Source organism: Lygodium microphyllum, chromosome 29, assembly GCF_053477565.2.
Source record: "Lygodium microphyllum isolate KBCC chromosome 29, Lygodium_microphyllum_v1.1.10, whole genome shotgun sequence".
NCBI lineage: Eukaryota > Viridiplantae > Streptophyta > Polypodiopsida > Schizaeales > Lygodiaceae > Lygodium > Lygodium microphyllum.
The window spans coordinates 31325900-31397988 of record NC_141163.1 but is presented as its reverse complement, the minus strand read 5'-3'; the positions used below and the strand labels follow the sequence as shown (position 1 = coordinate 31397988).

Here is a 72089-nt window from a genome sequence, read left to right as displayed (position 1 = left end):
GTGTACCAACCGCGTCTGCAACTGACAAGTCGGTGACATAAATACACAACGATCACCCTGGCGTATCACGAGTGGAGCTCGATATCTCAACACGCCTTGGTCGCTACCTTGGTCATGAGCCTTGGAGTGATGCCCACCCAATGATGCGACACATGGTGCTCCCTCATATATTCTTAAATTTTTATCTTCGCACTACAAAAACGGAGCCCCCTCTTTGATGTCATCGATGATATCATCAAAGACGTTAAAAGAAAGCACTCTCTTTATCATCGATGATGTCATCAAAAACGTTGAAAGGCAAGCATTTTTTCTTTACCCCCCCTCCCGATTACTATATAAACAGGGATAGAGCATCACATTTAAAAAAACAACAATGACCCGTACAAAAGTCTCTCTATTATTGACATGACGAAGCTCTGCTGCAATCGGTCGAGCCTCTCTCTCTCTCTCCACACGTACGAAGAAGCGTTGCTCAAATCCATCAAGCTTCTTCCATGGCTCCCAAGGGATATTGGACACTGAGCAAGGTCATGCTTGGAGAGCTCTCCAACGCGAGGAAGTAAGAATAGCTCCCAAGATACATTGAGATGCTGAGTGAGGTCATGCTCGAAGAGCTCCCCAATGCAAGGAAGTAACCATTGCTAGGGAGAACTCAACACGAAGCTAAAGCACAAGTTGAAGTTACCCCTAAATCCATGAGAAATCCATTCAACCCGAAGGATCAGTTATTCCACAACAAATCGAGGTTGCGGCCATAACCCGTAATCACAATGGATGGCCGAATGGAGATAATCAGGTTAGTACATAAGAAAAGAATTATGATTAGTTAACATAAACTTATAAAAACATATTAGTATAATCAATTGCTTTTAGGAAAGAACACAGGAATTGATGAAGGGGATAGACTTTATGCATCGCATACATTGACAAGCGTGTTAAAATTTTTTATAGTTATGACTGCTTTTGGATTTATGAATGATGAATTATGTATCTTATGATTCCGAGCTTGTATTAGCCGGATGACTTATGGATTGTGATGGTTCGAAATGTTGGGGTCCCCAACCCAATGCTCCCTAACACTCTACGGAGTGTGGAAAAACTCACCTACAGGTGGGGGCCCTATGCTTCTGAGGGAGGTAGGTATTTTGTGTGGAAAAACTCACATGTGAGTGGGGGTCCTATGCTCTTGAGGGAGGTAGATGTTTTGGTTTTTGATCACTCAAGCACCTGCGAGGGCAAAGGGCTAAGTGATAAGCACAGACGGAGTAGAACCAAGATTCCCATGTTCGACTAAGTCCTAGGTTTCCCATGGGGAGACTGGATGGTGATGTGCATGGATATGAATTTCTATTGACTACTAAGAGGACTCCTCCAGGTCTGTTGGAGGAGGCACCTCACACCTAAAATACAAAGTGGGATAAAAATTCTAAAATACAAAAGGGGTGCAAACCCTAAAACATAAAAGGAATGCAAACCCTAACCCTAAAACTGTGCACCATCCTAGAGAAGTGACCTAACCCTAACTCTAATTTGTGTCTATGTAAGGGTAGGATGTCTCAATTGTATTTACTTTTTTGGTGTATCCAAACTGTGAAAGCTTTATTACTGCAAATATTGAAGCTTTCTATTCTCTTCTTCTATTCTATCATCTTACTTCCATTGTTGAGGGTGACTATTTGAGAGTTAGTGAGTCAAAGGTGTATTGAGCAAGACTGAGGGAAGGTGAAGCTCTTTGTCATCTTGTTTCTCTTCTTCTTCTTCTTCTTCTCTACTAGTAGTTACTCAACTTATTGGCATGCTCAGTGTGGTGGATGTGGAGGAGTGATGGCATCACATTCTGTTTCTTGGATCATGGAACCTCTTCGAGCCTTCAAGCTTTCGAACTATGAAGTGGAAAGGTAAGTTGATGAGTTCACTACATCTCAAAGCTAGTCTTGTGTTATTGCTTTCTTAGTTAGGAGAGAAGTATGCATAGTTAGTTAGAGTAGAGTGTTGAGAGACAAGATGAGAGATTGTCTCACCGAAGTGAATTGTAGCTTCTAACACAATAGAAGTCCATTCACTATCCCGATTGTTGTGCATTTAGCCCAACAATATAGCATTGTACATCCCACTCATTTACATAATGTATCCACTTACATACACCTTGCACATACACACTGACTGCACATGCTTCATTAATAGATATAGGCACCTCTTATACCAATGCATATCAATAAGATAATACTTTACTTCTAAGAATCTATTTTCACATACAAATACTTGAAACAACAAGCACATGCGAAACTAACTTCCATGCCTATAAAGATATTCAAAACTAACTTCTAAACATATGTCAATATATGAAACAACAAATAAGTATACATGAATGTGTGGATATTGTTGTATTCTTCAATATACAATTGTACACATTAACTAAAAATTGGAGAGAACACAAATAAAGATGACATGCATGTCACACAAGATTGTGTATAATCTTTTCCCATTCACGTATTTATAAATTCTATTAAGCCTTTATACTCAAAAATATCATTGAAAAGCATCACCTTTTTGGGCCCTTACTTTTCTGCATGAACACCATGCTTTTATCTTAATGTTTTCTAACTTCTATTCTCATAAGCCTTATTCAAGGTATACAAAAATAATAATTGAGCCTTCTAGGCCTTGCATGATAACTACATCCAAATAAATCAATTCTACATGTACACCTATAGTATCCTTGCACTAAGAAGCACACAAAAATATAATAATTTTTAGTTATGAAGCGTTCAACCATAATTAATTTCTATGAATTAAAATATGCTTCCTCAAACTATTTATTCCACATACCTCCACCTAATAATTTGCTCACGATAACACAAAGCACATTAGTAGCCTTCCATCTATATCCTAAGCATAATGCAGCTAGTATCACATACACGCACAAATGCAATAAGTCATAGATCATATAGCAAATAGAGAACATCCACAAAAATAAATAAAGTAAAAATCATGTTATTTTCATAATGAAATCTAGGTAAGTTCTATAACTCCATAACACTACATAGGGATTAAAAAGCAATTTTCCTTGATGGATAAAGTAAATGAAACCACATATGTGATCCAGCACATGTTAGTGCTGCCTCATGTAGCAAATTTGCACATTTTTTATGAAAATAAGGTAACCATGTATTTTTACGAAGCACCACCTCATGTAGCAAATCGGTGCCTATGGGACATTAATGTGTCTATGAATGATGGTAGGCATTTAGTAGATGGTTATAAGTCAAAGTTAGTGCTAACTTTTAAATCCACTAGGACTCTTCAATATAATGATTTTTATATTTTACGAGATACCTATGGTATTGATTTCTGATTCTAGTTATGGTTTAGTCATGGACAAGCATGACTTTAGGTATTAGAATTTATGTATCTTCTTCTAACAATGGAGGATTATCCATAATTAGCATAACTAGTGGAGTTTCCTTAAAAGCTTTCGATAAATTAATATAAACAATATGAAATGGATCATGATAACTTGGAGCTAGTTTGATTTTCAAATGCCATTCAATGGATTTTAACCTCATCTTTTCAATACGTAACTAAAACAAAATCTTTTTCTTTAAATATAATAGCCTTGTATTTCTTGTTTACTTGAGTTGCATATCTTAACTAATCTTTTCAATCACTTCTTCTAGAATTTTATTGTGGTCACTAACTAAAGTATCATCAATTGGAATATTAGTAACTGTAATGGTCGTAGTAGGAATAGGTATTTTCTTTCTACAAATAACTTCAAAAGGTACTCTAACAATTACAAAGTGCGGGGTGCTGTTGTAGGAAAACTAAAGAATATGTAAGTATTAATCCCAATTATTTGGTCTGTCAATTGTACACGATCTAAGATGGTCAAGGATAGTACTATTGGTTGCTTCAATATGACAATTTCTTTCAAAGTGAAAAGTTAAGGTAAATTCCATCTTAGAGCCCACATTCTTAAACCTTATTGTGCTCTTGAATATTCTAGATTTTCTTTTAGTAGGAGCCATTTGTATTTACATTGTAGAGCTTGGTTCTTTGATTTAGTGGGAGACTCTTTATATGCTCTCTTGGTTTATGCATACATTGTTTATTTGTAGAGATTCCTAAGAGTGCGCTGAGTTGCTTTTGAGCTTGGATACCCTATATCTATCATTATCAATGGGTTCTTAGTGGTGAATACATACTTGATATGCATTATTGTATACATCTATGTATCTGACACCTTGGATGTCTTGACAATCATGGGTACTTGGTAGTTTATGCTTGTCTTGCATTGCCAATTGCATTACATATCTCAGTTGCTACCCAAATATTCCTAACAGTGGGAGCTTACTCATTTGGTCATTTTCCTATAGATATGTGGTCATTTACTGCAATTTTATGGATAGCAATGCTGAAAACTATTTATGAGTAGTTTCTTTGAGGGCAAAAATATTGTTTGAGTGCTCTAGTGCCTACAGCTATAAACTCTTTTATTTTCCACTTCTTGCCCTCACTTTTAGCTCAATTTTGGGGATTTTTTACTATTATTATAGTAACCCGTACTCTTGTAATTCGAAGTCCTTTGTAGACAAATGGTAAGAACTTCACATGCATCCAATGATAGTGCTATTTTCAACATCAAGAAGTTAGATGGCAAAAATTTCCAATATTTGAACATGCAAATATAGCATGTATCGGTGCAAAATAAGCATGTTAGGCCATTGAAAGCCAAGGGCATAAAGCTAAAAATTTGGGATAGAGATTATTGGGATGAGTTTGATGAGTTATGCAAGTCCACTATCATACTATCTTTGTCTAAGCAGGTGTACTTCAATGTTATTTTGATTGATGATGGTGTATATGATTTATGGTAAAAGATATGTGATCTTTATGACAAGAAAAGTCATGCATCTTAGTTTTATTGGTTGAAAACATCCAGCTTATCTCATAGAGCACTTAGTTTGAGGATAACATAAATTCTGTGTTCTTGCTTTGTCACACTGCTAGAGTCATGGGATACATTTCATAGTACTATGAGTGCTAATCCTCTTGAAGATTGCTTTAGATGTAGTGATTAGAGAGTGCTTTACTTATAGAAGAAGTGAACAAGAAGAATATTGGTGCAACCAGTACTATATTGGTTTCATAGCTATTGTATTGTTATAGGTTCTATTAAACTTGGAAATGAAACTACATTAGATATCATTGGCATAGGTGATGTTAGACTATAGTTTGGTATTAGTGCTCCTTTTGTGCTTCATGATATACATCATGTCCTAGCTTTTACTAAAGCCATATTTCAACTGGACAATTGGATGATGACAAGTACCATGTATCTTTTGGTGACTCTACATGGAAGATCACTCATCGTATTCTTGTTTTTGTTAGAGGTTGAAAGGAGAAGTGCCAGTGAAAGTACAAGAAAACAAAAGCAAGAGAGGTGCAAGCTATGGAGGGTGGAGCAAGAGAGCAAGGGAGAGAGACTCAAGATGTGGAAACTCCAACACTCACAAACACTCACAATGTGTGACCAGCCTTCTCATATTTATTAGTCACACTGAAATATTAAAAAATTAAGTGACAATGATGGATGCTCACCACATTGGGTGCCCACCACCTACAATGTACATGTGTATGGGTATTGTAAGTGTATTGAAGTATAGTGAATATACGAGTGGCATATACACATGTGCCTTTACCCTTAACAACCTCCCAATTAAAGGAAGATGTGCCTCTAGTGTGAGTAGAGAATTGAAAAAAGTGACAAAGTATAGATGTACATAGAGTACAACATAATGAGGAAAGATGCCATCTCATCCTACATCCATCATCTTTCTAAGGAAGGAAAAATGTTTCACTCAGAGACTTTTTGTGAGCAAATCTGTAAGATTTTGATCGGTTGAGATATTTATAAGCTCAATGGACTTGTCCTTAACATCCTCTTTGATAAAGTGGTAATGCACTTCAATGTTCTTGGTCTTCACATGGAAGATCGAATTCTTGATCAACTAAATAGCACTCATAGAATCTGAATATAGTGTAGGGACCACATTAGTAATACCAAGGTCTACCACCCGATGACCTAACTAGAGAGTCTCCTTACAAGCCTCAATGGCTACATTATACTCTTCCTCTACAGTAGATAGGGCCATGTATTTTGCACTTGGACATCCAAGAAACAACACCTCCAGCAAAGGTGAGGACATGGCCAAAATTGGACTTCCTACTATCTATATGTCCTATAAGATCAGAGTCAATGTACCCCATGAATCTTGTATCCTGGCCACCATAACATATGCATATATCTACATTTCTCTTAGGGTGTCTCATGATACCCTTCACGACATCCCAATGCTACATGCTAGGTGTAGTCATACAACATGCCACAACTCCCACTACAAATGCTATGTCAGGACGAGTGACTATCATGGCATACATGAAACTATCCACTATGGATGCATAAGGGATCTTGGTCATCTCGGCCTTTTTCTCATTAAATTATGAAAAATTGTCCTAATCAACCTTCATATAAGAAGGTAAAGAATGTGTGAGAGACATCACATGTCCTTCATCTCAAAGCTCTTCTTGAGCTAAATTTTCAAGGCATCTAGCTCCTCATCAGATCTCCCAGCAATCAACATATCATCCATATCAAGTACTAAAACCATAAGGCTATCATTACGAGCCTTCTTCATACATAGATATAGATCCATATCACTACAGATATATCCCTATGAATCCATGAAAGCATCAAACGTGTGGTATCATTCCCTCAGTGCCTGTTGAAGGCCATAAAGGCTCTTTCTCAACTTGCACACTAGGTGTTTCTTGCCTTTTTTCTCAAAGCCCTTAGGCTACTACATATAAATCTCATCATGTAAGTCTCCATGTAAGAAAGCCATCTTTACATCCATTTGATAAAGGTCCCAATCTAGCTAAGCAACCAAAGCTAGTACTAAGCATAGCGTACTCATTTTGACAATAGGAGAAAATGTCTCATCAAAGTCACTACCATACCCTTAGCAATCAATCTAGCCTTATATGCCAACTTGGGGCGTCTAGGGATACTTTTCAACTTGTACATCCACTTGCATAGTCAAGCACACTATCCACTATGCAAAGGAATCAAATCCCATGTATGATTTTTCTGCAATGAGTTATACTCTAACTGCATGGCCCTCTCCTAAGAGTGAATATCGCCTATGTGCATAGCCTCATTATACGTAAGAGGCTCACTAGCATTTGTCACCATAACATAGTCCATGGAAGGCTCAAACCACTCAGGAGGATGTCTAATAGAACATCTCAAAGCATGTTGTGGGGCCTGTACATCCTATCTAAAATCATGGTCATGGGCCAGTTGAGGCTGCAAGATGTCTAGCTGGCTATATGAGAGTAGTAGGCTCCTCTTGAAATATCACTCTATGTACCTTAGCTGCCTACTCATGTTACTTATGTATTTTCTCCTCATGGAAGAAAACATCATGGTTGTTACGAATGACCTTCCAAGCCGATACATCCCATATGTGATAGCCCATCTCACCTACACCCCATAACTAAGGAAGATCCATTTCATTGATATAGAATCTAGCTTTTTGCACTTGTCCTTAGAAGCATGGCAAAAAGCCTCACAACCAAAGATACGCAAATGAGTATATGATGGAGGTTTATCAAACCATACCTCCTCTCTGTAACTTGATAATCAATAGCAATGGATGGGGATCTATTAATCAAATTTATGGTAGTAGTAATTGCTCAGCCTAGAAATGTTGTAGTAAGCGTACCTAGCTAAGCATATTACAAACTCTCTCGTGAATCATCATATTCATGTGCTCAGTCATACCACTCTAAGGTGGGATATATGGGGTAGTCAATTGACACTTATAAAATCCTTATCATCACAAAATTGATTGCATGCTTTATATATATACTCACCCCCATTGTTAAATCATAGGTATTTTAACCTATTATAATCAATTCCGAGCATCATTGCCATAATGCAGAGTGCAATTATACTTAGAACCAACATAGGTGGACACCAACATCCTAATCTACACTTAGTCGAAGGTAAGAAGACAAATGTAGCTAAAATATGGGGAGAAAGACTATATACTCAGAAAAAACTCCCAAGTGTGTTGATATTCGTATCCAACATAATACTCTCATTAGCGATGGGAATGATAGTATCCAAATACACTGAGACCAACACTCAGAAGTAGCATAACTTCATAGACTCACAAACAATAGAAATACAAGAGGGGGGAGCAATATTACTACCAATGATCATGACTCAAGATATATACTGGGGACATCTATGCTACTATCATAGCAACTAGGCTACCAGTTAAAGAACAAGTTGAGTGTGACCTGTCAAACCAACCCACTACTAAATACCCAAAAAATGAACCCCTTGCTTGGGCAAGCGTCCCCCTTTTATAGCTTGCTACCAAATACAATATTCTCTCTGCCACATGCCATGCCAATGGCCATAACTAATCCTGTAACTATCTACTCATCAATGCACCACTAGTCATCTTGCTTTTAACACTGCTAATTGTTGCCACCCTTAACACTAGCTAATGTCACCTTCATCCTCAATGGGTGGCACATCCTCTTACTAGATTTGGATCTGGTGTTGATGTAGGGAAATGGGAGTTGGACATTGAGGAGGGACAGGAAGAAGGAAGGGGTAGGGTTGGTTGGGGTTTGGTGGGGAGGCCAAAGGCAAGGTGCTGCCAAGATCGGGTTGTTGGAGTCAAAGCAAAGGGAGTGGATTATACAGTAGGTTGCATTGTTGCAACTAGAAATCAATATGGGTCTAGAGTGAAGGCTACAACACATATAAAACATTAGCTCAACTATGAGCTTTTCCAAGTAAATCACTTCCATTTGGATTTGTTGCTAGAGCTAATCTTGCTTAAATGTGTCACAGGTGAGGCAGGTCTGCTTAATCTGAAAGTAGGCAACTAGTGGGGTGAAATGTCCGAAATCTGGTAATGAAGGAGTAGTAAATACAATAGGGGAATCTGGGTTGATGGGGAATGGACACTAAAAGCCATCGACATGATAATGGCATAATCAAAACCCATTGATAGGCTTTGGTAATAAATTTTCCTATAAGTCAATCACGTAGAAAGAGAGTATCGAAATCATGGAACACCCAGAAGAAACTGCTCCATTAGAATTTCAGCTTGCTCAAAAGCTTGCCCATCCAGGTCTTGAAGACTAGGATGACTTGACCCTTTTGAAAGAGATGTTTCTTGGAAAGTCGGTTACCTTGATGCTTTTTCCAGGCTTGGACTTCATATAAGATGTAAGCATTGTGGATCCAACAGTCTTCTTCCAATTCTATTAGGGCTTCCATGTGGAAGGGAAGAGATTCCGCCAAGATGAGCCAACCTAATACTGCAATCCATAGACTAGGGACTATATACTCCAGAGGTCTGATGGCTTCTAAGTCGAATGCCAATTTGTAAGACATCATTCCAGTAGCTACCTCAAAGGAAGTGTGATAGGCCTATAGTGCTGCTGGAAGTTTGGTATCCATATCTTTTTAATTTTAATCTTCCAATTCGGTTAAAATTTTACAAATCACTTTGTTTGTGGATTCTGATAAGCCATTGGCTTGCGAATAATATGGTGATGACGTTGTGTACAATGAGGAAAAATAAAGTAAGCTCCTTGATGACCTTATTAATAAAATGCATACCTCGATCGATGACCAATTCTATGGGGATACCATACCAAATGAAGATATCCTTAAATAAGCATTTGACAACAGATTTGGTAGTGTTTCCCGGGAGAGCCTATGCTTCCACCCATTTTGTACAATAGTCAATTGCCATCAAGATGTACTTATTTTTTATGTATGCTACCACTGGTGAGATCGAATCAACAAAGTCTAGACTCCATTTGTGAACACTACAAGGATATCAGGCCATAGTGACATCAATTAGCGCAACGACAAATAGTGGCGTCACTATTTGCGTCGCTATTAATAGCGACGGTACCCGGAGCAAAAAAATGCGGGCCAAAACCCGAGTGAGTTACATTTCACGCATTCATGAAAGAGAGCGAGAGGGAGAGCAAGAGGAAGAGCAACCGTCTTGCTGAGAGGGAGAGAAAGAGAGAAAGAAGGCTTCTCACCGCCGCCACCGCTATTGCCGCCACCGTCGCTGTTCGTGAAGAAGAGGAGGAGCTGTACGGAGGACAAAGAGGAGCCGCCGTCGCTGTCGTAGAGTTCATGCAAGAGCTACAGAACACCGGGTTCAAGATACAGCAAGGAAAGAGACTAACAAGAAGATCTCAAATTTATGATGCCAAAGATCACTATATTGCTTGTCAAATGAATTACAACAAAGATACTGTCAACAAACAAATTTTGTTCAAGTCCTTTTTATCTCAGCATATAGCTTTTTGGACAAAGATTTTGTAGCTTCATTAGTTCATAAAGTGTCAAAGTATCCTGAGCAAGCCCATGTTCATTATATGCTGTCATGAACAGTTTTGATACAACACCCTGCTGGTTTCTCAACAAGTGAGCCACACCTTGGTAACCAAAGATTTGCCAATTGGAGAAACCTCGTGAAAACTTTTCTAAATAATCACAGTATGAAAGCTTTACCCTTCTTCTTTATTTCTGCATCCCTGTCTCCACTCTTCTTTAGGTGTTAATAGAGATTAGGATGATCTATAAGCAAGCTGGGTAGAATGTTTCTCCTTCTACAAGCTCTAGTACATCCTCATCATCAACTGCAGCAGCATATTCAAAATTTCAGTCGAGCATCTTCAGCATTTAACATGACCTTTTTCACTACCATTTACTCTGGTATATGTATTCAACCCCAACCCTCAATACAATAGAAAAATGTCCAATCAACCTTACTGCTGCAACAGTAGTGGCAAAGATGCCAACACTGTCAAACGGGCAAACTAGCACAACATCATCACCTCAACTTATTTGCAAAACACAATGGACGAGGATGTTTATGTAAACAATGTGCTACAAACTTGTACAGAAGAACCAGATGAAGACTACTCCATTCAAATTCATCCAGATAGAATGCGGCTATTAGTCAAGGATGCTCAATCTGCTGTCTCTTTCAGCTGTTGTTCTGGCACTGCTGCAGAAAGTTATTGTAGAAGGATGAAGAGTGAAACAAAGCTGCAGCACTAGCACCCAAGGTATCAGCTAAGTCACCCAAAACACCTACTACTGCCTTTATGACTGCATCATCCCTGTGTACATCTGCAGCAATGCTATCAATGAACTGCAAAATATGGCCCGCATATGGTGACATCAGCTCCGGCTTTGTGTTCTTGAATCCTTGGGAAATTACTGAATAAGCTTCCAACACTCCATTTCGCAACTGATTGTAGTAATCAATGAGCTCATCATCTTGATTTGCACCCTGAGCCAAAAGCTCTGCATCCTCAATTTAGCCTTTTAAAGCTAAATCATGCTTCATCAGCCGTTCCACCAGGGGTATGTATGAGTGTGTGTGGTTGATCACGCTCCGCAGCAGCCATTCCCTATTTGTATTTGTCTAAATCCTTCAGTTGTGTGATGGAGAGGAAATTCAGAACTCCTCTTCAGCCCAGGAAGGCTGCCATCTAATGAAGAATAAGGCCCGTGAGAGAGAGCTCCAAGCGATGGCAAGAGAGAATCCCAAGTGATGCGTCGCCCATGAAGATCCTCCCCCGCTAATTCCATCGATTCCCTCCTTAATTGCTTGGTAAAGAGCAAAAAAAACTCCTTTTTGCCAAGAATAGGCTAGGCCAACACCAGTAGTGATACTCCAGCCAAGCAAAAAGCTTGCCAAATAGACCACGTTCCAACGTAAGAAATGTTGAATCCATGGTAAAGCCCCGGAAGACCGTCAGACTTCAGAGTCTTCTAAGGATCATTGCATCAGCTATGTCAATAACCTAGGCTGGTACAAATCCCTTGGCTCCACCTCAACACTGGCTATCAGCTTCACCTTCCATTCATAAAGCACGTCAATCAAAGTGATAAATCTCCTTACCAACTCATTATGAGAAGATGTCATCTGAGGAATGTTGGCAATAAAAACTGTATGGAAAGACATAGCAATAGCAAGATAATCGGAAGCTCCCTTTGGCATCCCACAAAGTTTCTCAAAACTAAAGCAAGCAATGCCACCAACTGCCTTAGGAACTTTTATTGAGTGAGAGCCTTCTCTCAAAACAGTAGGCTCTATAGGCCTTTCTCCTAGATCCATCCGGACGGGCACCTATAAGTCAATAATCTGGAGATCCTCTGTGGGAGCACGGTTTGATGACATTACCATCACAACCCCGAATTTATAGAAACTTTCTAAGAGTCTTCTTGTAGACATCCAAGAGTCCATTGAATTGACGTTCCCCTCCTTTCTTTGCAGTCTTGACTTCATTGGCAAGGCGAGTTCTAGCATAATCAAGGGAATACACAAGAAGGAGGGAAGAAGCAGTCTTTGAGACAGCCGCAAAGACTCCTCCCATCAAAAAGTCTACGGCAAAGGCATATGGACCCTTCTTCTCCATGGCATATAGTGCTAATGTATATTCTTCAAAAATGCTTTGTCCCACATATTACGTTGGCCTTGTTCACGTGCAACCTTTATCTTCATAGCTTAAATGTAAGCTTCCTTTGATTCCACGGTATCCTGCACTTTTCTTGGAGTTCATCATTGAAATTGAGAGCTTGATAATATTCTTTGACATCAATTTTTCATATTTTTCTGACACACACACAACATGCACACAAACACAAACACACAAGTGGAGTATGTACATTGGATGCGGGTACTGATAAGGATGGAAAAATAATGTAGCAATCAAACACAATGAAACACACGCAAAAAGATAACACAGATGCACAACAAAAATGGAGGTGTTTACGGCTCGGATGCGCAACAGCACGACATCGCGAAGAGGAGCCGTCAAACCCTTCTTCAAGTCTTTACGGCGAGTGCACACTCTCTCTCTTTTACTTGTTTTTTGTATAATTTTTGTATATTGAGAGAGAGAGAGGAAATGAGAGAGAAAAAGAGGGAGAGGGAGAGGGAGGAAATGGGAGAGGGAGGGGGAGGAAATGAGAGAGGGAGAGGGAGAGAGAGAGAGAGAGAGAGAGAGAGAGAGAGAGAGAGAGAGAGAGAGAGAGAAATAGAGGGGGAGGGGGAGGGGGAGGAAATGGGAAAGGAAGAGGGAGGGAGAGGGAGAGGGAGACATTAAACATAATAGGGAAATGAGAGAGGGAGAGGGAGAGGGAGGGAGACATTAAACATAATAGGAAAATGAGAGAGAGGAAGAGGGAAAGGGAGGAAATGAGAGAGGGAGAGGGAGGGAGAGAGAGAGAAAGAGAGGGAGAGCGGGAGGGGGAGGAAATGGGAAAAGAAGAGGGAGGGAGACATTAAACGTAATAGGAAAATGAGAGAGAGGGAGAGAGAAAGAGAGGGGGAGGGAGAGGGAGAGGGAGAGGGAGAGGGAGAGGGAGAGGGAGAGGGAGAGGGAGAGGAAATGAGAGAGGGAGAGGGAGAGGGAGAGGGAGACATTAAACATAATAGGGAAATGAGAGAGGGAGAGGGAGAGGGAGAGGGGAGGAAATGGGAAAAAAAGAGGGAGGGAGACATTAAACATAATAGGAAAATGAGAGAGAGGGAGAGGGAGAGGGAGAGGGAGAGGAAGAGGGAGGGAGAGGGAGAGGAAGGGAGAGAGAAAGAGAGGGGGAGGGAGAGGGAGAGGAGAGAGAGAAAAATAAGAGAATGAAAGGAGAGAGAAAAAGAGAGAAAAGATGTCAAACATAATAGGGAAAAAGAGAAAGAGAGGGTGAGGGTGAGGGAGGGAGAGGAAATGAGAGAGGGAGAGGAAGAGAGAAAAGGAAATGAGAGAGAGAGAGAGGAGAGAGAAAAAGAGAGAAAAATCATTAAACCTAATAGGGAAAGAGAGAAAGAGAGGGTGAGGGTGAGGGAAAGAGAGAAAGAGAGGGTGAGGGTGAGGGAGCGAGAGGAAATGAGAGAGGGAAAGGAAGAGAGAAAAAGAAATGAGAGAGAGAGGAGAGATAAAAAGAGAGAAAAATCATTAAACCTAATAGGGAAAGAGAGAAAGAGAGGATGAGGGTGAGGGAGGGAGAAAAAGAGAGAAAAATCATTAAACCTAATAGGGAAAGAAAGAAAGAGAGGGTGAGGGTGAGGGAGGGAGAGGAAATGAGAGAGAGAGAGAAAGAGAGAAAATGAAATGAGAGAGGGAGAGGAGAGAGAAAAAAAAATGAGACAGGGAGAGGAGAGAGAAAAAGATAGAAAAATCATTAAACCTAATAGGGAAAGAGAGAAAGAGAGGGTGAGGGTGAGGGAGGGAGAGGAAATGAGAGAGGGAGAGAGAGAGAAAAGGAAATAAGACCTTACAATAAGCTCATCCTAGGCTCATAGGGGTTAGGCTGATCCTCAACAAACCTAAGGGATATATAGCTAGAGAACCTTAGCACACTTGCGCCTCCTAGCATAATGTTTATCCTACAAAGAGACCTCTCATACATGGGGCTTGTCCTAGCCTCCACCACGCAAGTATACAACAAAGGCAATCAGCCTATCTATTAGAAAAAAATTCATTTTTCATAACATAAATCCAACAATAACTTTGGATATTCCATAAAAATCAATCTCTTTTTAAAAAGACAAATACAAAAAACTAAAACAGCATCTTTTATATGCTTCGCAAAACTAAAACAACATCACCACAAGATCTCTTAGGAAACTCATCTTCAACTCTCAATTTTAATTTAAAAATATAATATAAAATCACTTGCAAGAAAGGACACTCTTTTATCATTAACCCTCTTTATTCCTTAGAATAGTCTTAGGAACAAATTTTTACTCTAACAAGCATATATTTGAGCATAATAACTATTTTAAGGTTTATTCCATGAGTAGTAGTAGTATATATGCAACCATCAAGCTAGAGATCATGCTTTGGTATTTGTGGAGATCCCAATCTCATGCCCTCATAGAGATTGTAGTGTGCAATAGTGTGGAGAGAAGGTGGGTGAGTTGTAAATGGTAAAGGAGAATTCAATTGATGATGGAGAGAAGATGAGGTGAATCGCCAATTCTATTCTTAGTGAGTGCAACCTACCCATAGTATGGCATCCATGACCGATTGAAATCAATAAGACTTTGAAATCCTACCTCGAGTATTATAACTGTTGTTTTGTGGTGGATTTTCTTGCCATAATTCAATGTCAATTTGTGCTTGTGTTTTCCACGATGTGTTGAATATGGGTGTCAAATGCTCTAGTCGGATCTCTCTCTTTCTCCTCTCTCTTCTCTCAACCCTTCTCTCTCCCTCAATCTTCCCTCTTTCTTTCTTCCTATACTCTCCCTAAATCCTTCTATCTCTCCCTATCTCTTTTCTCTCTCTATCTCTCTTTCTATTTCTACCTCTCTCACTTCTCTCCTCTTCTTCTCTAACTTTACTCTCTCCCTAACTATTGTCTCTCTCTTCATCTCTATATAAGTAGTCGTAGTCGTAGTCATGGTCGTGGTCGTGGTCATGGTTGTAGTCATGGTTGTAGTCGTAGTCGTAATCGTGGTCGTGGTCGTGGTCGTAGTCATGGTCATCGTGGTCGTCGTGGTCACAGTCATGGTCGTGGTTATGGTCATCATAGTTGTAGTCGTGGTCGTGGTCGTAGTCGTAGTCGTCGTGTCGTCGTAGTCGTAACATAGAAAAAGAGAGAGAGATAGAAGGAGAGGAGAACAATTTCAGAAAGAAAAAAAAAGAGAGAGATGGAAGGAGAGGAGAACAATTTCAGAAGGAAAAAAAAAAAGAGAGATGGAAGGAGAGGAGAACAATTTAAGAAAGAAAAAAAGAATGATAACAAAAACAAATTGTTTGTCGTAACGTAGACAAAATGGAAAACGATGAAGATCCTATTGTTCAAGATCGCGAGGCATATCTTAATCAGCATGCCCCATGTCCTTGCTCTCAATGCAAGCTGGCAATTTTTTTGTAGAGTCCGTTCGATGCTCCTTTGTGACAGGACGAGCTTTCAGATGGCGAGGATATGTAGCTCGCCCTTGGATCCCTGGAGCTCACACACCTTTCTTTTTTGGTCGCCTGATCTGTGTAGACATTTTCTATGTAGTAGTGATATATTGTCGTGATTGTACCAGTTGCTTTTATTATGCAATCATGTATTTATTTCATGTATCAGTGTTATGAAAAAAAAAATTCCCTATTACCGTCGCTATTAGCATTGCAAATTTACTTGCACGCGTTGTTATTAACGTCGTTATTGGCGTCGGTATTTGCGTTGTAAATGCGACTCTGATACCGATGCCAATAACGACTCTAATACCGACTATTCTATGGGATCACCAATAACGATGCTTTTTGGGACGATGGGGGGAAATTTTATTATTTACATTTTTGTCACTTTTAACGTCGGTATAAGGCCTATATCTTGTAGTGGAAAGGGCTCCAAGGGTAAGATTAATTGATGAGGCAAGAGGTCTTTGGAACTAGGTTGATCCAACCTTTGCAAGAATCGCATTACTAAACCCACTTACATGCATGGCCATGCATAGTTGGCCACTACAATCTAGCCTGCTAGATTTTTATGATGGTTACATCAGCAGTAAAATGGCCATTGGAAATTCCTTGGTCAGCTTCCTCCAGAATCGCAAACTACTCCATTGATAAAACCACTCTATGTAGCACTTTATATAATTATCCATGATGGCCTTAAAATGCTAGCTCCAAAGAATGAGTCTATCAGAACCTAAAATGGGCCTAACATTAGCTCTAGGGCTCTAATCGAGCCTTCTATGTGCTCACCAAACCATCCTAATGGCCTCATAGCCAGACGAGTGTCTAGAGGTTGTATACTACTCTAAATAAATTACACATTTGTCTTGATTTTTGGTCCAATGATTTTTCGTATCCCAACTCTAATAGAGGGAGTATCCAAACATACAGGTGATCAACACCTCAATTCACATATACAAAGAGCTTCCCCCAACAGAGTGATGTGGCTCCTACAGTTGGCCCCAAGGTTGGTCCCAGGATGTGATGTCTCCAATATCAAATACAAACATAATAAAGTCCTCTCATAATATAATCATAAAAATTCAGAAGATTGTATATATTTCTCACTTAATCTGTTTGCCAAGAGATCGCACTATCCTACATTAAAAGAGAATCTTACACTCTCAACGTTGGTCGTCACCTAGATATACAATTACAATGCATTCAGGAATTTATCTTTTGATACCATGTTTAGATTGCATGTGCAAAGTGTATGACACTCACTGCTAAAAAAACATAACTAAAAACCAGTCAACATGAAGTGCACAAACAATCTTTTCATGATTTCTTTCTACTAGTGGCATGTTGCATTACTAGGGAACATCATTGGGCCAACCCGTGCTACTAAATCCCTCAAACTTATATAAACCATGGCTATATGCTAAGATATACAAAGAAATCAGTAAAATAATCAAATTTCTTCCCATTTCATCCCCACATCCCCTACCATTTACATTTTACTTGCTTGCACAAATATAGAGAGATTTTGTGATAATTTTCCATAGAAACAAGCTCTAAACATGAACTTTAATATACAAAATGGAGGTAAATTGAGGTCAATCCTCATGCTTTACTTTCATTATACAATCACAAACATTCTCCGAAATTTTTGTAACTTATAAAGTGTAAAAACTCATTTTTCCTTAATTTTCTTCTTTATTTGACTATTTTTTATCAAATTTTCCATTTATTTCACCATAAATTATTGATTTTTTAAAGTTTTATGATTTGTATGACTTGTGTGAATATAATCCATTAGCATACTCATTTTCATGCCATATGAACATAATTCAATCTCCAAAACTTTTTAAAAAAACCATTTTTCATTAAACCCTATGTTTCGAGTTTTGTGATTTTATTATTTTAAATATGCGTAACAAAAAATGAATGAATTTTTTAAATTATAGATGTCAACAAACATATCTCAATCATTTCGAATCATCTTTCCATCGTATGCACAAAAGATTCATTATAAAAAATAAATAAAAGTCGCTTACTCTAAAATCCGCATACGTACACCTCATATTTTGAGAAAGTGGAGCCCACTATTTTCTAACCGCTGACACATCCAAATCACCCAATCTATGTGCCATTATGTATCCAAACCATCTTCCATCCTCGATTCATCAAATCATCCCTTCCTCTCTCTCTCTCTCATACGTTGCCATATGAACAAGGAACAAAGAGGAGAGAGAAACAGGAGAGAGAGAATACTGAAATTGGATCTTTCCATTCATTGCATCATTTCTCGTGTGATTTGAATTATTGGAGAGCAAAGAAAATTAGTATCTCATGGCTCGAAGGAGAAAGAAGATGGCAACAATATGCACAAAAATGAATTTCTTAATGGGGAAGAAGGGGCACCAAAAAAACACGCCCCCCTCCCTCTCATGCGATTTTTGTGGGCTTTGGCCTTCTTAATCATAATTAAACTTTAACTTCTAAATTTTCTAGTTCACATTTTGCGAGTTCACACTTGACCCCAAGTGGTTTCAACTTGGACGAAGGGGCAAATGGCCTCAGAATTGCAATCTGATTGGATGGGCAGCCTTCTGGCATCAAAATCTATCTCTATGGCCTCTATCGCATGCTTTTTGGCTTCTAGATCTAGTAATAGTTGTGTTGCTTCATAATGCCAAATCTTGCAGCCATCAAATGGGGGTCAAACGGACTCTAATTGATGAACAGTTACTTGTGTTGGATTCTTAGCATCGAAATGCATCTAGAAAAACACCAGCTTCTTGATGCGTGATCATTCCACTTTTGCCAAAACCGTCTCTTTTGTAGGTCTCATGTCACCTTTGCACTTGAAATTTGACTTTAAAATCAACTCTCATCGGTCACCACGAGATAGGGTAACTCAACCTATCGAATCCACGAATAGGTCTGCACAAATAGAAACCGTAAAGAGCATCAAGCTGCTACAAATAAAATACACAACAAAGCACAACCACAACTCTCACCCTACTCCCTGACAAAATCAAGGCATGAAGTCCATGAGGGATAGGCCAAGCATAATCTGACAAAGATCTGTAGTTAGTTACTAACCAACTGCTCCAACACAGAACAGCTAAAAAGAGCTATCAAAGGAGTCATCCTAAGTGGTGGTCTGACCTGCCTACCTGACCTAGGACAACTGGACCAGGAACTCCTACTAGAGGCAAGGACTCCTATAGCCTTGTCTATAAAAAGTCACACATTTTTTCTTCTACCACATGTTTCTTCAGTACTTTATACTCGAGTATGTATAAAGGAGGGAGCTGAGTATATTATGACTCAAGGAGAACAGACATTGGCCTCAGGTCCTGCCTCAATACCCAAGAATCTACCAAGCTCTCACAAGGAAACACTAAATCCTTTTTCTTTCACTCACTTATATTTTTGCTTCAACCATCCTTATTTATTATTCCAGCTAAATGCCACCCCTAGAAAGACAAGGCATCGGCCCCAGTTGACTTGTCCCTAGGAACCTACCAGACCTTTGTAAGGCAATGATTATCTACTCTTGGAATCTTTTTCTTTCTTTACTTTTTTATTTTAAGGGTTGAAACCTCTTTTTACATACCTCCATATTATATATTTTTCAAATATACTCATTGTTTTTTCCTATTTCATTTGGCTAGTTGGCTTTCCTGATTGCCTCACAACTAATAGGGACTCCTAGAAACAACTACCTAGCAAGCTAGTAGAACAGGGTCACTAGGGCTACTCACAAAAACAACTCTTAAAGTGCCCAACAATGTCTTTATAGGAGATGAACAGCTACTCAAACCTCCCTAGATACACCTAACCTAACCCTAGGACTTCATACCTTAAATGTCGATCCCCAACAAAAGAAAAATGCTCCTCATACATATACACATATAGCATAAAGAAAAAGGACTCGTAAAGAAAAGATATCACCTAGATTTGGCCACAAAAAGCTTTTGCATAGCAAGAGGCTCCCTCCAAGTGCTCCATTGAATCTATTTAATGTAGCACTAAAACAAAAACCATTAACCATACCTCAACCAAACAAACAAATGGCCCTCTTGGTCTAATGAGATAAACCATTTCACTACAAAATAAATGGCTCTCTTGGCCTAATGAAATCATTACTATAAGGCACATCATTTAGCATATGACTACTGAAAACAAACCCTTGGTTTCCACATAAAACACATTGAAGAATAAAACTAGACCAAGAGGATGGGCTGCCCAAGCCCTACATCAAATCATTAGCTAACCCACTGCATAAATAGCAAGGGATGTTTGACAAATATGTCGTTGAACGATCCGATGTATCCATGAAAGAATAGAAAGATAGTTAATCTGCAACATAGCTCATATGCCATACAAACCATTGGCAACTAAAATAGGACATGTCAGTTCAAGCAGTCCCCATAATGGCCCTGGGCAAAAATCAGGATGAAATTGTAAAAACACCTCAAGACCACATTTAAGAAAGACATCTTCAACAAAGGCATAATTAGCAAAAGAGCTTGCAAAGTGATTCCATTGTCAGGGAATCAACTGGCAAGTCATTGCCTCAAAGATCTCAAGGGTATCCAAGGTTGCGCGATGGTACGTTTTAGACTAGGATCTCTCACACTATAAGTCTCATTCAATTGGTTGATCACAAACTACGAGTCACCTTTCACTAATAATTGGTGAATACCACCACGTCTAACTAGATTTAACACCATAAGCAAGGCCTTGTATTCTTCTATGTTATTCGTAAAAGCAATGCCTAAATACACTCCCATTTTTAAAACCACTCGATGACAGGGGTCTTTAATGACAACCCCTACACTCGCATGCTTAGCAGGTCCTCGAGAAGCTCCATCAAAATATAATGTATAAACCAAGGCTTTATTGATGCTCCCTGCTATAACAATCAACCTACTCATACTTATGATAATCAAACTCTAACCGAGAGAGAGTGTGTAAAACAAGTACAATTCCTTCTTCTTCACTGAACTCAATAGGGACGCTAGTAAGAACCCGATGACAATGGTAGCAATAGACCTTAATATCCCACGTAAAAGATCTATCTTGCCACTCAGTAATATGATAACCCTTACTCCACCAAATCACTTTGCCTTGGTGGTAACACTGCTCTAAATATGGATGCTCAAGATAAGGAGCGATTTTTCCCATCCAATAGTCTTGATATCCTCTACAAGTTTAAGCTGGATCCTGAAGGACCTGCAAAGGCACCAAGTCCAATGTTAGCCCTTATACATAATAGGGCTTCAATTCATTGAAATTTACTTAGTTTTGAACTCTACCCCTTGCAAATCCACTAAAAGGGCTATAGAGCCATTCTTTCCTATACGAACAATCTTATAAGAACCATCTCATTTGGGGGTGTGTTATTTTTGCGAGCTTTTGATTTCGTGCTTTTGCAATTGAAATTGATTTTTAGAGCTTTTTGAAACAACCTTGGATGCTTTCTACAAACGACATGTCACACACTACTGCTCTTATTTAACATCAACATATATTGTGCATCATGTATGCATCATCATTTGGGAGCTCCCAAGGAGAATACTAAACCATTCACAATAAAGGGAGCAATGGTGCTGAATAATCACAACAAATAATAACATTCCAAAGTTTTGCATTACCCAAAAGGAGTACAATATCTAGAAAGGTTCCAAGATTGCTACGCCTTGATCTTCATGTAACAAAAAGGACATGTCACACCTAATGAAGTGCATGATGATGAGTTGGCCAGAACAATGAATGAGCCATGCTTACTTTGGGCTTCCTACATAACAGGGCATATCTTATGTGTTTGTCCTAACACAAAGGCAAGGTCAATGGGAGTTAGTGCAGGCTGATGTATGACCATGTGCTCCTTGGGTTGAAGGCCAAGTATGTGCATGTACACATAATACATATGTTTGCAAGCAAGAAATTCCTTTTGGGTAGATTCTCTTTTTTGAAAATCAAGACAAGTGCACCTAGGCTCTTCTTTGATGTGCACATCATAACAACTCTCTGTCAAGACTCGAAATACTGAATGTTGTCTCTCAAATTGCACTACCTCCTCCAAGAATGTCACAAGCATGCAACCAGCTGCCTCTATTCTTTTTTGTGCATCTTTGGAAATTCCATATCTCCACTTGCATCTTCTCCCACTTGAACCACATTCTGTAGAAATAGGAGGTTTGCTCTTCTCATTCCTTGGTGGTGCTGTAAAGCAGGCAAACTTGAAACCAGCCTTTCTTAGGCTGCTACACTCTTCCTTCGATATATTTGTTCCTATATCCAACTGGCCACAAAGATGGAACAATTGGTGATGCTATCACTTGTTTCTGCACAGCGTTTGTATGCTTGACATCATGATTACAGAACCATATCCATTATGCAATGGCCTTGTTCTTATAGGCTCTCTCAGACCAAAAGCATGGCGTGACTAGCCCCACTTTCCGACTTTGTAATTTGCTCCTGCAATTCTTTCTACCCTCCATACCAAAACACTTTCTCACACAGTTAGGTGGTGTCCTTCGTAAATCCCACTCCTCCTGTGCCACTTCTACCTCTTCTACGTGGGTTGATGTTCCCGCATCTGGTGCACTTACTCCACTTGCAAAGGGCTTGATTGGTATCTCCTCATCCTCCTAGATATATATCTCTTCCATCTTTCCATCGTCAAAATGTATACTCCGTGGCTTGCCCCTGATTTTCCTTTGCCTTGACTCCATCACGTACCCCGGTCTATGAGAACTTACAGTTGCTCCACCTCCCTTATTTTTTCTTTGCACAATCTCCCTATCACCTTGCATTATAGGCTCCTCGTACAAAGGACTTCCAACTACAACACCTTGCAATGCACGTGCAACAAAGGTGGGATTTGGGGATTCCCTTTTGCTGGCACTATCCAACAAAGACTCCATAGAAGGCCTAGATCCAATAAACTTCCATGTGGTATAGCCCAACCTCTTTGCACATTGAATATATGCGTTCAAAACATCACTAACACATGCATCATAAAGTGATATCTTTCGTTTTCCACCCTCGCCTGCTAACCAACTAGCATGGACACTTTCTGATAATTTTATGCTTGGAATTTGAGCATGTTCCCAAGGACTTTTATTAGCTTGCGGAGTCAAATCCAAAAATAGAATCAGTAGCTCTCCCCATTGCTACATTGTGCAACAAATCTTAATGAGCTTGAAAAAATGACACACTTACATGAGATTCAATTCCTCCCCAGTGGGCAATTCTTTGCTCCCACCATTTCAACCACCTATCCAAAGCCTTGATGTGTTGCTTGTTTACATTTCATGCCCACCAATCTCGGATAGCAGAGGCCTAAAGTGAGGCTAGTTGAGTTGTCATTGCTAGCCTCCATGCTTCACACAATTCAATGTGATGCATTTGTTTATCCATAGTGACTAATTTCTTGGTATGCTTTTGCAAACTTCGCTCCCAATGAAAAAGACAAGAGCGCTCCCTCCCTTCCATTATGTTATGAGGTCCTCCATTGTACACAGCCCTTATTGCCATCCAATTCGCACTTGCCTCATTGGACATAAATCCAGCAAAGTCAGGTGGATCATGGCCACATTGAACCATGACAGAATTCAAATTTCTCCAAAACAAGATTTGAGACTCTTCGTCCTCCTCTTTAAATTCACATATTGCAATTACCTGTAATGCTCTCATGCTAGTTCATGATTGATACATTAGTATAGTGTTCATTAACAAAAATTTAATTTCAATACAAGCTTTAATTATGTTGCCACATACTCGTGATCATAAACTGAACAAGACATAGTTGCCCACCCATCAATCCTATGGGTATGATCAAAGTGCACCCATGCACGTCGTAAATCTCCAGTCCATGTTCGCCTCATACGATTCACTAAGTCCACCCTTGATGCTAGTCCCTTGGTGGACATTTTAAACAAGTAGCACTTCTCCTTGGCATCACCTTGTCCCGGAAATCTACTTCCATGGAAAAATGGAAAGACACAATGTTTTTGCAAAAGAAGTATGTTGTCATACCCATCACCAACCACCTGACCTTGTTTGGCTCTCTCTTGTGAAACAATGCCTTTGAACCTATGTATTTATTAGATGGTTATTTCAAATGCAGGACATACATTGTAAGCAAAAAATAATAATGCACAAGCTTACCCTTTATTCTGCACAAGTGGCATCATTTCTTCTAGAAAATGATTAAGGTCCACCTCAGTCGCCTCCGACTCGTCTTCTTTTGTTAAAGATTCAAACAACATCTACCGAGCGACTAGCATCTGTATTTTTCGTGGGCCTCCCTTTTCAATCTTTAGGACCATGCTCACAAGCCTCCGCACCTTTTCCAGGGTTGCCCTCTTTGTGCCTTGTTGAACACTGTGAGCATGCTCCCCAACATGGATCATCAAACGTGTCATTGTAGGATCCAGTGGCAACACATAATAGATCATGCATTTGCAAATGGCTGCAAAGTAGCAACATTTTGACAATAGTGACATGTTATCTTGGAGTTTCCCTCACTTGCAGAATAACCCATGCTCACGGTTCTATCCAAGTGACCATGGAAAAAAACATCATTGTATTTTCCCTCGGTTATGTAGTAAGGACAAGTGATCCTGAGACATTGAAGACTTCCAAGACAATAGCTCAAGCTCACAGTGCACTCAATCGCCATATTTGTTTGTGAGGGCCGCGACCACAGGTGACCATCATATTTTTGTTCCATACCCATCATTCGTTTCTTGCTATGTGTGGCTAGAAGCTCAAAAGCAACTGTACCATTATACTCGATTGGGAGCTCATCCACCCTTCGTGGAGGTCCATAGAGCGCTAGTAATTTTTTTTATCTACCCGTTCTAGCTTTCTCCTCAATGAAGGCTGCAATGGAGTTATCATAAGAAGATAAGTCCTCACTTTGGCTGCCCACACATAGCTCCTCCTTGTCATGTAGATCCTTATGGATCCCTCTGTCATTGCATGCACCTATTGAAATTGTTACTTCATCAACATCCTTCTTGTTATCTGAGGGTATGTCAAGACACACTGGAGTTGATTGCTACAACCAGGAGTACAATCAATGTAGTTGTCAATCTCATCTTCTATTGACTCAATACTATTAGAGATGTACACATAGACATTTGAGTGCATGATAGAGTAGGTGGCTGATAATGTACTATCAATCAGATAGTGTGCATGCCCTTGATGATCCCATCTTGGAGACACGGTGACGTTGTTTGCTCCACCATCATTCTCTATGACGGCTTGCAACCCCTGGAATTTTTGTGTTGGAGGCAATAGATTCTGTAGGTAGTACTCACTCAAAAGAACCTCTCCATTTCTTAATGAAACCCTATGCTCTAAGCAATCACTGGCTAGTCTCTATGTCAAAATAGCAAAACTCGACATGTTATGCCCTTTGGTGGGTTAGTATTTGATGAAGAGAAGAAAACTCTGAATAGATCTCACAGTGTGTATTTGATGAAGAGAAGGCAACAGTTCACCCGTCAGATGACTGTGTAGAGGAAAAAGGGAGGCATGGAGGAAGTTATAAGAGGGTTAGAATAACCTCAAAGCTATAGCAACTGTCACTACAAGCAGAGATGACTAAATAATGAATATGCACACTCATCAGAATTTAAGAGCCACAGTCATTCATCGACATTTAAGAGCAATAATAAATAAGCATAATCATTAGAAATTAAAAGCAAAATTTACAACTCAATCACCCACCATCCTTCACCTTTATTGCCCTCTATCATTCTCTCATTTTCTGTCTTCGCGAGGTTTTTATTTGTGAGTTTTTCAACGTCCAACTACATTTCTGACTATATATCTAACTAAATAACCAACTATGCACTCATAATTAAGACTTCTTATTTATGAGTTTTTCAAAATAATGTTGTAAAATTATATTAAATTAATATTTTTAAGATTTATTTATGTTGTATTAATTACCTAATTATTTAACGGCTAACTAGGTGTCTAACTATATATCTAACTATTTTTATCCCTACAAACCTCCTAATACACATACTGAGCCTGCCAACATACTAATAAACTTAGTAATAGACTCTAGTAGACTACTAACCGATCAGAGACTAGCTAACTTACGAGAGAGAGACTAACTAGCTTATTAGTCTCTCTCTCTCTCTCTCTATATATATATATAGCTAGACCAAGGCAAAAAGACTTAGACACTAACTCTCTCTCTCCCTTCTCTCCCTCTCTCTCTCTCTCTCTCTCTCTCTTGCAACACACACACACACTCTCTCTCCCCCCCCCCCACACACACACTCTCTCTCACGTGTTTTTCGACCCGCGTCCCTCCTCCGTAGACCTGCAGCTTGGACCCTCCTTCGCCCACGGCTCCGCCCTTGAGGAATGCCCCGTAGCTCTCGCCCCATCAGCTCATAGTGTGTCGGCTAGCAGCTCCTACCCCATCAGCTCGCCCCATCAGCTCCTGCCCCATTAGCTTGTAGCTCGCAGCTCTCGCCCCATCAGCTCGGCCTTATTGAGGTACGCCTCTCTGATTCAAAATGTAAAAACATGCATAATGCGCCTTGTGTTCGTGGTTTTGTGGAGTCATTTCTCTCCTTTTGTGGAGTCATTCCGTTGATGCGTGGCGTCATGCAGCTCATCCGCATCGTGCATCCCATTTTTTCAGCACAAATCCTTAACATTGAAGCCCCCCAATCGTCCGCGTCCGCGCGGACGATGGGTGGGCTTATGCACTCATTTTCTTTTTGGTGTATTTAGCTTTAGTTCAAATATGCTTCGTGTTCAGAATTGTGTGTTAAGCATTCTTTCCTTTGCATTTTGCTTTGGTGTATTAAGCGTGCTTTCCTTCGCATTTTTTCCTGCACATGTTCACCCTTACGAGCATATTTCGCTTACGCAGCACTTGCATTAGGCTTAAAATGCTTGTAAATTGTCTTGTAAGTCGACGATAGAACATCGAGGGTGGGAGCCTCCCAATCATCCGCGTGGACGCGGACAATGGGTGGGCTTCAATTAAAAGTCTTGTTGTATCTGGCTGCTTTAAGGAACTCCATGAAAGGTCTACCTCCACTACAATCATCTGTAATATTTTCTTAACAAGCATGAGTGAACTTTTAATATGTCAATCATCCAGAGGAAAATGAAACCAGTTTGATGCTAATCACCAAAAACTGGGTTACCGAGTGGAGTAGGTAGAACCACAAATGAAGAATGGAAAATGTTCTAACAACTTAGATCATCTAAGCAAAAGGAACACCGTGTTACTATATTTGGGAAGAACTGTTTGTCATTTCAAAAGGATGGATTGTTGACTTAAAATGTTCCTAGCAAGCGACATTCAAGCTGCATTCACACGATATCACATCTTATGATCCCTTTATTCAGCTCAGGGAAATTTGTTATGTAGACATGAGCCATACTAAATGTTAAAGTTCAATAGTCAAAGCATTCCACATGTTTCCTATAGCATTAATTCCTTCAAAATAAAGGTCTTATAAATAGTAAACATGTCTATCAACATAGTGGTGATTCATGGATCCATAAGACATCCGTTAGTCCCTATCCTTCACCACCTTAATTAACAAAGTAAGTGCTATTAAATACAATATCTTCATGAAATACTCTTATCCAAAGGTCAGTCACATTCAGTTTTTCCATAGCTTATATACTTTAGTTAAATCCAAACAATGAGAAAAGGCTAATTGTACGAATACTTTCATGAGCATTTTCATAGTTAGAGGCATTTAGCACCTTGCACAAGCACCATTCATGAATTTTCTAACTTTAAGAGGTTCATTTTGTATCATGAGATAACAAAAAACGGGGTTATTAAGCTTAAAGAGGTTGATTGTGTATCTATTTGCAAGTGGAGAGAAAGTTATGGCACCTAAAAGAGTGCTTAGAAAGAGAAAGAAATGTGTGTAACCTCATAGTAGCCGTGAAGTCTGTATGAAGCTACGTTCAGGATGTGTTCCTGGGCGGATCTTAGAGCAAGAAGCATCATCACGTTTGAGAGCAGTGGACACTCCTTCAACAAAGAAAGGACGTGGTCCAAAAAGATGTGTCTTCATTGATGACGAAGCACAAGTGGATGGGGACTCCAATACAATTGATGGGGTTGTGGAGCACACAGGTAGTCACTTATATGTCCATTTCATTTACATATGACTGTTTGTTCATTGTTATGTATTGTTTTATCTATGTATATATTGTCTACCCATTATATATGATTGGTTTAATGCTACTGTTTTTTATTGTTACTTATTAATATCTACTCCTACAGAGACTAATGTGCAGCATGATAGTCTAGATGACAAAGAAGAGGTGAGTGGTGATAGTGATCAAGGGGAGAATGATGATGAAAAAGAAAAGAAGCACTCAAGGAACTTAGGCAAGCAAGTCTCTCTAGGCTTGATGAAGGATGTGCTGAGTCAATTTTATATAAAAAAGAGGAAGTTGCCTCCTCTTGTGCCTCTTTGCAGATTGGTAGCTCATGAGGCAGTCAGATTTGCTACGAATGATGCCTAGTGGTTGATTCCTTCCTTTGATTCCACTCATTATCTTGAGACTATGGGACACTTCCTTGTGTCAGTTGAAGGTCCGAGAGGGGAGACCATGTCTGTGACAGCCAGCAATCTAGATGAATGGGGTCCAATATGGCATCAAAGAAATGAGGACTTTGAGAGGGCTCTTGGAAGAGAGTGGCAAGACCTTAAGGGTAAAAAGTTCTTGGTTTGGGATGGAAACCACAGGCTTAAAACATGGTGGAAACGCATCAAAGAAAGTAAGTTGTCCACTATACATGCAAGTATTGAATGTTTGTATCCCATTCTTATGTTAGTTGGTTTTCAATTACAGAGTACTCCGACTATGCTCACTACCATGTTAGTGTACGGTGCCAATTCATTGAGGTGCCAAAGGCGAAGGAAGCAGAGCTACTACTCGCACTAGACACCACCAACGCGTAAGTCTTCTTCCTTTAACTATGCTCCTCTTTGTAATATGTTACACTTACATTCTCATATTATGCTTCTGTTTGTTTTCAATAGTATTTCTAGAGCTCATGTTACTCCAAATATTGCGCATGAGGTGTATATGTTTCAAAAGTTTGATACTGCAAACAAAGACTCCATTCTAGATAGATTGAGTCCAGCCATGAGGAAGTGGGCTGAGGTTGAGATGAGTATAGAGGCAAGGTTTTATCATGGTGTTTCTCCATGGTATAACTCTCCTTGCGGTTTAATATCTCAGCTTGTATGGAAGGTGATTTTCTATCTATGGCTCACTTGTATGAGATGTGCTTTTCTATCTCTAATTTAGTTTTTTTTTTTGGAATGATAGGATGAATTTCATGTCTTCATCTCAAAAGAAACTGCGAAGCTTGAGGCTCTTGGTCTAGATGAGGTAGAGAGGAAGAAACGTTTGGAGAAGGCTACAAGGGTGGAAGAGGAGCGCCTTAAGGATAGGGGTTACAAGTACCTATCCATTGCTAATCCCCAAAATGGTGATGAGTTCTTTAAGTTGTTATTTGGGCTAAAGTGGGATGATGCAAGCATGCTCAAGATCACAAGAGACAAGTTGTATTGTCTCACAAGCTCAAAAATCCCTGTAGAAAGGAAATTTGTATATATAACGCAAGTTGTGTGTATGTGATGCTTTTTTCTTCAATGCTTTCTATTTGCATATATTGTTGTGCATCACAGGAAAAAAATATTATTGCATCTTATGAGTCTCACAAAGGCCAAAGACCCCCAATACCCGCATTTTGGTGATTATAAGCTCTTTTGGGTTTATATGAAGAAAGAGACATATTGGGCTCACTTGCATTCAGAGGCACTGCTTCAGATTGAAAGGATACAAGTAGAAGGTCCACAGCTACCAGATTCATTTGAGGACTTCTTTAAGCTTAACATGAAGAATCATGTCATGTAGGTTGACTCAATGTAGTGCATTCATATTGCTTTCTTAAGTTCTTTCTTAAAATGTATATGTGCTAATGTTAAGCACTTGTGAAACTTGTGTAGGCTTTTGTACACCTCTTGGATGGAGTGAAATCTTCAAATGTTGCAAAGAAGATGCCAGAGCTTACGTTTTCAGCCAAATGTGTGATTTATAGGTTAGCATCAAAACTATTTTTCTATTTTGAACGTTAAAACACCCGCTTTGATCAAAGGAACATTACTTGTAAACTCTTCATCTTAAATTTCAAGTAAAAGCCTAGGTGGTTGGTTTACTATGATCATTATGTAGTAGATATAATGGCACTTGAAAGCCTATTTATGTTATTGATTTTTCTATTCTAAGCTCCACGTACAAGCTCGAGGTTGAGTGGTTGGTTTATTATTATAAAACTATTGTCTTATATAAAGGAGATTGTGTGTCTAATTTTCATATTAGATTGCATGCATTTGCTTGCGTAATTGGCAAGAATGTTGCAGGTGGATACTACAATGTGTAGAAGAGAAGAGGCTGGATGCAACTCCGCAATTCACAAGAGAGTGGATTGATGTTCGTGACGAGAACACTATGTATTCTCCATCATTACGCGAGAGAAAATTGACGGCATGGCAGGCAAGTGTTTTCCCTTGGTGGCTGGATTACCCTATGGGGGTTATCCCTAAGCAAGAGAAAGATCTGCATGAGAGTAAGTACTTCAATCTATGTAAACATCTCGTTGCTTTTGTAGCAATAGTTTTTGTGCTCATGCATGGGAATCTAAGGGTGAATGATACTATGTAGGATTCAAGGAGGAAGTTGATACTCATGAACCACTTACCGCACCCACCACTGTAGAGGAGCAAGCAACCAAGGATACCAAAGGTGCAGAAGGAAGTACTCAGGCTAGTGAAGCTAGCAAGGATGCTACACATGCCACCCAAGGTACTCAAGGTAATGCACATGCTATTGAAGCTACTACCAGAGCCACTACTACACCCCTTGCTAGCATTGTTGACAAGAGAGGCAAAGGGCTTATGGGAGAACTAGACACCTCTATAGATCCAGGGAGAAAAAATGTGCCAGATTCCTCTATGGCGCCCACCACCTCCTTTGTTGCAGAGTCATCTCTTGGTCGAGAGAATTGGGAGAGGCGACTTATGACCCATTTAGTAGGTGAGAAGTCTTATATTAACTTGAAATTCATGTGCTTTATTGGTTGCCCATGAAGAATAGTCATGTATGATTATTAAAAATAAATTACTTTGAAATAATTGTTGCACGGTTCCAATATCAAACATATGTCGATGCTCTATTAGTGGATGTGACCCAAATTGATAGATTTGCCCTTGATAGGTAGACATGACAACTACATATTGCAAGAACATCAATTTACATGTTGCATATAGCATTGCATCATCGTTTACTTTGCATTAATGACTATGTTGTTTTGTGTATAGTATCAACAAGTTTTTTGCAACACAAAAGATGCATCTTTATAGCAAAGATGGAGTTCCATGTCAAGAGGTGGCTCGATTGATATTTGCGGATTTTCCTACGAGCTTGCTTGTGGATGCTCTAGGTCCCATCCCATTGGATAAGTTATGCTTTCTATCACACAAGGTTTACATCAAACTCACTTCTCATATATCATAACACCAATGTTGTTTTTAGAGGGCATGACTATTCCCAAGTGGAACACGTTCTCAAAGGGTCTAGTTATGGGTTGTATGGACCTTGCTTCACGAGTATATGGCCGACCAGGGATTTTTAGTCACTATGTGCTTAGCAAAGCATATAGGTGAGTTTATTACGGATGCAGCAAGAGTGGGGCTTGTGCTTCACCGCACTTGGACACTCGTGTGACTCCAAGGCTTATCGACATCCCGTTACTAGAGAGGCGGTAAGATAACAAAGTTGGATACGTTGAACGTATGGTTGTATGTTCTAAATAAAGTTTGTGTTACATGCTTTAAATAAAAACATGGATCACTTATTCTATTTCCACTCGTGAATAGGTACTTGATCTTACTGTGTGTCTTTGGCATCGTGCTGGTCATGTTGTGCCTTGCTACAACACAGAGGCTGGGGAGAAGATTTCAGAGAGATTGTTTCCAGCGTATCGTAGCTACATGCTAGATGATTGTGTCTTTCCCATGGACGTCGATGGTGTCATTGTCAGAGGCGGAGCAGAGAGGTCTCATCTTTTCTATCGGTAAGTAGTCTTGCATGTTTTTGCTCTCAGGTTACCTTGTATGGTATTTTCATTGTTTCTACTTGCATGGCCGCAAAGATTCTGTATCTTGATTGGTGATATGGTTAGGTGGTTACTGGCTACATTTACGAAGTGCTACGACTATGTTTTGGATGTGTTTGCGGGGTGTGGTGGTTTGGCGCGGGCCAGTGCAGAGGAGATGAGACATTGCATGTGGCTAGAAATAGATGATGTGCTTTATGGGGAGTGTTTGTCCACCATAGTGTGTGGACCGGTACCATGCTGAGAGAGAGTGTGTGTGTTTTTTTCGAGAGACTCTAGACATTTCATTTTGTTACTACTTTTATATGTTTATTATACACTTTGTCATATGACTATGCCCGATTTTGTCTAAGAGATTACATGCATTGGGATCTTTGATTTGTTTTTAGGAGAGTGTACCTTGCGACTATTTGACACGTATATTTTACTAGTTTTTCGTTGGTTTTGTTTTCTTGATGCGTGTTCATGTAAATGCAACGTGTCGTACTCCTTAAGTAAGAGTGAATAATTTCTATTTTCTTTTTGTGTCACTTTATGCCCACAAGTAGTATGACTGTGAATTAGTAATCCTGTTATGAATGTATACTTGCAAACCACACATGACATGAGATATTTCCATGTGGGGTATGCTGCAAAGAGATATTTATATGCAGAATGGATATATTGCACGAAAAAGCTCGAAAAAAAGGGATTGATTAGAAAAGAATGAAAATGAAAGCCCGCAAAAATAAAATCCCTCCCATTTGGGTTGCAACTTACCTAGGAAGAGCTCACAATGGGCATCATAAAAGAGCTCACAATGGGCATCATAATATAAGACCAATTGATCCTTAGTAAATTTATACTTCTTAGTCCGAAGATCGTAAAGCATTTTCATTCGCTTCTTCCCCACTTCCTGATGCAACAAGGCTTGAAATCGAAGCCAAACCTTATTATAGGCAGCTCAACTCCAAACATAGAACACACTCTTTCCCATATACTAATTTAAAAGGGGTATGGCATGTAGCTCTTTTAAATGTCGTATTATAAGCCCAAACAGCCACATACAACTTCTTATCCCAATGACACTTACCTTCAATTGATTGAAATCCCCACAAGCTATTTATTGGTACTCTCTACTTGTCCATTAGCTTGGGGATTGTAAGGTGTGATCTTATTATGTTTAATCTTCAAAGTTTATGTCAAATCCTCGATCACTTTATTTAAAAAATGTGTCCCACAGTTAGACAAAAGTTTCTTAGGTGGACCAAAATGGTAAATAATCTATTCCAAAATAAAGCTAGCCATTTTCTTGGCATTATCCTTCATCATAGTGCAAGCTTCAGACCACTTCATGAAATAGTCTATTGCCACAATGATATAGCACTTTCGTGTAGTTGATGAGGGATGTATAGATCCAAGAAAATCAATGCCCTACTTCTCAAATGGTAGTATAGCCATGACAGAAGTCAGTGGGCACTTCTTAATCTCTCTATTGTCATGTCTCTGACATATATCATATCTCTTGATGCATGCAAATGCATCATGGCCACTAGTATCTGGCTCTCAAAGTTTTCTGTTCAGTCAATTTTCGAGAAAAGTACCCTCCACAAGTGGAGTCATGACACTCTTCCAAGATAAATGGAACCTCATCATGCATAGCACATCAGTGATAAACATCATCAACCCCTTGCCGATATAGTGTTCCTACAATCAAGGAAAATTTCAAGGCTTGATGCCTAATTTTCCTCTTTTCAGCGTTCAACAAAGTGACTCCAACCTATCCTATGGATAGATAGTGCATCATGGCAGGATACCAGGATGGAATGGAGACTGTATCAATTTGAATAGACTCTCAAGGTCGCTACCTTCAGCCAAGGCTTCCTTTAGCTCCCTGAAATCCACAAGACATTCAACGATGCTCTGCAACTTCGACGGTTTAATCCTAATTTCATAATCAAGCTCCTGCAAAGTGATCAACCACTTCGCTAGGCAATTAGGCTGCAACTTATTCAACAATAGCCTCAACCCCTCTGCCTTTTTATAGAATACTACCTTTTCATACAAGGTGTGGTGTCTAAATTTATTCATTGCAAAGACCATCCCAAGGCACAGTTTCTCCATGTAGGTATAACTAATTATTGACACCCCCAATTTGCGACTAGCAAACGCAATTAGATGGTACCACTTCTCCTCCCAAATTTGGGCTAAACAATAGCTGATACTATACATCATAGCCACTGAAAATATATAAAATATCTCACCCCTTTTAGGTGCTTAGGAGGACTGGTGCTTTTTCCAATCCTTGCTTCACATCCTTGAAGGATACTTGGTAGCACGAATCACTCCAAACAAATAGACAATTATAGGACAATAGATTCATCAATGGCAATATCCTCTCAAACCACTGCATTAATAAAGTGTCAATAATATCCAATTGACGATAAAAAGCTAAGCACTTCTTTAGAACTACATGGCGAGCTCATGGCAATGATAACCTTTATCTTTTCAAGATCAGTTTACCAACCAAGCTAACCACATTGCCTACTAACAACAATCCATTGGGCACTCCAAAGACACATTTCCCGGGATTGAGAGCAATGCAGAACTACCTACACCACTCGAAACATTTTCTTAGAGTAATCAACTATCTCTCCCTTATGGTGGTTGTGACTCTAGCATAATCTGAGTCATCATCCAATACCTTTGTCTCCATAAGAATTACTGTAATGTACGGCTGTCCCAAAATCATTGGATACAAAGAACTATCTTGCACAAAGAAATATTGCCCTTCTTGTACATCCCTAAGTTATTCTTACATTAAGACATGCAGCATATAGATCTCTCAAGGGGTTATTTGTAATCCACATCCTCCAACCATGATCTATGTCAATAGGCCATACACCATTTTCATACAAACTGTGAGTCATTACATTAATTTTTGATCCATGGTCAAAGCAACATATAGAGTCTCACTCTCCCCAACCTTAACTACAACTACATTTGCCTAACTTTCATATGAGTGTTGTTGAAAAGAATTGAAATTTTAGTCTCACTACATCATCATTTTTACCCTCAACCCATTGATTTACAACATCAGTCTTCTCCAAAACAACACATGCATTTTTCTCATAATCAACCCATGTGCCTTGCAAATTGGGTTTCTCTTCTACCTACATCAAAGCATTAGTCAGATCACCAAGAAATTGTCTCTTCCTCTTTACAATGTCAATGATTTCATTGGAAAACCCACGCTTAGCAATACCAATAATCTTACCAAGTGTGAATTCCACTCTGCTATTAAGAATACACTCTTCAAGCACTTTTTTAATATTTGTTGTAGTCTCTATGTCAGATCGTAGCTTGTAGCTTGGTTGCTTACCCTTTTTCATTCTATCTTGCTTTCTTTCTTGTGCTTCATCCTCAATTACATGCTTAGAAGTAGGCTGCACTAAAGCCTTTGGCTGCTCAAAAATTATTTGTGTCACCCTCTTTGATGTCCATGCAATGTCTTCATCTCTCTTTCTCTTATCTTCCCAATCACATCTATATTCTGCACCTTAGTCAAGTACACATACAATAAGTAAGAATCAACTAGTGAGTCCCAACCAATCATGTCTCGGATGCTTCTTCCTACATGTATTAATTCATTCTTTGGGTTTTAGGATAACAATAACCTTTTCAAGTATTTTCTCTATCTACAAACCAAAGGTGGCAGCATCTACTAGTGCATATGCGTTCCATGAATCCATTTTTTCCGACAATTTTTGCATTCCCTCTTTCTTGATGTTCAAAGCAAGAGGTAAACCTATCTCTTGAGCATGGATTTTACCATCCTTCCAAAAGGTAATCTGCCTTTCTAATGCATCATGGTAAAAATATGATGCCAGGAGGCATATTTCACGGTGGATTCTGTGAGGTTTTACGGTGGATTCCGTAAACTTTGATGACCTGGGCTCATACACAAAGTGGATTCTTTGTGAGAGAAGTTGATGGGGACGCCTGTCCTTTTCGGGCGTTTCATTAATTTAGTGTGTATATGGGTGATTCCATAGCGGGTGATTCCGCAAAATGTATATTAAATTAATAAACGTTTATGAGTTTAGAGTACGCACTCGTAATAAATTAAGGTTAGGATTTATTTCTAACCAGTTGATTTATTTATGTAGCTGAAGACTGCTAGGTATTCACTTTTGTCGGTTTAATTATATTATTTTACTAGCGATTGTGAATGCTTCAGTTGATGTATAGAGATAGCAGCAGTGGCGAAGGAAAGCATTGGAGGATAGCGAGTATTCGATTTATGGATTATATTTTGATAGGCGCCACGCCTATATTTTGTCATGCCTATTTATTGAGGCATCGATTATTTATTATTATTTTGTATGCGCATGGGCGCACGATTATGTTATTTCTATTTGGACATTGTATTGGGCGTGCCAGACTCTTTGGGCACCGTCCATTAGCTTTATTCCTATTTTTGTGTAAAAGCAAACTCAAAAGCTAAAAGCTTGCTATTTTGTAATTTGGGCTATTATTTGAGCTTGAAGATGAAATATACATAAAATACATGCTTTGTGGAGCGCTCACACAAGGCATGGGGGGAGATTGCACCCAATTGGTCTCTTGCTCTTGTCGTTTATGCTTTTTACCTTGTAATTTGTGCAAAAAGTAGAGTTCCATTGTTCTTGGGGACCTTCTACCATTCACTACGCGAGCGTACAGCATCCGATCTGCGCACCAGTGGTATCAGAGGAAGCTGAGATCAAGAGCTTCCAATCGCTACCCATCTCGTGCGAAGGCGGAGCTCCTGGAACGATCGGGCTCTACGGTCAATCTCATCGTGAATCGTCGATACAAGCAGACTTCTGGCGATCAAGAACCCCTGTTTCCATCATCGGATCACGAAGGACCGGTCTACAGAGGCGGAGGACCACTCCTACATCCTCACATACAAGTCGTCAAAAACCAGAGCTAAGTTTCATGACTATAAGCCTAAAAGCTTAAAAATCAAAAGTTATAAAGCTTAATATTAAGCTTTAAAAAGCTTAATACCCAAAATTTCCATTCGGGCGGCGTCAATATGCACTCGACGTCTTCAAACGCGACGTCAACATGCCGCAATACCTCAAAATTACATTGGGCTTAGTAAGACATAAGTCCCATAACTAAGCTAAGTCATAAGCCACACAGGTCACACACAGTCAGTCAGATTTGGCATGTCTATCAAGTTGAAATACTGCAAGTTCCATAAATCGACTAAGTTCTGCAAGTCACATAAGTCTGCAACTCTGCAAGTCAAACAAGTCAACTGGAGTCAGAACTGACTTGTGCTCAAAACTCATAGAAGGGCTGTTCCTGCGCAGAAACTCCGAATTGCAAAGTTGTTCATTAGAAGGTACTCTACCCATACGCAGGTTTGCTGAAGCATTTTCAGCATACGAAGAAGGATAAAACTCAGAGTTTTCGAAGATTGTGTAAGCTATACCCAAAAACACATAAGCCTTGTATTCCCGAACTTGAGCTACGCTCATCCTGCTAACTTGATTTTGAGTGAGAAAGGTCTTTTGAGTTTTGCAGGATGACGGAACCACATACGGACGATTTAATGGCTGAAGGCAACCTACCTGAACCTACGATGGAGCAAAAGCTGGACTTAATCATGATGCAATTGGATGAAGAACGAAAGGCTAGGCAAGCATTGCAAGTTCAACTGGCAAATTTACAAAGAGCGTCTACCGACAAAGAAGAACCTCAATCTAAAGATCTTATCCGATGTACCATCGACGCAACTCTCAAGCTCAAACCATCCACAAGGAATCAAAGATAAGTAAAAGAAGTTTCAAATTCCGTACTTTCAATGGCATACGAGAAGGAAAAACTGTTCTAGCATTCATTAGTCAGTTTGACGACTATTTCCATGAGGAAACCTATGCAGAAAAAGATAAAATCAAGTGTGTCACTAATCATTTAGTGGACAGAGCATCTCTTTGGTGAACTGTAGTACGCAAGAGTATAGATTGTCCTGCTACTTGGGAGAATTTCAAGAAGAAGTTCATGCAGAATTTCCTTCCTCCACAATTTCATGAGAAAGCTATTAAGCAATGGGATCTTCTTCAACAACGGGATCATGAGCCTATTCCTCAGTATACAGAGCGTTTTTGGAATGCACTACTCTAGCTACGCATGCTTGAAGACGTGCCTGAAGCGACACACAAGCGCAAGTATATGTCTGGACTACTTGGGCATTACTACGCTGAAGTTAACATGTTCAAGCCTGCTACTCTTGAAGATGCAATTTCACTAGCTCACGACACTGAAGACAAGCTACGAGGTAGAGACGGACGTCCACAGCAATTCCAAGCCAATGGTAACTATGGATCTAAGCAATTCAATTCCAATTTTAGAAGATTTAATCCAGGTCATTTCTCTTCATCATCTTTCCGTAAAAATTGGGCAAAACCACCTGCTTTACCATCCAATGTCAATCAAAACCCTAAGCCTATTCCACAATCAAATCCTAATGTACCTAGACTTCCTGCCATTGCAAACAATGTAACCAAAGCCAAACCTATAGTATGCTATAAATGCCACCAGCCTGGACATCTAGCAGCAAATTGCCATTCGAAGAAGCCACCTGCCCATATCAACTATCTTGGAGCAATGGACGAAGACGAACATGAAGATATGCCTGATTTCACAGAAGATGAGGACGACACTACTACTACTTCGGATACTTTACCAGGTATGCCAACTCCACATTCTTTATTGACTATGAAATGTTTGGTGCATGGAAAGGAAAAGATTATTTTGCATGATGACGGTAGCACTCATGATTTTATTTCAGCAAAATTAGTAAAGGAATTGAAGTTACAGACTGTACCTACACATTATCGCATCAAAGCAGCATTCTTACGCACTAGGTATAATGGTACACAGGAAGTGCATGACTTAGAGATTCAAATTGGTCAATACACTGAAAGAAGAAATTTTCTAGTTGTTCCATTACAGTCGAGTGATATTATTTTAGGTATGCGTTGGCGTCATCAGCATAACCCAAATATAGACTATTCCACACATTCAATGCATATAAATTTTCAAGGAAAATCTATTACATTATATGGTATGCATGCATCTAATGTTTTTCCACTGCTTTCGCATACTCAAGCTAAACGTGCATTACGCAAGAGCAGTAAATCTTATCTCATTTGGGTGAATGAACTACAAGTAAAAGATAATCATATGCATCCTAGACATAAAGAATTTCTTGCACATTTTAAAGACTGTTTTGCCGAAGACCTACCATCTGGTTTACCTCCTTCACGTCCAGAAGACCATAAGATAGATTTGATCCCTGGCACACAACCACCTTGCAAAGCACCATATAGGCATAACCAGATAGAGCAAAAAGAAATTCAGAGTCAAGTTGAGGAATTACTAAATAGAGGATTGATTAGACCTAGTAGTTCTCCATTTGGAGCACTTGTTCTGTTAGTCAAGAAAAAGAATAATACCTATCGTATGTGCATTGACTATCGAGCTTTAAATAAGATCACTGTAAAGAATAGGTATCCCATTCCTAGAGTTGATGACCTTATGGACAAACTGCAAGGATCTGCTATATTTAGTAAAATAGACCTTAAGTCTGGTTATCATCAGGTGACACTAGATAAGTCTGACATATTCAAGACTGCATTTAGAACACAGTTTGGTCATTACGAATTTTTAGTGATGCCATTTGGATTGACTAATGCACTTGCTACGTTTAGTAGAATGATGAATCGTATATTTCTGAAATATCAGTATTGTGTAATTGTCTTCTTTGATGATATTTTGGTGTTTAGTCAAAATGAGAAAGAACATTATAAGCATTTGTCATTGGTTTTCCAGTTATTAAAAGATAATCAATTGTATGCAAACCCTGAAAAGAGTGAATTCTTTAAAACAAAAATTGAGTATTTAGGTCATATTGTATCATCTGATGGAATTAAAGTTGATCCTAAGAAAATAGATGCAATATTGAATTGGCCTGTACCTAAAAACGTGCATGAGTTACGCTCATTCCTTGGTCTTACTAGTTTCTATAGGAAGTTTGTACGTAATTTTTCCTTACTTGCTTTACCACTGACTAAACTTTTGAAGAAAAGAATTGTCTATCATTGGTCCGAAAATCAACAGAAATCCTTTGATTTATTGAAACATGCATTAACCCATGCCCCTGTCCTACATTTGCCTGATTTTAATAGACCATTCTTTCTAGTAGTGACCGATGCTAGTGGATCAGGAATAGGAGCCGTACTTATGCAGGATAATCATCCCATAGCCTATTCTAGTTGTAAGTTGAAACCCTCTGAACTGAAATATTCCACATATGACAAAGAACTATTAGCAGTTGTACAAGCATTAAGACAGTGGAAACACTACTTAATGGGTTCAGAATTTATGATTAAGACCGATCAGCAAAGTATTAGACATTTACTTAGCCAACCCCAAATCTCTGACCGACATATCAAATGGGCATCCTTTATTCAAAGTTTTCATCCTATCATTCAATACCAACCCAGAAAAGAAAATGTAGTGGGGTTGATGCATTAAGTAGAAGACCTGCTATTCATAACATTTCTGTTATATCTTTTGATTCTTTGATTGCTATGAAAGATACTTATCATCAAGATATTACTTTTCATGCTATTTGGAATAAATTAGTTCAAAATAACTTGATTCCTATTGATTCATTGTTATATAATGATGGATTTATGTTTTATGAAAAGAGATTGTGTGTTACAATTCCATTCCAATCTTTTGTTTTGAATGAGATTCATTGTCCCCCATATCAAGGTCATAGAGGTATCATATCTACTTTACGTACATTAACTGAAGATTTTTATTGGCCGCATATGGACACTGATGTATCTAGCTTTGTTTCTGAATGTTTGATTTGTCAAAGAGTTAAGAGACATCATGGTAAACAATATGGAATACTTATGCCTTTGTCTATTCCATCTAAACCTTGGGAACAAATTTCTATGGATTTCATTACTGGTTTACCTAATACTAAATCTAACCATGATATGATTTGGACAGTCGTAGATAGATTTAGTAAACAAGCATATTCCATTCCATGTAAGAAAACTTTAACAGCATCACAAGCAGCACAATTGTTTTTGAAAACTATTTTCACTAACCATGGATTGCCAAAAGTTATTATTTCATATCGTGATTCTAGATTTTGTAACAACTTTTGGATTACTCTGTTTACTAACCTAGGCACAAAGATTGATTTCTCATCTGTATTTCATCCTGAAACTAATGGACAAACAGAAGTCACTAATAGCACTATTTTAGATCTCTTACGTGCATATACTATCTCTAAACCTCAGACATGGGACACACATTTGCATTTATTACAGTTTGCATATAACAATACACCACACACATCTACAAAGAAAGCACCGTTTGAAGTGATTTATGGATATAGATTATCTACACCTGTTGCATCTTTGTCAAATAGAATTCAAAGTGCTGATGATATTGCTAATATGCATAATACTATTTTTAATGAGGTTAAAGATATGATTGCTAAAGCCTAGCAATCATATACCAAACAAGCCAATAAGAAAAGACAAGCAATGAATTTCAAAATTGATGACTATGTTTGGTTGAGAATAGAAAAACGTAGACTACAAAGTGTAGATAGACACCCAGTTGTCAAATTAGCCCCTAGATTCTATGGACCATTTAGGATCATTCATAAAATTAACGACAATGCATTCAAGTAAGAATTACCACCTCATTGGAAAATTCACAACACATTTCACATTAGTTTGTTAAGACATTTTAGAGGCCAATTACCTGTACACCCTATTTATGAAAACCCACCTTTGTTAGAGGAAGAGACTGAAATACTTGAACCGAAAGCTATCATAGACACTGATTTTATGACCACTAGAACTAGCCGAAGATATTCTAGATATCTAGTTAAATTTAAGAACCATCCTGTAGAGGAAGCACAATGGATGCACGCTAGAGACTTAAATGCTTTCTCCACTCTGTTAGCTCCACATTGAGCTAATAGCAATTGAGATCAATTGCTATCCCACCCCGGGGGTATGATGCCAGGAGGCATATTTCATGGTGGATTCCGTGCCACGGTGGATTCCGTGAGGTTTTACGGTGGATTCCGTAAACTTTGATGATCGGGGCTCATACACAAAGTGGATTCTTTGTGCGAGAAGTTGATGGGGACGCCTGTCCTTTTCGGGTGTTTCATTAATTTAGTGTGTATATGGGTGATTCCATAGCGGGTGATTCCGTAAAATGCATATTAAATTAATAAACGTTTATGAGTTTAGAGTGCGCACTCGTAATAAATTAAGGTTAGGATTTATTTTTAACCAGTTGATTTATTTATATAGCTGAAGACTGCTAGGTATTCACTTTTGTCGGTTTAATTGTATTATTTTACTAACGATTGTGAATGCTTCAGTTGATGTGTAGAGATAGCAATAGTGGCGAAGAAAAGCATTGGAGGATAGCGAGTATTCGATTTATGGATTATATTTTGATAGGCGCCACGCCTATATTTTGTCATGCCTGTGAGAAATGCGGGATCTAGAGCATGGCAAAACCGGAAGCTATGGAGGATGAAATGAGAAGTGTGGACTCATGATGGAGAAGACAAAGACACTGTTTGTTACACAAGTGAATTAGGTTCCAAGATTGAGACTTGGACTCATAAACACAATCTTGTGTATGTGGAGAATGATATTGACACTTCACTGAAAAGAAAAGAGTACTATCATTTTTTTAAGAAAGGAAGCAAGTACAATGCTTTATAGGAAAGTAGGAAACTGCAGTAGGCACCATTGTGCATATGGGATAAGTTAGCCTGCATATCCTTGACCCTGAGGCTCCATACAAAGAGGCTGTTTAGTGAGTGTGATTGCTGATTCTCAACACCCCTCCTCAATCACAACTAGAAAGGCACAAAGTGTGTAGAGGTTGTAATGAGAACCACCTGCAAAGTGTGGGCATACCACAAACATGGCAAAACACCAGAGGCTGTCGCAGAAAAGGCTAAGTGTGGGTACCATAAACATGGTGGACATCCAGAGGCTGTAACAGGGGCCTCACAAAGTGTACAGGGACTGTAATGCCAAGTTACATAAGGAGTTTACAAAGCTTATGGCAGGAAGCATTAGGGCAAGGAAGTACAAGGTTTTTAAAACAGTCTATCAGAATTATGAGAGTACAAGGACTGATGAGTCTTGTCCTTCCGATCCTGGTGGTCTTCATCTTCATCTTCTTCTTCCTTTGCTCCATTTTCTTCTTCTTCTTTGACTGCGACTAGATAGGCCTTTTGGGATCTCTTTCTTGCGTGGTAGAACTTCTCGGTGTGTCCGGTCCTTTTGTAGAAGTCACAAAAGAGCTGATCCTTCTTGCCTTTGTACCTGTTGCCAACATATAATGCATGCTCATCTCTAGAGGTACTTGGTTCTTCCTTAGTTTTTAGCTTCTTTTCCTCTTCTAACAGTGATGCCTGGATATCAACAAGTTCAGGATTTGGCATGTTGATTAAAGTTGTTGATACATTATTATATTCAGGAGGCAAACTCTTAAGTAGAACACCGATGCAAACATCTTCATCCATTTTAATGTTGATTCCTGCAAGTTGGGTTAGGAGTCCTTCCATGTAATTGAGATGTGTGGCAAGTGATGTGCTGGACTTCATTTCAAGTCTGAAGAACTCAATCAGGAGACCATACTTTGATGATTTAGATTGTGCACCGAACAGGGTGTCAAGTCTTTTCCATGTATCCTGTGAGGTCTCACAGTTATCCACATGGTGGATATAACTGTCGTCTAGCTCCAGTTTGATAATGGCCTGGGCTATGTCATCATTCTTTTGCCAAGTAGTTGCAAGGTCCGCGTCCCGAGGTTTCTTCTCTTTGCCATTTGTGATGGCCCAAAGACCCTTTTTCATCAAGATGAGCTTGATGCGGGTTTGCCAGGTGTGGAACCCGACTCCTTTGAATCGAGCATTTGGAGAGTCTTTGCCCATGTTAGACTTACGGGAACAGTAGCAAATCAACTTCAGACTTATTAGATTTGAGCAGCAGAAGAGTTGGTTGAGAGACACAAGTGCTAAAAAACACTAACTGAGTGTCAATGAATATCAAATCTGCAAAGTCCTTTACTCTTTTTAAATCCAAGTGTAATCTTCCCCTTCTTGATTTGATGCTGATACCTTCAAATCTGAGTGACAGTACTTTAATGAACTTCAGAGAGTATTGCTCAGTGATTAAAATCACTGTTGATAACTTCAGTGAGAGAAACAGTGAAAAATGTCAGAATTTTGAAGCTTTGGCTATGGCTTTTGCATTAGGGTTTCTGGGGGCAGCCTGGTTTTTTGCTGATTGCAGGAGCTATAGTGGATCATTTTCAAAACTTTTTTTATCAAAATGAAGCTTGAATGATGGGCTATCAATGCCCTATCATGGTTGTCAACATCGCGACCTGTAGCGATGGCAGCAGCAGCAGCTCGAACGTTAGCAGGCGCAATTCTGACAGATTTCCGTGATTTCCGCAATGCTAGGGTCAGGGCGCAGTAATGTCGTAGATTCTCGTGCCAGGATGAAGCACCTTGAGTAGAGGAACAACTCCCTAGAAGAAATCGTGGGCTGAAATGGCCTGGTTGAGGAGTTATTGAAGCTCCAAGTAAGGTAGGTCCTGTCTGGCTATGGCAGACACAGAGCAGAGGTTGAGGATTTTCACAATGCTGAGCTCCAGATGGTCCAATGTCCTGGATTCATGTGATACAGGGAAGCTTTATGAGTTGGGGAATACTTTTCCGAAAGGAAGCTCCAAGATATTTTGAGGATTTTCACAATGCTGAGCTCCAGATGGTCCAATGTCCTGGATTCATGTGATACAGGGAAGCTTTATGAGTTGGGGAATACTTTTCCGAAAGGAAGCTCCAAGATATTTGACCTGTGGAGTGAGATATAAGCAGCTCAATCTGACAGGGTGCTGCTGGCTATGGTTGCCATGGAAGCTTCAGTGAGAGTAGAGTTGGGAGATGAAGTCATGAGCTGACATTGAGCTAGACTGAGGTTGAGAGGAATCAAGAGAGGCTAGAGAAGAAATGCCATGCCCAACTGGGCTCTGATACCATGTGAGAAATGCGGGATCTAGAGCATGGCAAAATCGGAAGCTATGGAGGATGAAATGAGAAGTGTGGACTCATGATGGAGAAGACAAAGACACTGTTTGTTAGACAAGTGAATTAGGTTCCAAGATTGAGACTTGGACTCATAAACACAATCTTGTGTATGTGGAGAATGACATTGACACTTCACTGAAAAGAAAAGAGTACTATCATTTTTTTAAGAAAGGAAGCAAGTACAATGCTTTATAGGAAAGTAGGAAACTGCAGTAGGCACCATTGTGCATATGGGATAAGTTAGCCTGCATATCCTTGATCCTGAAGCTCCATACAAAGAGGCTGTTTAGTGAGTGTGATTGCTGATTCTCAACAATGCCTATTTATTGAGGCATCGATTATTTATTATTATTTTGTATGCGCATGGATGCACGGTTATGTTATTTCTATTTGGACATTGTATTGGGCGTGCCAGACTCTTTGGGCATCGTCCATTAGCTTTATTCCTATTTTTGTGTAAAAGCAAACTCAAAAGCTAAAAGCTTGCTATTTTGTAATTTGGGCTATTATTTGAGCTTGAAGATGAAATATACATAAAATACATGCTTTGTGGAGCGCTCACACAAGGCATGGGGGGAGATTGCACCCAATTGGTCTCTTGCTCTTGTCGTTCATGCTTTTTACCTTGTAATTTGTGCAAAAAGTAGAGTTCCATTATTCTTGGGGACCTTCCGGCATTCACTACGCGAGCGTACAACATCTGGATTGTTGTAGTGTGTTCACAGTCCAATCAAGAACATAATTTGGTACTTCCTCAATGTTGTGCAACTAAGTCATGGTCTTAGTGTTGTTGGATGGAAATTAAACTCAACAATCTACTAAAAAATGACCTAGTTGTCTACATCAATGAGACAATTAAACTTGAACTTTTTACATTGAGCATTAAGATTTATCATTTGAGGTTTTACCTTATTGTTTGTATTGTTATTTGTATACTTTTGTTGGTTGCTTCTTTTTGGTCAGAAGGTGGAATTTCAATTTGTAGAAAAAAAATAAAGACAATAAAGAATGAAAGGTTTCTTTGGATTGTAGTTGTTGTTGAAAGACCCTACTTGATTAGATTATTGTCCACACGAAGGATTTGGGAGATGGCTTGGAATTCTTTCTTAGCATCATTGACATAATAGATAGCATCATGAAGCAAAGTAGGTTTAAGAGAATTCAACTTAGCTTGGATGCACCATCTTCACACTTGCATTATAGTGTGCTCTCAAGAACTTCCTCAAGCATGCGCAACAACAAAAGTTTTTACCAAAATCTCTTTGTGTAAATAGACACATTATCGCCATCTTGCCATGACAAATTTTCCCAAATTGGCCTTGCATGAATATGGAACTAAGGTGATATGGAAGATTCTTTGACTTTTTCTTGAATTTCATCCCACGTCTTTGGCTCATTGATGCTATGGTGAAGAGCACTCCATCAAAGCGATGGTTTATCCAACAAATAATTTGTAGCACACTTGAATTTTTTGTCTCTAAAAAAGCTTCCTCAATGAAATAATGATCAAATTGGCTCAACCAAAATAAGATAATCTTACCATCAAATTTAGAAAACTGATGCCTTTCAAAATATGAGTGGTACGATCATCTTGGACTTGATCAAATGGATTTTGTTTATGTTCACATTCTTGAAGCGCTTTTGTGACCTCATTCAAGTTATGCCGAAGAAGATCAATTTATTGTTGTAAAGCAATCTCGGGAAGAGGCCATTCCATAGTCAATTGATCTACATTGGATGGTCTTGACATAGTTGTAAATAATCCACACATAGAAACAAGTTTTTAAGAAGTTCCGCAAGGTAAAATTTCTATATGGGAACAAATTGCTTAAAACTTTAGTGTTGGGACAATATCTTCGAGCTCCCTGAGTATGAATAGAGGCTTGAAAATAAGTGTTTCCTACTTTTACACAAGAACATGCTTTCGAATACTTCTTTGGTTTTATTTTTCTTAACTTGAGAGAGAGAGAGAGAGAGAGAGAGAGAGAGAGAGAGAGAGAGAGAGAGAGAGAGAGAGATGGTTTGTAATGGGGATATGATTAAAAAATACCCCCCCTTATAAATTCAAGTCAGCCACTTGAGTTGAAATAAACTTTTTAATAAGCTTTTAAATCTTAAAGTTTTAAAGTTTTATGCTTTAATCTTTTTGTTTTGAAAAAAACATCATTTGTTGGAGGAATGCGACACTAGAGCCATTCATCACATCGACAGAGGAATACAGATGATAGATTTGAAGACAAATGATGGTGACATTAGTGGAAATAGATTGATGCAAGCAAATGATGGTGTCAATAGTAGTCACCACTATGGCCTTAGTCATTATTGCAACTACATATTTTGTCACCAAATAAGAATGCCCTTTGGTGGATAGTTTGTTTATTAGCATAGAGCAAAACTTCTTGAATGGGGTGGCAAACCCCTCTAGCTTCTTCTCCTTGTCCTCATCATCACTCATTGGGCTCTTTGGGTGGGTTAAGCCTCAAGTCGTGGAAGTTGTGGAAATTTAGGAATGATAGGCTCTTTGGGCAAGTTAAACCTCAAGGTGTCCCTATGGACAAGTGGTCCACCCTTCATAATGAGGTTCTAGTTGTACTTAAAGCCTTAGGGAAAGATAAGGTCATGGTAGGTCAATCCTAAAGTATGCCTTTATGACATTTTGATGCTTTTATTCTTAATACAACATACACTTGTGTTATTTAAAAAACACTACACATGTTTTTTGTTGAATCACCAACTATACTCTTAGTACTTTGATTATGTTATATATAATAAAATTATCTAAATCACACACACACACACACACACACACAAAACTTCATATTTTAATTAGCTGATAAAAGTTGCCTCTCCCCCATAGACTTAGACCTACATACAAGTTGTGAAAGGATTGTAGCTAACTCAAATGGTTAAGGGGAAATAGTAGTGTCCTACGTTTATAAAAGGCACATCTTAACACAATTTAAAGAACACATAAGAGATCATCTTACTACTATATTATTTTATTATGTTTACTATATTAAGGGGAACAGAGAGAAAGAGAATTATAGAGAGAGAAAATATAAAATTTAAGAGAGAGAGAGAGAGAGAGAGATGAAAAGAAAATAGAAAAAGAGAGGATAGAGGGGGAGAGACACAGAGAGAAGAAAATGAGAGAGAGAGAGGGAGAGAGAGAAAATAAGAATAAGAAGAGAAAGAATTTGAACACAGTGAGAGAATTATAGAGAGAGGAAATATATAATTTAAAAGAAAACAAGAAAAGTATAGAGAGATAAAATATAAAATTTAAGAGAGAGAGAGAGAGAAAAAGAAAATAGAAAAAGAGAGGAGAGAGGGGGGAGAGAGATAGAGAGAAGAAAATGAGAGAAAAAACAAGAAGAAGAAGAGAGAATTTGAACACAAAGAGAGAATTATAGAGAGAGGAAAGATAAAATTTAAAAGAAAGAGAAAAAGAAAAAATTTAAAGAGAGAAAAAAAATAGAAACTTTCTTTTTAATTAAAATAAAGAGAGAGAGAGAGAACCATACAAAGAGCAAAAAAGAAAGAAAATGAGAGGGAGAGAGAGATAGGGGAAACAGAGAGAAAGAGAATTATAGAGAGAAGAAATATAAAATTTAAGAGAGAGGGAGAGAGAGGAAAAGAAAAAAGGAAAAGAGGAGAGAGAGGGAGAGAGAGACATAGGGAAAATAAGAAGAGAGAGAATTTGAACACAGAGAAAAAATTATAGAGAGGAAATATAAAATTTAAAAGAAAGAGAAAATAAAAAAATTTAAAGAGAGAAAAAAAAGAAAAAATCGGAGAGAGAAGGAAAAGAGAGGAGAGGGGGGAGAGAGAGAGAGAGAATAAGAATAAGAATAAGAAAGAAGAAGAGAGATGGGAGAAAAGAGAAAAGAGAAAAGTCTTTTTAAAATTTAAATATTTTTTTAGAGAGAGAGAGAGAGAGAGAGAGAGAAGCCCCTCTTCCCTCTCTCTCATGTATAGGGCCTAGGTTTTCTCTCTCTCTCTCTCTCTCCTTATTTTAATTAAACAAAAATTTTACATTTAAAAGTTTAATTTAAGAGAGAGAGACATATACATACACACACACACACACACACACACACAAAGAGCAAAAAAAAGAAGAGAAGAGGGAGGGAGAGGGAGGGGGAATAGAGAGAAAGAGAATTATAGAGAGAGGAAATATAAAATTTAAGAGAGAGAGAGAGAGGAAAAGAAAATAGAAAAATAGAGGAAAGATAGGGAGAGAGACAAAGAGAAAATAAGAAGAAGAAGAGAAAGAATTTGAACACAATGAAAGAATTATAGAGAGAGAAAATATAAAAATTAAAAGAAAGAAAGAGAATTATAGAGAGATAAAATATAAAATTTAAGAGAAAGAGAGAGAGAGAAAAAAATAAAAAAGAAAAAGAGAGGAGAGAAGGGGGAGAGAGAGAGAGAAAAAATGAGAGAAAACAAAAAGAAAAAGAGAGAATTTGAATACAGAGAGAGAATTATAGAGAGAGAAAATATAAAATTTAAAACAAAAAAATAAAAAATTAAAGAAAAAAGAAAAAAAAGAAAAACTTTCTTTTTAATTAAAAGAGAGAGAGAGAGAGAGAGAAAGAGAGAGAGAGAGAGAGAGAACCATACATAGAGGAAAAAATAAAGAAGAGGAGAGGGAGGGAGAGAGAGGGGGAATAGAGAGAAAGAGAATTATAGAGAGAGGAAATATAAACTTTAAGAGAGAGAGAGAGAGAGAGAAAAAAGGAAAAGAGAGGAGAGAGGGGGGACAGAGACAGAGAAAAAAATGAGAGAGAAAATAAGAAGAACAAGAGAGAGAATTTGAACACAGAGAGAGAATTATAAAGAGAAAATATAAAACTTAAAATAAAGAGAAAAAAAAGAGAGAAAAGAAGGAAAAAAGAGGAGAGAGAAGGAAGAGAGAGAGAGAGAGAGAGAGAGAGAGAGAAAGAGAGAATAAGAATAAGAAGAAGAAAGAGGAAGAGAGATGGGGAAAAAGAGAAAAGTCTTTTTAAAATTTAAATAGTTTTTTAGAAAGAGAGGAAGGGAGAAAGGAGAGACGGGGGAAGAGAGAGAGAGAGAGAGAGAAGATATAATTTAAAAGAGAGAGAAGGAGAGAATAAAAATATAAAATTTAAAAGAGAGAGGGAGAGAAAAAAAATAAAAAATTAAGAGAAAGGGGAGAAGAAGAAAAGGAGAGAGCGAGAGAGAGGAGAAGAAGAGAGAGAATATAAGCATAAAGAGAGAATTATATATAGGGAAAAGATGAAATTTACATACTTTAAGAGAAACTAAGAGGGAGGTGGAAGAAAATGAAAGAAGAAAAAGAAAAAGGAGAGAGAGAGAGAGAATATGTAGAGAGAGAAAAGATAAAATAGAGGAGAAAAAGAGAAGGAAAAGAGAGGAGAGAATAAAAAGAGAGAGAGAGAGAGAGAAAAGAAAAGCAGGGATAGAAAAAAGGGAGAGAGAGAGAACCAGGAGAGGAGAAAAAATAAATTGAAATAGAAGGCAGAGAGAGAGAGAGAGGAAAAAGAGGAAAGAGAAAGATAAGAAATGGATTGTTGAGCGAAGTTGCTAGCTACTTCGCTCGTCGCTTCGAGGCAGTGAAGCTGCCGCAAAGCAGCCTAGCGTTCGCGCGCGCAGAATGCTAGTCTAATTAATGAGAAGAGGCTTTTCAATCTTTCAATCATCTTATCATAGATTTAACTAGTGGTTAGTTGTGCTACAAAGGATAAAATAACTTGAATGGAAGTCCCTCTTACAATGTTAATTTTGCACTTTGCCTTTAGATATTTTGTCTAGAGGGGATTTGTTAATATAATAATTACTTTTTCTGAAAAACTAAAAGAGCTTGGATGAGTCCAAACGTATGGAAAGTGGCATAAGTATTTTAAGAAATGTGCAATTTGACAAAACCCACATGACCTGGTTACAAAAACTTAGATGAGTGGAAAGTTGTATTAAGACTCGAGTATTTTAAAAATTATTCTGTATGTCTTTAACAAGTCAAAAGCATGTGGAAGGCTACAACTTGATAGCAACCTCATGCCTTTATTCACTTGATCGAGTCATAAGCACATGGGAGATTGCAACTTGACAAGACTCTCATGCCTTTATTCAACCTTTGACCCGTGAAAGCTAGTTAAGTCTCCTCGCTATCACAATAAAAAGCTACCACAATTTTAAAAAGAATGTCACAAAATAAAAATCAACAATTAGGCATACTTATGTTATGTCTGGTCTAGTAACGACAGATATAACAAAATATGAAATAGAAGCGAACTTTCTTTTACAGTAAAGTGGTTAGTTAATGCTCTACCTCATTCATGATTGAATAATCGATAAGTCGACATCGACGCACAGCTCTTCCAAAGGGCGTGTCAAGCACTCTTATCTTACCGAACCCCAAATGATGTCATATATCATAAAAAATATTAATGTATTATATTATATATATGCCAGTTCATGTAATACCACCATCTCATCAAGAAGAAGAGGTGGCCGAGGAGGAAGAAGAAGAAGGAGCAGCAGCAGCAGCAGCAGCAGATTGAAAGGAAGATGGAGCTTGATTCAAGGGAGAAGAAGAGGACGGTGTTCGACAGTAGCGACGCAGACGCAGCCTTCCGATGCTTCATCTCGGGTCTTGCCCAGGGTGCCATCAAGGACGTCTACATCAGTTCAAGAGACTTATGGGTTTGTGAGTTTGATGGAGAAGAAGGTTCATGTAAGATTTCTGGGTGGAGCAGCGTCGACTCCTCCTCGATGGCGATCGCGCGTGTTGAGGCCATGTGTGCGCTCTCCACATCCCCCTCCCTCCACACTCTCGTGGTGCGGGGAGAGGGTTTCACGGAGGAGGAGGTGTGTGAGCTCTTCCATGGCCTTGCGGCCAACTCGTGCCCCTGTCTCACAGCCCTCTCCATCGACATAGATGCTCCTCCTACGACAACAACAACAACAACAATGACAATCGAGAGAACGTCATTCTCCGACGCCCTCGTCACAAACCGCACTATCAAGTCTCTGACCATCCAAATCTACGAGTGCATGTATATTACTGGTGAAGGGCCTCAAGAGGAAAGCTTGGGCGGCCTGCTTAATCCATGGCATGGATTACTTTCTTCACTCCGCAGCCGCGACTGCTCCATCCAAACTCTCAGAATTGGTGTAGGGCTCTCCGACGATGATCATCAGCCCTTGGATAAAGATCTTAAAGCTCTTGCGGATGTTCTCTCGGGTAGGAATACGTCAATCACGCAGTTACGACTCCACTCCTACTTCGTCCACTGTATCCTCCCGGAGGAGTTCCTGGGGATGTTGGTGCGGCGGCGGCGGCACAATCGTCTCACCTCCTTGGCTTTGTATCATTTCGACCTTCAATGGCTGGGCGGGTTTGACGCCATCTTCCGCTCGCTCGCCTCCAACACTTCCCTCGAGAGCCTCGACTTGTGGCGTTGTAGAGGTACCTGGTCCATTGCGTCCATCCTGGACAGCCTCCAGTCGAATGGCAGGATTAGCGATGTGTAGTACCTTGGCACGCCGCTGGAGGGTGAGGGGCCAGTGATACAGGCGCAGCTGGCGCGAAACCGAGCCAACGCAAAGCGGCCGGCGATACAGGCGCAGGAACTGAACCTCCCCACTAAGTTTGGAGACTGGGATGTGAATGATCCAGCATCAGGACAAGGGTTTACTGCCATTTTTAATAAAGTAAGGGAAGAGAGAAAAACAGGTGGAGCTGCTCGTGTGCCTGCGAGGCCAGGAGATTCACTACTTCACACAAACTCACAAAACACGGAAGGTTCCTCTTCAATCTGGGTACAAGTTCATACTCTGAACTAATTTGAGCTGTCAAATTCTGAATCATTGTCAAGTTGTTGGAGAACTGTTGCTTTGTAACTTTTTTTCCTTTTTTGATGAAACGTGAAGTTGTGTGGACATATGTAGGGGTCCATCCGAAAAGTCGGTAGGCTTCTGTTTAGTTGCTAGACTAGCTTCTATTTGCATTTGCTTTTCTTTTCATCTCCTGGCTTGAGCTTCCATTACATCAAGGGTGTTGTCAGTAGGTTTCTCATACATTGCAATAAACCAAGCTTCCTTGCGCTCCATTTTCTTTCTCCTTTCCTCATGAATGAGCAACTTCTTCAGCTCAATACCCAGTCCTTCGAAAGGATCTTCCCTTTTATTCTTGGCTAAGGGGTGCTTGCTGCAGTCTTTAGCTAGCTGTTTCCTTTGAGTCTTGGCCTGAAACAAAAAATCCTCTTTAAAACTATGCATTGGATCAACAATGACCTGTTCAAATAAATTTTTATTACGTGAAACCCATATCTGCCACAGTAGTAAACTGCGTAGCCAGTTCCAGATGACTGGATGCAGTCTATAAATTTTTCCAAGCATTGATTCTTTCCATGTTATGGTTGAGGGTTGAAAAGGGACAACCAATTTTTGTAGAAAACTCAGGGCATTTTGGTTAGAATGACACGAGAAGAAAAGATGGGGGATGGTTTCTTCTTCTTTGTAGCACCGTGGGCAGAGACCAGTGCCAATGCCTAGCTTTTTAGCTCTAGAGCATGTTCAGACTGCTTTCAACTTAATCAACCATAGAAGACTAGCTTTTTTAGGGTGTATGCTGGAGTTCCAAAACTTATGGAATCTGTACATCCATTGATATTGATCCCAATCGATGTGCCATCTTTTGTTCAATTTTTTGACTAGCTTGTTGGGTGACTCTTTTCTCTCTTGAATGGGTAGAAGTGGTTTATCATTTAACCAGCAGATCCCTCTGAAGTTAAATTCCTTATTCAACTGAATTGTACAGTAAATGTGTGGCCCCCAAGAGTTCCTTCTCTGCAATATCAGGGTGATTTCTTCCCCTGACAGCTGAAACTGGTTATTTAGAGTCTCCAACTCTTTCCAGTCCCCTCGAGAGTAATCCCATATGTCTGACTGTTGTTTAATTCCTTTTTTGAGCATCTTGAATGCGATAGAAATTTGCTCTTCCTCCATCAAGCCATGAAATATGCTAAGCCAGATAGAGTCTGACGCACTCCATGGAAGTGTGAAGTTACTGATTGGAGAGATGACAACTTGATCTTTGAGAGTAAGCCATGACAACTAGATGTTTCTCATCAAATCTGAGCATCCTTTGACTTTGACTTTTACTTGACTGAAAGCAACTATTAAGGGATCCATCTCCTTCCATCTTGGAAAGTTTCTTACAGCTGGCCTTTATGAGTATAGCCCAGTCTTCATTTTCATGTTGGAAAGTTCATGGGATCCATTTTGCTCTCATCTTGTTGGCTATCTTTTCTAGGTTTGGGAGTCCCAATCCTCCCAATTCCTTTGGAAGAGTGCAGTCTTCCCAGGCAACCTTGGGAATCTTGAATTGCTCGCTGTTACCTGACCATAAGAAATTCCTGGCAAGTGACTTCTCGAGTCCAGATTTTGAAGGTCTCTAGCAAGCTAAGAAATATATTGTGGAGGTTATCATAATGTGCTTCAAAACCACCATTCTACCAGCAAAGGAGCATTGAAGTCCATTGAAATAATCTAGCTTTTTTTAAACTTTAGTAAGCACCCATTCCCATCTTTGTTTCATTGAGACTCCAAACCCCATTGGGATTCCCAGTAATCTGAAAACCTTGCCATCTTCCAGCTCCTTGCATCCTACATCAATCAGCCATAAAGTGGGGGGATTAATTAATGTCTTAATGTCAGTTTTACTAGGGTTTACGACGAAGCTTGATGCCTGGCAGAATTCTTTTATACATCTCCAAAAGGCTTCTATGGAGGATGGATCATTATTGAATGTTCCATTTGTGTCATCCGCAAACAAATTAAGAACCATATTCTTATTGTTAGGTAAATTTATTCCTTTGAGTCTACCCCATTTGACTTCTTCCTCAATTAATCAGTCTAGTGTATTAGATGCTATTGCAAATAGCAAAGGGGCAAGTGGACAGCCCTGTCTAATAGACTTGTAGAGGGGGAATGCTGCTGACAGCTCACCATTAATTGCCACTTTAGCACCCGCATTACCAAATAAAGTACTTACAAATTTGATGAATCTTCTTCCCAAGCCCATATCCTGCAAAAGGATTGTAGGACAAAACACGAGTCTAGTCGATTGTAGGCCTTATCAAAATCAATTTTAAAGAATAGGAAGTCTTGTTTATTTTTTTGGGCATGTTCAAATCCCTCCCACAAGCTGATGATGGCATCTAGGATAAATCTATCCTTCACAAAACCTTTCTGTTCCTTCCTAAGCCATCCATCTAAGTGGGAGCTGAGTCTTCTTGCCAGAACTTTTGCAAATATTTTGTATGCTGATGAGAGACAGGTTACCAACTAGATAGCTTAGCTCTATCATCTCTCTTATGAATAAGTTTGATCACTCCCTGGTTAATATTTGCAGGAAGGGTACCATATTTAATTGCCTCCTTCCTTTGAAGATATATTTTCTTCCCCTAGTCAACAGTCCCCAGAAGCGTTGCTTTGTAACTTTTGCATCTAAAATGTGCAGGATTGCAAAAATGGCTAGAAAGTTCTTCGCCGCATGGTGGAAAAGTTTAACACAAAGCGGTTGGCGATACAGGCGCACGTGTCAGAATTCGAAAATGCGGAGAAAGTAAAGCCCAGCAGATGTCGACTGCTCTTGTGTGGACACTCGTATGCAGGTGTGGCCCCTCGCCTCCGCCCCCGCCCCCGCCCATTAAAAACTCTAGACTAGAAGCTCAAAGTTTACCTACACTAATCTAAAATGAAGGTGTTGGGCCTTGTTTTTAAACTTTCTAGAGGAGAGGCAAAAAAATATTACCTTTATACCATGGCCACAAGCTTTATAGCCAACCGTTTATTCCCCTATCATTTGAAATTTCTCTTCAAATTTCACTCTCACACACACACAATCTCAAATGAACCACCTCATAAAACACCTTGTGAGAACTTCTAGACATTTGGTATGGGACTAGTCTATTCTATATATTACTTAGAGCTCTACATTTTCGATTTCTAACCAACCAAAGCCTCCCAAACCTATGTGGCACAAGGAGAATGAGTTTGGTATCACACACAAATATATACATGTACATACACATTCAATGCATACACATATTTGCATATACATATAAACACATATGAAGTGAAAAAAGATGAGAGATAGGAGGAAGAAAAAGAAAGGAGAGAAAGTAAAAATGATGAGAGGGAGAGAGAGGACGCATTTATGAGACCACAAAAATAGACATACATACATACATACATATGTATATGTGTGTGTGTATGTACGCGTGCACGCACATACATACGCACACATATACATTTATTATGTATTACTTTGCTTATTAACTATCAAATAGTATTGTGTAAATTATACTTAACCTTTAATTAATACGTATATGTGTGATTAATATTCATATTACGTAATAATATTTAATTGTTATTAATTTATCATTTTAATTAATTATGATTACAATATATGTATTATATATATATAAACTATAATTACTAATACATTGACATATTTGATTATGTATTAAACATTAACTATTAATATATTAATTAATTATTAAAAGGATATATAACTAAAATCTATAATAATAATCAACATATCATTATTTGAACTAATGATTATTATGTATAATTATCCTTCATGTATTAATTGTATTATGATAACTTATTTATATATATATATATATATATATATATATATATATATATATATATATATATATATATATATATATATATATACTTGAATGTACTTGATTAGATATTAATCATGCATTATTAATACGCTAATATGTATTATTTCATTTTAATTATATAATCATGTAGATAAGTTATTAATTATTAATTGAGAGAGAGAGAGAGAGAGACAGAGAGAGAGAGAGAATAAGAAGAAGTAACTCTCAATATAGTTTATGGATTGTCAAATTTATATGATATTGTAGGCTTAGTGTGTGAGGATAAGATGCATGCTATGATGGCCTCAATGTGAATAGATATCGCCATTAAATGTGTTTATTTTTTAGAAATGGTCATAAGGGTTCTTTGGATATATAGTTTAGGCTTGATCATGGTAATGTTGGTCTTTCACTCCATATATATCACATTCCCAAATATTGGATTTTCATGCATTCAAGATTGTATTAGTCTAAGTTGCTAAAGCTTTCGAAGTTCAAATGATGTTCTTTATATCAACATCCTATGAAGCCTCTTGCCACATAAAATGTGCTTTTAAACCTCAGTTGCAAACTATCGAGAGAATCTAGGTGCAGAGCACCTAGTACATTACAAAACAAACATGCTTTTCACAGATCCCAGGATACTCCTGATTGAACTACATAAGTCCTTTTATTTTGACCACCTTTGAACTCTGGGATTTGTTACTGCCCCTCATCACTGAACTACCATGGATCCCCATGTTAGAGCGACCTTAAACTCAGTAGCCTTGTGGGATCAGCTCAACACAAGAGTCCTCTCTTTTCTATTTTTGAGTTGTAGATTTTGTGCTCATACATGTAAGACATATCCGCACTATAGCAGAGGTTTGGAGGAGACTGGCATCTCCTTACTAGGTCCGAACATTTGGGCATTACATGACTTTGAGTTGAAGCTTCGATATCTCTGTCAACGATTCCCCTACAATGAAGGGTCACATCAACAAGGTGAAGGAGATTTAGAATGAGTTTGTATCCCTTGGTAAGATTGTGGCTTTGAAGTTTGCAAGACCGAACTATGGTATGTATGTCAAATCTCCCATCACCATAGTATGATGTATTCTACACCAGTCTTCTCACCTCTCATATGAGGGATACTATCTCTTGGAAGAAGCTAGTTCGGATGGTGCTAGAGCAAGATGTGCAACACAAAGGGGTAGGTCTTGTAGAGTCAGTGCATAGAGTTGTGCTTTTGTGGTCTCATCTTCAGTAAAGTAGAAGCCAAGCAAAAGAATGGAAAAAAAAAGACAAAGAAATCGAAGTCATCTTTCCACTTCGATACAAATACAAAGAGGAAGTGCAAAGGGTATCTCAAGTGTCTACATTGGGGAAGGCCTTGCACCCAAGGAAAAGTGTTGGAAGAAATATCCTCTTCTTTGTTCGAAAGCAAATGGAGCGACAATGGAGCCTCCATCTACGTCTACATCAATGTCTGCTACCGCCATCGAGTTAGTGTTACTTCATATCTACCAGTTGGAGGAGCTTTCTTCGATTATCTTGTCTTCGGAGAGGCCTTGTCATTGATAACAGTGCTTTGAGTCATATGACTCTAGAAGATTGGCTCTAAGATCTCCATACTCATGAGGTACAGTCATTGTGTAAGTAGATTGCATTTCTCATGGGCTAGAGTTGTGTTTTAGAGGGCGTTTCACATTTTATTACATAGTGTGCTGAGATTGGCCACTTTGATTGTGGATGTCAGTTCTCAGCTAGTTGACTGGTCCTTGAGTTTGGTACCCACTATTGGTGAATCAATGCTTGAGCTTTGTAGTGTCTTGCGCCTTGGTATATGGATTCCATTTCCGGAATGTATTCTTTTTGATTTCTTTTGTGCTTTGTAGTGTTCTTCTTTCTTCTTTGTGTTTGTGTTTGTGCAGTCTACATTACAGCAGTTTCTCATGCTTCGATTGCTGCCCGCTATTCGGACATGGGATCATACATCCGTGTTAGTGTTCACGGTGCTGTTTATTACTGATGCAAGTCTGAGGTTTCTCCATTCTAGTGCTGATCTTACTAGTGATTGACTGTTGCACATTGTTTCCAAGGCTGCACGACTTCTATTTTTGTTGTTCGACCTGTTTTCTGTTCTGCCAAACATGTGTTTACTGGTGGGCACCCCTGCATTTATCAGCTAGCCCCTGCGTTTTCAGGTTCTGGTATTGACAACATTGTGTGCTGAACGACTATTTTCCTTGGCTCTTAACTCTGCGTTTACCACACTGAAGACCGCGCCATGGTTTGTACATTGCCCCTATGATCTTATCTTGTCATGAGCTGTTTGCTTGCGTTTTCACTATGAATAGTCCCTAAGCTTTTTCTTTGATCAATCCTATTCTTCTCTTGATGATAGACAGCAGTATGTGTGTCTCTTCTTGATCAGTTCAGGCCTGCTATGCCTATCTCTGCTCTTGATTTAGAGCAGCCCCTCCATCAGCATAATTGTTCTCTTTTTGTGGTAGCCTTCTTGGCTTCTTTGGCTCGTTTGTTTTTCCCCTATCCTGCATGGCTTTCCAGCCCAAAAAATATGCCGAACTTCCTTGAATATTTGCATCTGCTGCCCCCCAATATTCATGCTACCTGCCTTTTACAATTTCAGGCTTTCTTTTTTCCAAAATTGCCCCCCCTTAAAGCTGCAAACCTTAATGTTTTTCAACATGATTGAAAAAGGGGTCTCAATGACACATGTGCTTACAATAAGCCAAGTGAAATAAGATATCTCCATTCTCCAATCGAATTCAGATATGATTGCCAAGTTCATCATCAAGTTTCCTTTTATCTCAAGTTCTCAAGATGTAAAACTATCCCTCTTGTCCTCAAGAACTTGAAGTCAGGAGGTACTATCATAATGTCTCAGGAATCATCATGCATAGAGTTTTCATGCACTGATCACCACGCCATACAACATCGTCTTCACAAGTGTGGGAGAAGTTTCAACCTATGCTGACCGATACGATCTAGTCATTTCTTCTTCGGTTGATGCAGATACAGGATCATGTAGATATAGGATTAGCTTTGAATCATGCAGTCCACCCTTCTAGAAGCACATCATGTGGGGCCTGTTCTCTACAAGCTTCCTCCAAATTCCTCCAAAGCTTGATGGTCTGGCCACTGCCGTAGGAGCTCAGACACATCGGTGACACATATTAGTTTTGAGCATATGTCCTCTATATTGCTTGATCATGAGGCTTCTTTGTGTTTATAGGGGAGTTTACCATCTTCATATGGTGGTCATCAAGAGGCTTATGTAGCTTCGGAGAGGGGTGACAAGAAAAAGAAGACAAAGGCACAATGTTATCATTGTGGCAAAAAGGGGTATCTCCAAAACAAATGCAAGGGCTAATGGTGTTGTAGAAGGAGTGGAAGAAGAAGAAGAAGGATATGCACTCCTCCGATGAGTCATCATCATCTTCAAATTTCGATCCTAATTGTAACCTCTTGGCCATGGCGCAGTCCAAGGCTATGAAGGGCTCATCTTTTGTGATGAAGGTGAAGGCTATGAAGGCCTTCTCTTCTGTCTTCTAGTTCTAGTGGTGTTGTCGTTCCTCATGACTCTCCAATGCTAGAGGGTGGTGTTTGTGGTGCTTTTCAGACTCATTGATAGTCAGATGTAGTGGACTCAGAGTGTAGCTTCCCATATGCATTAAAGTCTAGCAAGTTTTGAGGTCATGGTGTTGGGATTGACATTCAACTTCATAGTGGGTGGTTTTGTTTGATAGAGAGCAGGCTTTACTTCTAGTTTGATCTCACACAAGGGATTGATTTGGTGGTCTAGCCAAAAGTGGGGTCCATGGTCATGATCTTCTTTTCACAGAGTTAGTTCATGACAAGCATCAAGAGCTATTGTGGCTACTTTCTATTTCCAGGGATTGGTACGATCGACATTGACATCAGTGTCTTTCAAAGGCACCTTGATGGTGGCTTAATCACCTATTGTTGGGCTATCCATGGTGCTCTCTAAGTATCATTGTTGCATGTACTATGATGAGTCATTACCCTTGCTTCTTTTATTGTACTAATATCCATGATTTGTAAGAGGGTGTTAAAAGATTGTATGTCTCATGGTTTAGAGTTGTATTTTAGTGGGCATTTCATATTTTATGCTAGAATGGGCTGAGACTAGCTACCATGATTTTGGGCACTACTTCTCAACCAGCCATTAGTATTTTGGGCACCCATTTTGGGCTGGTTGACTAGTCCTCCAATTTGGCATTCTTCATTCATATTTATAGATAGACTCCCTTCTCATTCATTCACTTCAATTGCATCTTGGTGGGGAGAGGGAGACTACACCCACTATCAATGACTCAAGGTCGGATGTTTGTATTGTCTTGTGTCTTGGTATATGGATTCCATATCCCAAGCATATTCTTATCGAGTTCTTTTGTTCTTTGAAGTGTTCTTCTTTCTTCTTTGTGTTTGTGTAGTCTATTACGATAGTCTGTCATGATTCCATTGCTTCACCCTATTTTGACACACTATATTCTTCTTGAGTTCTCATCAATGCAAAGTCATGGTGATTGCGCATGTCTTTGTTACTCAACAGTTCATCTTTGAGCTTCATATAAGAAGTACTTCATGTTCCAGACTTGGGTTTCCATCTTCTCTCAATTCATAGCCTTACAAGACTTGGTACACAAGTTGTCTTCACCAAGCAGGCCATATTTGTTGAGGATTATTTAGGAGCCATTATTACGGCTATTTCATGGCCTCTCTTTTATGCAGTGGCCTCTTTCCCATGCCATTGAGCCACTATCCACTACCACTTGCATACCCATCCTGTTGCCCTTGGTCCTTGTTGTTTTGCTTTGGTAGGTTATGGTACCTTTGATAGCTCCTTACGATCGTTTCTTAGTTGGATTTGAGGGCTTGGTGAATGAAACCAACCTTCCTTCTTGAAGGGTGGTGAAATCTTGATTAAGCATTTGATTACAATAGTTAATAAATGAACAAAATTGAAATACACACTTTACCATAATAATCTTGGACATTGGACACATTGTTGGTTCCAAAACTCGTACCCCTTACGGTATTTATTTAATTTGTATTGCTATTGGATGGAGTATAACTGAGATTTCTTGATCTCCTCCATTGATCCAAAAGACTCTTTCTATTACAACTGATTACAACAAGCCATTTGGAAAATTTGCCCCTTGATCTTCACCCAGGACTTGCACAAATTGTATCCTTGATTGGCCAAATGCTGCCCCAAATCAAATGGGATGGCCTGGCATCTGAAATCCGTGGTAATTCCTTAAATTCCAGTTGCTAATTTTAGTATACAATGCCTTTAACGGCTAGCGTTGGGTCCCAAGGTTGTTGCTAAACTCTAATTTTTGCTAAGAATTAGGGTTTATAGAAAAAATCTCACTACTGTCCACCAACTTCACTGAGAACACCTTCAATTGGCTAAGAAATGCTAAGATACTTAGTCAATGGACTAGAGAAGGTGAGAGAATGGTGAGGAGAGAAAAGTTTCAGATTTTCCATGTGTGAAAACCCCTAAATCTGATTGCTGCCTTGCTTGATCAACAATTAATGATATCACCTTAGTGCCCTAATGCCTCTAGGATGTTGTCACATGTTGTTCCTAAAGCATCAAATGCTATCACCTAATTTTTTAAGTCTTGGGGCAGCTGTTGTCTGCAGTAAATGGCCTCCCATAGCTCCAGAAACTGATCAAAAGCCTTCTCTCTCTCTCACAGTCAGCTAATGAATTGAATGAGACTCCCATCCCCCAAACAATATTCTCCCCTATTGCATGGGTATTTTTGCCAAGTGGCCATCTTCTAATCCCATTTTTGAGCAATTTTTAGTCAATTAATTAATTTTTAAAATTAAATAATTTTGAAAATTAATTTCAAGCCTTTTGATCTTGCTCAAATTTAGATGTGCCTATCCACACTTTAATAGGCTAGGACATTTGCAACCCCAAGTGGTCCCTAGCCTTAATTGACCCTTGGATAGACACTAATTAATTAATTAGTGCCTAGTCTCTAGTGTCACGACTGACATTTAATGGCCAATTAATTGTCCTATGGTCAAAAGTGATACCAAACTGACGTCGAAAACGGAGCTGACATAACTTGTTACAACTTTTGCCTTTGACGCCCACTACTTTCTCGCGGTCGTTGACTTGTTACCCATGAAATAACTATCATGTGCATCACATGTGCCTTACAACATTGCACATGTGATTATTAAATTAATGAAATGTTACTAGCAAAAGCAAAGCATCTCAAAAATTTCATGTCCCCATGACAATGAAACATGTGAGAGTGCGCAATATAGATTCTGATAGTGATGTTATCATTTCTATTATGCAAGCATACATGCTTATTATTTGGATGATTGTTCTCCTTCACATATCTAGCACAAATTAGCTAGAAGGTGCCGACTCTTTATAAAAAAAAGGTCATGATGAGAGAATGCACTACTTACACAATACAAGATAAAATTTAAAATAAAGAAAGATAATTATAGAGAGATAAAATATAAAATTTAAGAGAGAGAGAGAGAGGAAAAGAAAATAGAAAAAGAGAGGAGAGAGAGAGGAGAGAGATAGAGAGAAGAAAATGAGAAAAAACAAGAAGAAGAAGAGAGAATTTGAACACAAAGAGAGAATTATAGAGAGAGGAAAGATAAAATTTAAAAGAAATAGAAAAAGAAAAAATTTAAAGAGAAACAAGAAAAAGAAAAAAGAGAAACTTTCTTTTTAATTAAAATAAAGAGAGAGAGAGAGAACCATACAAAGAGCAAAAAAGAAAGAAGAGGAGAGGGAGGGAGAGAGAGGGGGAATAGAGAGAAAGAGAATTATAGAGAGAAGAAATACAAAATTTAAGAGAGAGTGAGAGAGAGGAAAAGAAAAAAGGAAAAGAGAGGAGAGAGGGGGAGAGAGACAAAAAGAAGAAAATGAGAGAGAGAAAATAAGAAGAGAGAATTTGAACACAGAGAAAGAATTATAGAGAGGAAATATAAAATTTAAAAGGAAGAGAAAATAAAAAAATTAAAGAGAGAAAAAAGGAAAAAAGAGGAGAGAGAAGGAAAAGAGAGGAGAGAGAGAGAGAGAGAGAGAGAGAAGCCCCAGCCCCTCCCCCCTCTCTCTCATATATAGGGCCTAGGTTTTCTCTCTCTTTCTCTCTCTCCTTATTTTAATTAAATAAAAAGTTTAATTTAATACACACACACACACACACAAAGAGCAAAAAATAAAAAAGAGAAGAGGGGGGAATAGAGAGAGAGAATTATAGAGAGAGGAAATATAAAATTTAAGAGAGAGAGAGAGAGAGAAAGAAAGAAAATAGAAAAAGAGATGAAAGATGGGGAGAGAGACAAAGAGAAAATAAGAAGAAGAGAAAGAATTTGAACACAGTGAAAGAATTATAGAGAGAAAAAATATACAATTTAAAAGAAAGAAAGAGAATTATAGAGAGATGAAATATAAAATTTAAGAGAGAGAAAAATAAAAAAGAAAAAGAGAGGAGAGAAGGGGGAGAGAGATAGAGAGAAAAAATGAGAGAGAAAACAAGAAGAAGAAGAGAGAATTTGAATACATAGAGAGAATTATAGAGAGAGGAAATATAAAATTTAAAAGAAAAAATGAAAAAAATTAAAGAGAAAAAGAAAAAGAAAAAAGAGAAACTTTCTTTTTAATTAAAATAAAGAGAGAGAGAGAACCATACAAAGAGCAAAAAAGAAAAAAGAGGAGAGGGAGGGAGAGAGAGGGGGAATAGAGAGAAAGAGAATTATAGAGAGAGAAAATATAAAATTTAAGAGAGAGAGAGGAAAAGAAAAAAGGAAAAGAGAGGAGAGAGAAAAAGAGAGACATAGAGAAAAAAATGAGAGAGAAAATAAGAAGAGAGAGAATTTGAACACAGAGAGAGAATTATAGAGAGAAAATATAAAATTAAAAATTAAAAAAAGAAAAAAAATTAAAGAGAAAAAAAGGAAAAGAGTGGAGAGAGAAGGAAAAGAGTGGAGAGAGGGGGAGAGAGAGAGAAAGAAAGAGAGAAGAAGAATAAAAAGAAGAAAGAGGAAGAGAGATGGGGAAAAAGAGAAAAGTATTTTTAAAATTTAAATATTTTTTTAGAAAGAGAGGAAGGGAGAAAGGAGAGAGGGGGGAAGAGAGAGAGAGAGAGTGAGAGAGAAGATATAATTTAAAAGAGAGAGAATGAGAGAATAAAAATATAAAATTTAAAAGAGAGAGAGAAAAAATAAAAAATTAAGAGAAAGGGGAGAAGAAGAAAAGGAAAGAGAGAGAGAGAGAGAGAGAGAGAGAGAGAGAGAGAGAAGAGAGAGAATATAAGCATAAAGAGAGAATTATATATAGGGAAAAGATAAAATTTACATACTCTAAGAGAGACTGAGGGGGAGGGGGAAGAAAGTGAAAGAAGAAAAAGAAAAGAGAGAGAGAGAAAGAGAGAGAGAGAGAGAGAGAGAGAGAGAGAGAGAGAGAACATGTAGAGAGAATTATAGAGAGAGAAAAGATAAAATAGAGGAGAAAGAGAGAAGGAAAAGAGAGGAGAGAATAAAAAGAGAGAGAGAAAAGAAAAGCGGAGAGAGAGAGAGAACCAAGAGAGAAGAAAAAATAAACTAAAATAGAAGGCACAAAGAGAGAGAGAGAGAGAGAGAGAGAATTAGATATAGGGAATTTGGAGAGGAAGAGAGAGAGAGAGGAAAAAGAAGAAAGAGAAAGATTAGAAATGGATTGTTGAGTGAAGTTGCCATGCGATAGCACAACTACTTCACTCGTCGCTTCGAGGCAGCGAAGCTGTCGCAAAGTGGCCTAGCGTTCGCGCGCACGGAATACTAGTCTAATTAATGAGAAGAGGCTTTTAACTAGTGGTTAGTTGTGCTACAAAGGATAAAATAACTTGAATGGAAGTCCCTCTTATAAGGTTAATTTTGCACTTTGCCTTTAGATATTTTGTCTAGAGGGGATTTGTTAATATAATAATTATTTTTTCTGAAAAACTAAAAGAGCTTGGATGAGTCCAAACGTATGGAAAGTGGCATAAGTATTTTAAGAAATGTGCAATTTGACAAAACCTACATGACCTGGTTACAAAAACTTAGATGAGTGGAAAGTTGTATTAAGACTCGAGAGTATTCTAAAAATTATTGTGTACGTCTTTAACAAGTCACAAGCATGTGGAAGACTACAACTTGATAGCAACCTCATGCCTTTATTCACTTGACCGAGTCATAAGCACGTGGGAGACTTGACCGAATCATAAGTTACCGAACCCCAAATGATGACATATATCATCAAAAATATTAATGTATTATATTATATGCCAGTTCATGTAATTCCACAATCTCATCAAGAAGAAGAGGTGGAGGAGGAAGAAGAAGAAGGAGCAGCAGCAGCAGATTGAAAGGAAGATGGAGCTTGATTCAAGGGAGAAGAAGAGGACGGTGTTCGACAGTAGCAACGCAGACGCAGCCTTCCGATGCTTCATCTCGGGTCTTGCCCAGGGTGCCATCAAGGACGTCTACATCAGTTCAAGAGACTCATGGGTTTGTGAGTTTGATGGAGAAGAAGGTTCATGTAAGATTTCTGGGTGGAGCAGCGTCGACTCCTCCTCGATGGCGATCGCGCGTGTTGAGGCCATGCGTGCGCTCTCCACATCCCCCTCCCTCCACACTCTCGTGGTGCGGGGAGAGGGTTTCACGGAGGAGGAGGTGTGTGAGCTCTTCCATGGCCTTGCGGCCAACTCGTGCCTCTCTCTCACAGACCTCTCCATCGACATAGATGCTCCTCCTACGACAACAACAACAATGACAATCGAGAGAACGTCATTCTCCGACGCCCTCGTCACAAACCGCACTATCAAGTCTCTGACCATCCAAATCTACGAGTGCATGTATATTACTGGTGAAGGGCCTCAAGAGGAAAGCTTCGGCGGGCTGCTTAATCCATGGCATGGATTACTTTCTTCACTCCGCAGCCGCTACTGCTCCATCCAAACTCTCAGCATTGGTGTAGGGCTCTCCGACGATGATCATCAGCCCTTGGATAAAGATCTCAAAGCTCTTGCGGATGTTCTCTCGGGTAGGAATACGTCAATCACGCAGTTACGACTCCACTCCTACTTCATCCACTGTATCCTCCCGGAGGAGTTCCTAGGGATGTTGGTGCGGCGGCGGCGGCGCAATCGTCTCACCTCCTTGGCTTTGTATCATTTCGACCTTCAACGGCTGGGCGGGTTTGACGCCATCTTCCGCTCGCTCGCCTCCAACACTTCCCTCGAGAGCCTCGACTTGTGGCGTTGTAGAGGTACCTGGTCCATTGCGTCCATCCTGGACAGCCTCCAGTCGAATGGCAGGATTATCGATGTGCAGTACCTTGGCACGCCGCTGGAGGGCGAGGGGCCGGCGATACAGGCGCAGCTGGCGCGAAACCGAGCCAAGCGAGCCAACGCAAAGCTGGAAGAGGAAGAGGAAGAGGAAGAGCGGCATGTCACCACAAGCGTTCATGGCTGGTCACCACACGTGTTCACATACCTTCAAGGCTTGGATGCCGAGTCGGAATTCGAAACTGTATGCTATGAAGCAGGAGTTTCCCACCAGAAAGTGCAGCCCACCAGATGCCGACTGCTCTTGTGTGGAGGCCCGTATGCAGGTCAGAGACACATTATAAGTTTAAAAACTTTAGACTAGAAGCTCAAAGTTCACCTACACTAATCTAAAATGAAGGTGTTGGGCCTTGTTTTTAAACTTACTAGAGGAGAGACAAAGAAATATTACCTTTATAACACACACACACACACACACACACAATCTCAAATGAACAACCTCATAAAACACATTGTACTCAACTTCTAGACATTTGGTATGGGACTAGTCTATTCTATATATTACTTGCAGCTCTACATTTTTGATTTCTAACCACGCAAAGCCTCCCAAACCTATGTGGCACAAGGAGAATGAGTTTGGTATCCACACAAATATATACATGTACATATACAATCAATGCATACACATATTTGCATATACATTTAAACACATATGAAGTGAAAAAAGATGAGAGATGGGAGGAAGAAAAAGAAAGAAGAGAAAATAAAAAATGATGAGAGAAAGAGAGAGAGGACACGCATTTATGAGACCACAAAAATAGACACTTACATACATACATACATACATACATACATACATACATATGTATATGTGTGTGTATGCATGCGTGCACACACATACATATGGACACATATACATTGATTATGTATTACTTTGCTTATTAACTATTAAATAGTATTGTGTAAATTATCCTTAACCTTTAATTAATATGTATATGTATGGTTAATATTTATATTATGTATTAATATTTAATTATTATTACTTTATTATTTTATTTTATTATAATTACAATATATGTATTACATATATATATATATATATATATATATATATATATATATATATATATATATATATATATATATAATGTGTGAGAGAGAGAGAGAGAGAGAGAGAAGAAGTAACTCTCGACATAGTTTATGGATTGCCAAATTTATATGGTATTATAGGCTTAGTGTGTGAGGATAAGATGCATGCTATGATAGCCTCAATGTGAATAGATATCAATTGTCATAAGGGTTCTTTGGATATATAGTTTAGGCTTGATCATGGTAATGTTGGTCTTTCACTCCATATATATCACATCCCCAAATATTGGATTTTCATGCATTCAATATTGTATTAGTGTAAGTTGCTAAAGCTTTCGAAGTTCAAATTATGTTCTTTATATCAACATCCTATGAAGCCTCTTGCTACATAAAATGTGCTTTTAAATCTCGGTGCAAACTATCGAGAGAATCTAGGTGCAGAGCACCTAGTACATTACAAAACAAACATGCTTTTGACAGACCCCAAGGTACTCTCAAGATTGAACTACATGGGTCCTTTTATTTTGACCACCTTTGAACTCTGGGATTTGTTACTGCCCCTCATCACTGAACTACCATGGACCCCCAACCTCAATCTCAGTAACCTTGTGGGATCGGCTCATGCATGTAAGACATATCCGCACTATAGCAGAGGTTTGGAGTAGACTCGCATCTCCTTATAACATTTGGGCATTACATGACTTCGAGTTGAAGCTTCGACATCACAATGCTTGAGCTTTGTAGTGTCTTGCGCCTTGGTATATGGATTCCATTTCCGGAACGTATTCTTCTTGATTTCTTTTGTGCTTTGTAGTGTTCTTCTTTCTTCTTTGTGTTTGTGTTTGTACAGTCTACATTACAGCAGTTTCTCATGCTTCGATTGCTGCCCGCTATTCGGACGTGGGATCATACATCCGTGTTAGTGTTCACGGTGCTGTTTATTACTAATGCAGGTCCATTCTAGTGTTGATCCTATTAGCGATTGATTGTTGCTCATTGTTTCCAAGGCTGCACGACTTCTATTTTTGTTGTTCGACCTGTTTTTTGTGCTGCCAGACATGTGTTTACTGGTGGGCATCCTTGCATTTACCAGCTAGCCCTTGCGTTTTCAGGTTCTGGTACGACAACATTGTTTGCTGAACGACTATTTTCCTTGGCTCTTAACTCTGCGTTTATCACACTGAAGACCGTGCCATGGTTTGTACATTGCCCCTATGATCTTTTCCTGTCATGAGTTGTTTGCTTGTGTTTTCACTGTGAATAGTCCCTCTCATAAGCATTACTGCTTTTCGAAGATGTAGGATGTCTTCATGGTGAACAACATTAAAAGCTTTTTCTTTGATCAACCCTATTCTTCTCTTGATGATAGACAGCAGTATGTGTGTCTCTTCTTGATCAGTTCAGGTCTGCTATGCCTATCTCTGCTCTTGATTTAGAGCAGCCCCTCCATCAGCATGATTCTTCTCTTTTTGTGGTAGCCTTCTTGGCTTCTTTGGCTTGTTTGTTTTCCCCCTATCTTGCATGGATTTCCAGCCCAAAAAATGTGCCGAACTTCCTTGAATATTTGCATCTGCTGCCCCCCAATATTCATGCTATCTGGCTTTTACAATTTCAGGCTTTCTTCTTTCCAAAATTACCCCCCCTTAAAGCTGCAAACCTTAATGTTTTTCAACATTATTGAAAAAGGGGTCTCAATGACACATGTGCTTACAATAAGCCAAGTGAAATAAGATATCTCCATTCTCCAATCGAATCCAGATATGATTGCCAAGTTCATTATCAAGTTTCCTTTTATCTCAAGTTCTCAAGATGTAAAACTATCCCTCTTGTCCTCAACAACTTGAACTCCGGAGGCACTATCATAATGTCTCAGGAATCATCATGCATAGAGTTTTCATGCACTGATCACCACGCCATACAACGTCGTCTTCACAAGTGTGGGAGAAGTTTCAACCTATGATGACCGATACGATCTAGTCATTTCTTCTTCAGTTGATGCAGATATAGGATCATGTAGATATAGGATTAGCTTTGAATTATGCAGCCCACCCTTCTAGAAGCACATCATGTGGGGCATGTTCTCTACAAGCTTCCTCCAAATTCCTCCAAAGCTTGATGGTCTAGCCACTGCCTTAGGGAGCTTAGACACATCTGTGAGACATATCAGTTTTGAGCATATTTCCTCTAAATTGCTTGATCATGAGGCTTCTTTGTGTTTATAGGGGAGTTTACCATCTTCATAGGGTGGTCATCAAGCGGCTTATGTAGCTTCAGAGAGGGGTGACAAGAAAAAGAAGACAAAGCTACAATGTTATCATTGTGGCAAAAAGGGGTATCTCCAAAACAAATGCAAGGGCTAATGGTGTTGTAGAAGGAGTCACTGTGGAAGAAGAGGAAGAAGAAGAAGGATATGCACTCCTCCGATGAGTCATCATCATATTCAAATTTTGATCCTAATTGTAACCTCTTGGCCATGGCGCAATCCAAGGCTATGAAGGGTTCGTCTTTTGTGATGAAGGTGAAGGCTATGAAGGCCTCCTCTTCTGTCTTCTAGTTCTAGTGGTGTTGTCATCCCTCGTGACTCTCCAGTGCCAGAGGGAGCGTGGGAGAGGGTGGTGTTGGTGGTGCTTTTCAGCCTCATTGATAGTCAGATGTAGTGGACTCAGAGCGTAGCTTCCCATATGCATTAAAGTCTAGCAAGTTTTGAAGTCATGGTGTTGGGATTGGCATTCAACTTCATGGTGGGTGCTTTTGTTTGATAGAGAGCAGGCTTTATTTCTAGTTTGATCTCACACAAGGGATTGATTTGGTGGTCTAGCCAAAGGTGGGGTCCATGGTCATGATCTTCTTTTCACAGAGTTAGTTCATGACAAGCATCAAGAGCTATTGTGGCTACTTTCTATTTTCAAGGATTGGTACGATCGACATTGACATCAGTGTCTTTCAAAGGCACCTTGATGGTGCCTCAATCACCTATTGCTGGGCTATCCATGGTGCTCTCTAAGTATCATTGTAGCATGTACTATGATGAGTCATTACCTCGTCATTACCCTTGCTTCTTTTATTGTACTAATATCCATGATTTGGAAGAGGGTGTTAGCAGATTGTATGTCTCATGGGTTAGAGTTGTGTTTTAGTGGGCATTTCATATTTTATGCTAGAATGGGCTGAGACTAGCTGCCATGATTTTGGGCACTACTTCTCAACCAGCCATTAGTATTTTGGGCACCCATTTTGGGCTGGTTGACTAGTCCTCCAATTTGGCATTCTTCATGCATATTTATAGATAGACTCCCTTCTCATTCATTCGCTTCAATTGCAATAGTCTATTACAATAGTCTATCATGATTCCATTGCTTCACCCTATTTTGACACACTATATTCTTTCTTCTTTGTGTTTGTGTAGTCTATTACAACAGTCTATCATGATTCCATTGCTTCAGCCTATTTTGACACACTATATTCTTCTTGAGTTCTCATCGATGCAAAGTCATGGTGATGGCACATTGTCTTGGTCACTCAACAGTTCATCTTTGAGCTTCATATAAGAAGTA

At 39.0% G+C, this 72089-nt stretch overlaps 1 protein-coding gene and 2 pseudogenes across 2 annotated transcripts in view; all 3 read left to right on the top strand.

The window, feature by feature from the left end:
- Positions 1-27999: 27999 nt before the first annotated feature.
- Positions 28000-30102, top strand: LOC148010503 (uncharacterized; annotated as a pseudogene).
- Positions 30103-31664: 1562 nt separating this feature from the next.
- Positions 31665-32486, top strand: LOC148010502 (uncharacterized; annotated as a pseudogene).
- Positions 32487-66455: 33969 nt separating this feature from the next.
- Positions 66456-72089, top strand: part of LOC148010501 (protein TORNADO 1-like) — a 19665-nt gene continuing 14031 nt past the window's right edge. The window contains exon 1 of one of the 2 annotated variants that reach the window (XM_087671309.1): positions 66456-67772. In XM_087671309.1, coding sequence (XP_087527435.1) covers positions 66533-67772 — 1240 coding nt within the window. In that variant the 5' untranslated portion in view covers positions 66456-66532. The remainder of the gene's footprint in view (positions 67773-72089) is intronic. The other variant, XM_087671310.1, reaches the window with a different exon arrangement.